Here is a 72,089-nt window from a genome sequence, read left to right as displayed (position 1 = left end):
AAAGTAATAACATTGTTTTGTAATGGTTTTCACAGTATAAGAGGGAAAAAAAAGATTACCAAGGGGAAATATAGTAAAATTTCCCTTTTGTTAATTTGTATGTATGCATTTTGAACAGTCTATAAGAATATGCAAGATGTTAACAGTAGTTATCACTGGGAAATGAAATGCTATATCTTTTTGAAAAATATTTTTCCATGCTGTCTGAATATTTCTCATTTGGGGGAGTCAAGCACTGAACTTTGACACCAGAACTTTGCAAGGTTCATGACAGGGCATCTCCTAAGCTCCAGAGGGCAGAATGTGGGGAGTGTTTTCCTGAACCAGCTTGCATGGAACATTCTGTGCTCTTGGCTCCCCCAAGAAGCTGAGATTCAGACCAATCATGGTGGTGAATTTCCTTTCATTGCCAGAGAGGATCCAAACATCCCAGAGGATATTCTGGGAATGGTGGTACTTGCCTTGCAGGTCACATGACACCCATGTGAGACCAAGGTCATGGGCCAGCCCAGAATGTTACCTAGAAAGCTGAGTTCCACTCAGGGCAAAAGAGGTCATAAAACCCACTGATGAACAAGTTGACCTGTTCCCTGTCCATTCTGGCCTCACTCATCAATGCTAATGCCACTTCCCAAATATGCTACCTCCCAAACCCTCCCCTTGGAGAAGGAAATGGCAACCCACTCCAGTGTTCTTGCCTGGAGAATCCCAGGGACGGGGGAGCCTGGTGGGCTGCCGTCTATGGGGTCGCACAGAGTTGGACACGACTGAAGTGAATTAGCAGCAGTAGCAGCAGCAAACCCTCCCCATCAGGGTGAGACAACACCAGGTTTGCTGGTGTAGATATTCTGTGCATGTTAGACAGGGCTTCCCAAACAAACTACAGCTTGATTTAAAATAATAAACCTTCCATCGATGTTGATAATGAAGGAGATATATTACTAGGTCTTGTCTAATTTTGAAATCTTAAAAGTAATTCTTAGCATATGGGACTAGTTATTTTATAATAAATAAATGATTCGAGCTATTGCTCCTTAGACTCCACAACAAGCTTTTTTTGGTTTGGGGTTTGTTTTAACAACAGCAGCATGACAAAATGCCCTCAGATTTCCCAGCCAGCAGGAAGGAGTCACTGACTAAATCTGAACACAGCCCAGTGAAAAAGCAAAAGTATTAGCTGCTCAGTGGTGTCTGACTCTTTGCGACACCATGGACTGTAGCCCACCAGGCTCCTCTGTCCATGGAATTTTCCAGGCAAGAATACTGTAGTGGATAGCCAGTCCCTTCTCCAACGGATCTTCCTGACCCAGGAATAGAACCCAGGTCTCCTGCACTGCAGGCAGATTCTTTACCATCTGAGCCATCAGGGAAGCCCTTGGACACAGCCCAGACTCAGCAACATCTTGCTGATTGGACCAACTCTGGATGCACCACTCCATCCCAGGGCTGTGGTTTCTACCTCTTTGCATATCATTGCCGATGTCTGCTCCTTCCAGATGAACAATTCTAAGGCCCTTTGTCTCCTATCACCTTAACAGAACAGAGAGAATAGCATTTCAAGGTTCTAGTTGCTGCCTAAAAGGCCGTTGTTGGAGGAGCTAACCTTCTGGGTCAGTTCTGGAGCAATTCTTACCTGATGGGTGAGGAAGTAGGAGGCCACTCAGTGATAAAATGAGTGGAACGGTAAGCCCCTGGCTTGACCTGGAACTAGAGATGTTGGTTACACTGGGGTAGGGCAAGGACAGGAGTAGGGAAAGAATTTGATTTCATGAGCATTTTATATGTACAAGATGCATCACTGGCGCCAATAACAGCGAAGTTCTGCTGAGCACTTACTATGTGCCCCAGTCTGTGTCTAGTGCCTTGCATACGCCGTCCACTGGGGCCAGCCTCAATCCTAGCCCATTAGGATGATTATGCTCCTTTACTTTTTCTTTTTAATTGAAATATAGCTTATTTACAATGTTGTGCCTATCTCTGCTGTACAGTAAAGTGACTCAGTTATACACATAAGACATTTTAAAAATATTCTTAGCCATTGTGGCTTATCCCAGGGTATTCAATATAGTTCGCTGTGCTATACAGTAGGACCTTGTTGCTTGTCCATCCTAAAGAAGATATGGTACGTGCAGACAATGGTTTACTACTCAGCCACAAAAGAGAACAAGATAATGCCATGCACAGCAACCTGGATGGATGTAGAATTTATCATACTAAGTGAAGAAAGTCAAAAAGAGAAAGATGATTATGCTACTTGAACAGGAGAGAAAACTGACACTCAGAGGTCACACAACTCTAAGTCATGGCATAGAACTGGCAGGCAAGTCTAACCCCAGAACCAGAGCCTTAGACCATCACCTAAACTGTAAGCGTCTCAGTCACTCTGCTGAGTAGGGACCCACATCTGAGAGGCATAACTCATCTGCCTGGAGAAACATGCAAAAAGCCATAGAGTGAGGGTCTGAAAGCAGGTCTGTCTGACGCCAGCACACGTGTTCTTCTCCAGATTCTGGCCGAGAAGGAAGACTCACCCACTTAGCAAGGCAGTTGATTTGTCTCCATTCAGAGTCTAGAAGGGCTTCCCTGGTGGCTCATTTGGTAAAGAATTTGCCTGCAATGCAGGAGACTGGGTTCAATCCCTGGGTCAGGAAGATCCCCTGGAGAAGGGAATGGCAGCCCACTCCAGTATTCTTGCCTGGGAAATGCCATGGACAGAGGAACCTTGTGGGCTACAGTCCATGGGGTCGCAAAGAGTCAGACATAACTGAGCGACCAACACTAGACAACTACTAGAGAGTCTAGAAACTGAGTCCAGCTTTTAACCCAAAATTTGGTTGAGAAAATGTTTTAGAAAGATGGATGGGTCTTTGTGGGGCTTCTCTAGCGGTTCAATTGGTAAAGAATCTGCCCATAATGCAGAAGACCTGGGTTCGATCCCTGGCTCGGGAAGATTCCCTGGAGGAGGGCATGGCAACCCACTCTAGTGTTCTTGTCTGGAAAATTCCATGGACAGAGGAGCCTGGCAGGCTATAGTCCATGGGGTCGAAAAAGAGTCAGACAGGACTGAGCAACCGAGCACAGCACACGGGTCTATGTGACCAATAAACCACACGGATAACTAAGACAGCTTTAAATGAAGTTTCAGAGATCTTGGGACACATGCTGTAACCACTGTGGTATTTCCTTTAGAATTTTGTCTTGCCTTTTTTATGCACCTTTGACTGGCTGACTTCGCCTTGCCAACAGGAGGGGAACTCATAGCTGGGCCAGGAGTCAACAAAGCTCTGGCCTGAACACAAACCACAAGCAAGGCTATTCTGTTAGCTTATCTGCTTTTGATTGAGAGACCTCTGCTTTTTCACTCCCTTTGTGTGTAAAGCAGCTCCCAGGTACCCTAATCAGCCTGCAAGTAACTGATACTATGTTACATCAACACCTCTAAGTACAACGACAACCTGGGTTCACATGTGTGTCAGTCTGTGTGTGTTTGTATTTGTGTGTGTGTGTGTGTGTGTTTGTAGGGTAGTGGTGTGTGTATCTTTGTGTGTGTGTGTTTGTGAGTGTGAGTTTGTGGTGGAGTTATGTGTGTATGTATGTGAGTTTGTGTGTGTCTCTGTGCGTGAGTGTGTATATGTTTGTGTGTGTTTGTGTGCATGAGTATGTGCGCTGTGAGTCTCTTCCCGGTCCCTGCACTTACTGTTGTTGACATTTATTCTTTCACCAGGTAGGTACAATACCAAGTGATTCAGAGTCTTTTTGTTAATCCTCCCAACCACCCTCTGAGGTCTGTATCACTAGTCCCATTCTGTGTGAAAAAAAGCTTAAGGTCATAACATGGCAGTAGCTTCTCATGGTCATGCCGAGCCTACAAGAGTAAAACAAGACATGGGGTTCTGGGCCCACTGCTTCTGTTTCCAGCATGGATAACTATTCTCACCACGCATCCTGGCCAGTGCGAGGGAGGGTCGTGGAAAAGCAGGTGATACTCTGAGAAGGGCCCAGAGCAGCATCAGAGCTGAACCTACGTAAGCCCAGGAAGTCTGGCTCCTTTCCTTGACCTTGACAACTTCTTGGGCAGCTGCCCAATGACTGCAAGGCACGTGCCTCTGTGTTTCTGCAGGTCCTTATCTTTTAAGCAGATTCTGTCTGGTGCACTTCCAAAGGGAATTCCTTACACTCCTCTCAAACCTGCAGGCTCTTGAGATAAGTGGACCAGGACATACCAGCCGCCAGCGCCAGGCTTCCCGGCTGAGAAATCTCAGTTACTCTAGGTCCTATCTTCATCACTTTCCCATGTCCAACTTATCCAGAAACACATTTAGGAAACTGAAACACAAAAATACCTTCTTGAGATAAAGCCTGTTTCAGAAGGAGTCTAAAAATAAAGTTCAGTCATGATCTATGTATGCCTACATGTCAAACTGACGATCTGCCTGAATTTCTTCTTCTGCAAAGCGTTGGCTATGTGATCTTAGGCAAGAAGTAACTTAATCTCTAAGTCTCTGTTTGTTCATCTATAACTTCACAGTCCAAAACAGTAGGTACTGGTTTCTTGAAACATGCTGTAGGTAAGTGTTAGTCACTAAGTCATGTCCAACTCTTCACGACCCCATGGACGGTAGCCCACCAGGCTCCTCTGTGCATGAGATTTTCCAGGCAAGAACACTGGAGTGGATAGCCATTCCTTTCTCCAGGGGATCTTCCTGACCCAGAGGTGGAATCCAAGTCCCCTGCATTTCAGGCAGATTTCTTACTGTCTGAACCACCAGAGAAGCCCATAAAATACACACTGGACTTTAAAGATAAATGGCACCCCACTCCAGTACTCTTGCCTGGAAAATCCCATGGATGGAGGGGAGTGGTAGTCTACAGTCCATGGGGTTGCAGAGTCAGACACGACTGAGCGACTTACTCTCACTTTCAAATGAAAATACCAGATGAGATGGTTAGATAGCATCACTGACTCAATGGGCATGAACTTGAGCAGTGGAGGACAAGGAAGCCTGGCGTGCTGCGGTCCATGAGGTTGCAAAGAGTCGGACACGACTGAATAACTGAACAACAATAACAAATGTAAATAGTATCTTGAATATATTATCAGGAGCAACATATCATTAATATATTCTTGATAATAATCATACTGATTATATGAAAACATAATATTTTGGATAAATTTGGGTTAAATATGATATATCATTAAAAATGTTTAAGAATGCAATCACTATTTGGATTTAGCCAGACTGCCCTCAGTTCGGTGTTTGATACAAAACCATACTGGCTTGGAAGGAGCCTCACTGGGACCCAGTGAGATGCAATCTTTCTGTCCAAATGATGGACAAGTGAATCCACAGGGGAGACCCTGGGACCGGCATGAAGGGATTCAGAGTCCAGTGGGCATAATTAATGTTCTGATTCCTTTCTGAATTCACCACTGAGTTCATTACATGTTTGTTACCCTCTAAGCAGAAGGAGTTGAAATTTGAAAAAAAAAAAAAATCTCCAGTAGAGAAATAGATCAAAGGCTGAGCTTGGTCAGTGGCATGCAGAATAAATATTATTTCACGGCTCAAACAAATTTTCTGGCTGCCCAGGCAAGGCGTGTTGATAAGAAACTATTATGTCTCTTCTCTCCAGTCCCTATTCCTCAACCCTGGTGACCTCTTTTTCTTAGTTCTCTGTGGGGCGCCTGATGATGTTTGAATAATCAGAAAGCAAAGGCCATCATCTGAATCACACAGGAAGCCTTCAGATTCCAGGCAGGACCCAGATGAGTCCTGCCTCTGCCATTGGCTGACCACTGGAAAGGTTGGACGTCTGGTTCTATTCTGTGTTTGCTTCTGTGTTACCACCAGCTGTATAATTTTCTGGTTCTATTGCCACCACAGAGATCATTTTTAATGCACTCTTGAAAGTGCCTTGTAAAAAACGGAATCTCAGGTGGGACCACTAGTAGCCTGGGAACAGCACATGCTGATAGGATCGTGGACTCTGAGTCCAGGGGCCCTGTAGCAGGAAGTTAGTGGGTTCTCCAACTTCTGACAATCAAACCAGGTTGCATTTATTAAACTGTTGTGTTGTGCCAGGCACACTTTCAAGTGCCCTGCAGACATTATCTTTTTTGATCTTCACAGCAACCCTACTGGGACCCTTTGCTCTTCCTTTTTTTTAACTGATGAAAATGTATATAAGTCACCTAAGGTCACACAGCTACCAAGTGACACAGTCAGAAATCAAATTCAAGTCTGTGGGACCCCCAAGTCCAGGCCCCGAACCCCTAAGCTACAATGATCACACAGCCAGGTTCTGTGTTAAACTTTTGCTTAAACTGTCAAACTCTAAGAATTTTTCTGACTTTCTTGATGAAGGAAGCTTTCTAACCAGGCCTTGCTACTTTTAGAATTTCCATTGTCATCACACATTCATTTGGAGGTTGTCGCCCAGACAACCCAGGGTGGTGCTATAGCTGTGGTCCACACAGTTCTACGCTGTCCACACACCCACTCTGACATTGTGCAGTGCACAGCCCACACAACTGTACTCAGGGCCTGTGGTCCCTAATTTACTGATCACCAAATTCCATCCTCCTATCCCATTCCTGATGAATACAGAGCAACATACTAAATATCAAAAGTGTCCCATAGCATTGATTTAAGTATCCTGGGCTTCTTCTCAACTTATTTAAGATTAATCTCCTTAACTTCCAAGTGACCTGCTCTGTGGCTTGCTTTCCTAATTCCTCTTTAAGTAAAGCAGTCAGAGCTAGAAACTCGTGACAAATGAAATCGCTTCTGGCACGACAATTGGAAGAGAGTCTACGAAGTTTATGAAGTTCATCTCCAAGGCCATGGGACTTGTATTTTTACACCAAAATTCCTAAGCCTACATATGCAATTAAGGTTGCCTCGGAAGGTATGTGTGGAAAATTACTTTTAGAAACTACCTTGCTTTTCATTAGCCTCAAGAATGAATCTTAAAACTTTTAAAAGAAAATTTGAAATTATACTTGATTTGGGAAAAAGGTAATCTATTTGCAAAGCAGATGTAGAGACACAAATGTAAAGAAGAAACGCATGGATACCAAGGAAAGAAAGGGAGAGAAGGATGAATTGGGAGATTGGGACTGACGTATACACGACTATGTATCAAACAGATAACTAATGAGAACCTGCTGTACAGCACATGGAACTCCGTGATTTGTGGTGACCTATATGGGAAGGAAATTCAAAAAAGAGAGGATACATGTATATATGTGGCTGATTCACTTTGCTGTACAGCAGAAACTAACTCAACATTGTAAAGCAACTATACTCCAATAATAAAATTTTTTAAGATAATGAAAAAAAATATGAAAGTTTCATCTATTTAAAAAAATGAGATAATAAAATAATGACCCTGTTTTTCTAGTGTAAGCTTGTAAACAGTCTTCTGAAAATTCCAAGAGGTGTTTTAAAATATATTCTGAGAGGTGGCAGCACCTTGAAACAAATAAGATTATTGTAAAGGAAAATAGTCATTGAGTCTATAAAAGGAAGATTAAAAGAAATATTTCATGTCCTTTCAGTCACATCTGTCACAAGAGAATAATGCCCAGTTCTCAGTGCTCTGTCCTGATAGCGTGCTCGAGTGTACAAGGTAAAAAGAAATTAAAATAGCTACCCCAAAATGCTAAATTGAACTCTGTGGCTTGGCATAGAATTGAGAGCTTATGTTTAAAAACTTATTTTTAAAAGAAAAGTAATTCAGAGGAGGGAGAAACCACTGAAACAGTAGTTCCTCTGCCAACTTTAGCTCCTGACCTTGGAGATGCCTGGCAATCAAATGTTCCATGAAGGACAAGCGCCAAGCAGCAGCCCCAGGCTGCCTCGGAGCTCAGGCGAACACACGCTCAGTGCATGCTGTACCGTGGGAAGAGGCCAGGTTGTTTGTGGATCAGCCAGAGAGAGACTTACGAAGCCCAGACTTAGAGGGGTCCACAGCCATGAGTGCTGGAAGGGGTAGGAGTGGAGCTATTAGAGAGGTGGGGTGGGTGTCTCTTGCTCCCAGCAGAGTGCTGGCTCCTCAACTCTCCAAACCCAGGCAGGGTTGAGCATGTCCAGTACCCTTCCCAACCAGAGAAGCCACCCCACCGTCCCAGGGGCTGGGTTAGTGAGGGAGGAAGGGAGAGCTGTCCCAGCCATGGGGTCTTCTCCATCGGGATGGACGGATGGAGACTCCCTGACTGTTAAACCACTGTGTGGGAGAAAAGTGAAGTTGCTCAGTTGTGTCCGACTCTTTGCGAACCCCATGGACTGTAACCTGCCAGGCTCCTCTGTCCATGGGATTTTCCAGGCAAGAATACTGGAGTGGGCTGCCATTGTGGGAAAAAGCGTAGTATTAATAATAGTGTTCAGTCACTCAGTCGTGTCTGATTCTTTGTGATCCCAAGGACTGCAGCCTTCCAAGCTCCTCTGTCCATGGGATTTCCCAGGCAAGAATACTGGTGTGAGTTGCCATTTCCTTCTCCACAGGATCTTCCTGACTCAAGGATGGAACCCATGTCTCCTGCATTGGCAGGCAGATTCGTTACTACTGCGCCACCCAGGAAGCCCCAGGAAAGAGCATACAGAGACTTGAATGTGGCTTTTCCCCACCTCACTAACTTTTCACACCAGCCCCTCACAACACAACTGTTGCAGGGTAGTTATCACTAAACGTTAGTTATCAAGGTATTATCTTGAGATCACTGTTGCTTTCTCTGCAAAACGAGCTCCTTGGACATGGTTTTCTCTGAGGTCCCTCTCAGTTATGCAATTTGAAAGCAACTTGCTGTTTGACTAACGTTGTTTATACAATAGTCTGGAGTTTGAGTAAATTAAACATTTCCCTCCTAAGCCAGTTGGCTTCTGTAAACAACCCAGTAACCCATCCCCCTTCCCTCAGTGACAGCAAAATGGTGCCCGGGACCCCAAGAAAGAGGTCAGTCTCTCCCTATGAGGTGCTTTGGGGCCATGAGACTGATGTGGGTGACATGCTTTGATATATTTAGAAATGGAAGTAATTGCTTAGAGAATGGGAAGGGGGGTGGGGCAGTGAATGCAAGAGGAAAGGGGAGAAAGGAGTGGAAGAATGCAGAACCCAAAAGCCAGCCATCAAGACAGTGCAGAAATGGCAATAACAATAATGATAATAAATAATAACAGGAAGATGAATCCACATGGTAAAGGCTTCCATTCACAAAGTGTAAGCAGTAATAAAAGGCACCAATCATATCGTTCAGGTTGGGCAATATAAAAACTTGACACTTTCTCGGCGCCCACTTACTGTCATTTTTTAAATTAAGATTTTTGAAAAAGAGATGTACTTGAGAACTATAGGCAAAAGAGCGTGAACTCACTGTATGGATTAAAAGCACAAATATGAACCATGGGGCACCTCACTAAAGATATTAATCTAGACTTTGAGTTTTCCAGCAGGTCGGGGGGATATTTGACAATGTCTAGAGACCTTTGGGGTCACAACTGGAGTGGGGTGCTATCGGCATCTGGTGGGTCACAAAGAGTTGGACAAGACCAAGCAAATAAGCTGAGCACAAGGGCTCATGGAGCTGATAGCTCCCTGGTGAATCCGTTTGAAGGTCTGATTTCCACACCCTGAGGGCTGGCCCTCTGTGGGTTGGTTACCCCCACCCCACCAGGTAAAAGCACCCCCGGGTTTACAAGCTGAAGCAGCTCAGTCTTGAAGATGTGGATGTGCTTAGTCACTCATTCGTGTCCAACTCTTTGCGACCCCATGAATTGTAGTCCACCAGGCTCTTCTGTCCACGGGGATTCTCCAGGCAAGAATACTGGAATGGGTTGCCATGACCTTCTTCAGGGGATCTGCCCAACCCAGGGATCGAACCCAGGTCTCCCACATTGCAGGCAGATTCTTTAACATCTGAGCCAGTTGGAAACCATTTCCTTATCAAAAGAAGCAGCTAAGAGATGGTGAAAATAAGGCAATGAGGAGTTGCCTTGCTGTTCTGGCCCAACCACATGAGCCTGTCCGCCGAGTACGTGAGTTCAGGCCGCTTCCCCTGCCCCTTCCCCTCCCTGGAAAGTTGGAAGAGGTACCACGTGCAGGCTATGTGGTCCCTCACACAAAGGGCAGACAGGACGGTGATCGAGGGAGGCAAGGTCTAGGTTGAAGAGATTAGTTAGCAGTGGCAGAATGAAAAGTTCTAGATCAACTAAACGTTTATTGAGATCTAACAATATTGCCCACAGGAGCTTGAGGCATGTAGACTCTGGAATAGCAGGAGTCCTTGTCCTCCGGTGAGATACCCACCACCACTCCAACCCCTTTCTCGGAACGTCACTGGGTGTCACTGTATTTCCTTTCATCTGAGTGCCTTCACCACCCCCTTCAGATGACAGGGACAGGTAGTGCCCCCCACCCATCGTAGGCAGAGACTCCCAGTCGTCCACCTGCTATGGACATAGGAGCCCAGTCTGGACTGAGTCCACCACCTCAGCCAAGACGCCTCGCTCAGGAGCGCCACCTACTGGACCAAGGGAGAAGGAACAAAAACCAGTCAGACGTCAACATAATTTCTGTTCAGAACTCCAGATTCTAGTCAGAGGCCTGTGCCGAGATGTTTTCCTTAGGCCCAGACTTAACATAGCTTGCTTTCATTTGATTTTTAAAATTATCCTAGAGGGCTTACCTGGTGGCTCAGTGATAAAGAATCTCCCTGCTAGTGCAAGGGACATGGGTTCAATCCCCGAACCATAAAGATCCCACATGCCATGGAGCAACTAAGTCCATGCACCACCACAATTGAGCCTGTGTTCTAGAGCCGTGGAAGTGCAACTGCTGAGCCCAAGTGTGGCAACCACTGAAGCCTGCATGCCCTAGAGCCTATGCTCTGCAACAAGAGAGAAGCCACTGCAATGGGAAGCCCACACACCACATCTAGAGAATAACCCTGCTCGCTGCAACTAGAGAAAAGCCCATGCAGCAACAAAAACCCAACACAGCCAAAAGTAAAATAAATAAATAAAATAAAATAAATATAAAAAATATCCTAGAGCAGCAGTAAAAAGAAAAAACAAACAAACAAAAAAACACCCTTGGTACACAACCTGACCAGAGACTTAGCCCAGAAATAAAAACTAGTGCTCATCTCTGGGCCCAGCTGGTAGACTGGCTGGGCTGCCTGGAGTCTAGAGGGACAGAGAGTTTAAGGATTTCCCAGTGTAATTAAAGACATAGGTGGCAGAAACGGCAGTAGGCCCAGATTGGGAAGGAATGTCCCATTAGAGTCCCAGGGCCATGCCTACCCAGGTAATAGGGAGACAACCAGGCTCTACCAGGCTCTACTATATTTCTGAAACACTGAATTTGTGAATGAAAGGTGATTTGAATTTATGTCAACAGGAATCAATTCGGGCTTTGGAAAATTAGGATTTTGGTCACCTTTATTAAGGTTATCCATTTCCAACCAGGACTCATTTAAAAGCCCTACATTTAGCTGATTTTTGGAACACAGCAGAGTTTGAAGACTAGTCCTTTATAGGCCTAGTTTACACCAAGTTAAAAAAAAATAAAGTCACTAAGTATGTATGTGGCATTGAAGCTGTAGTCATATTTTATCTGGAGTTGGGGGTTGAGAGTCCCTTGGACTGAAAGGAAATCCAACCAGTCCATCCTAAAGGAGATCAGTCCTGGGTGTTCATTGGAAGGACTGATGTTGAAGCTGAAACTCCAATACTTTGGCCACCTGATGTGGAGAGCTGACTCATTTGAAAAGACCCTGATGCTGGGAAAGATTGAGGGTCAGAGGAGAAGGGGACAACAGAGGATGAGATGGTTGGATGGCATCACGGACACAATGGACATGGGTTTGGGTGGACTCCGGGAATTGGTGATGGACAGGGAGGCCTGGCGTGCTGCGGTTCATGGGGTCATGAAGAGTGGGACGCGACTGAGCAACTGAACTGAACTGAACTGGGGGTGGGGGGGTGGGGGGAAGAATCAGACTTTCAGCTGCTTCTATTAAATTGGCCATCATCAGAGTCATTCCTTAGTGAGTTTCCTCCAAAAGTTCAAAGCACTCTTCTAGGCAAATTACCTTTCTGGTGTATGCCTAGTATAGCATCACTTTGTAGCCAAAACCCCAGGAAGCTCATAGAAACCGAGGGTCTTGCCCAAGGTAACACTCTTAAGAAGGCCACCAAGCCCCTTACACCCTCATTTTCTGGTCCTACTGTCTGTCAGATCAGATTCCAGGACTTGAAAGGGAGAAAGTAGAATTTCTCCAGGATCTGCCCACTACCCAACTAGATGGAGTCCTAATGGAGTTGTCAGGGGTGCTATCTGGAGCAAGACCAGGTGGGAATCTCCTCTCAGAATTTCCTGAGAGCAAGATTCCAGAAATTCTCCAGCACATAGATGGCGGGCCCCGGAGACCAGCCCTTTGGACGACAGGAAGCAGAGACGCAGGAGTCAGGGTTTCACGGACCCTGAGCCAGGGTGGGTTTCTCTTTTCCTCCATTTCATGAGAATATATGAGTGTTGTGATTCATATAATTGAACCCCCTCCTTAATAAATATTAAGATAATCAGTGTTCATTCACTAAATGTTAATAACTCTTCAGGTCTGTAAAGTTCAACTTCAGAACTCTAACAAATGAAACTAAGAGAATTAAGACAAATGGAGAGAACAGCAGATGGAGGAGAAATGCATTCTGAAACCTCATTTGAGTGAGGTTTTCTTTCCCCTAGAGAGCACCAGGCCAGAATGAACTTCAAACATGAAGAAATCCCACAAAGAATGCGTGTTCTGTTTTTCCCTCCCCGCCTTGTTGAAAACTCCATTCACCGTTCCTCCTTCAACAGTCAGGCCACTGTCCCCGCCACTTGGCAGGGCCTTGACTCGGCCAGCAGCAAAGGAAATGTTTTAACAGCCCTGTTAATGCTGCAACAGAGGTTTATTGTTAATACATAGACAATTTAGGGCAAAACGGCTGCCGCTTCCCTGGCCCACCTGGTCTGCTTGGAGGACCCGCTGGCCCAAAGGCCAAGTCCCAGCCAAGCAAGGATTAGCCCTGAGGCCAGAGACCGGGGACCACAGAGCACAGAGGTCTGGAGTTTAGAGTTTGGGTCTGAGTCAAGATTTTCTCACAGAACCTGTGACTTGTGGTAAATTGCTTAATATTTTTAAAGCCTCACGTGCTTAACGCTTTACCTGGCACATAGTAAGCACTCAATAAAGAGCAGTGCTTTTTTTCCTTTGTTTAAAAAACATTAGTATTTCTGTATATATACAAAATAAAGTGCATAAACATATGTATTGCATAAATCTTAAATGTAAGAATTTGATGAATCTCACCATATATGAACATCACCCAGATCAGCACATGAACATTTCTAGCACCCTAGAGGAGCCACTATGGCCCCTCCCCAATTACGCTGCCCTCTCCCACCTTTCCTGACATCTACCACCAAACATTTTGACTGTTCTTGAATCTTCTGGAAGTTTCTCTGCACAGGCTACACACTTTTCATGCCTGGTTTCTCTCACTCAGCGTTTTTTCTCTGTGTTGTTTTGTGTATCAATACTTGCTCTCTTGTGTTGAACACTATTCTGTTGTGTGAATACACCATAATTTTATTTATATTTTATTGGTTATGGATAATCTAGGTGTTTCCAGTTTGGGGCTATTATAAACAAATCTGCTATGGACCTTCTGGTACATATCTTACTATTTTTTCATAGGACAGCATATGAGGTCTGCTTCCCTCATTACTGGTAGATCAACTGTTCCAAAACCATTTTTCTCTTCTGCTTTTCTCATCTGTCTTTTCAGCAAATATATTCAAATCCTGACTGAAGCAATTTCTAATGTTTTCCATTTCTGTTTCTCTCTATACATTGTGTTGTTTAACTTCTGAAGACCAAAAAATGTCATAGGTGGCTGAAGAACCCCACAACAATATCTGCAGAGTTGTATTTTTTTTCAGTACTCTTATATGGATGTGAGAGTTGATCATGAAAAAGGCTGAGTGCTGAAGAATTGATGCTTTTGAGCTGTGGTGTTGGAGAAGACTCTTGGACTGCAAGGAGATCAAACCAGTCAATCCTAAAGGACACCAATCCTGAACATTCATTGGAAGAACTGATGCTGAAACTAAAGCTCCAATACTTTGACCACCTGATGTGAAGAGCCGACTCACTAGAAAAGACCCTGACGACAGAGGACAAGATGGTTGGATGGCAACAGTGACTCAATGGACATGAGTGTGAGCAATCTCCAGGAGATAGTGAAGGACAGGGAAGGCTGGCATGCTGCAGTCCATGGGGTTGCAAAGAGTCAGACATGACTGAGTGACCGAACAATCACAACAACATAAAATGGTTTGCCCTTAAAAACCCATGGCTATGGTCTGCTTTTTCTGTCAAAAAGCATTTCTCTGGACTAAGCTATAAGACAAGAACTGGGAAATGTGCTGCAGGGAAAAGCAAAGGTTAGCTTGATATGCCTCTTACTTTCAGAAGCTCATCATCTCGGAGAAGGGAGATGTCCACAGTCAGTTACAGCATCATGGGTGGTGTGTTCTCAGTGCAATAAAAGATCCAGGCAGAGTCCCACAGGATGCTCACAGGAAGAGATCTCAGGTCATTTTCCCCAAACAGATCATCTCACCAGGACACAATACCCTCTCAGAGAAACCCCATCCCTAGAACCTGTAATAATGTGGGATTTAAGTCTGAGTCTTATTGGGAGCCTTTGAAGACACAGTGGGAGACAGTGGGTCCCACATTTAAAGAAAACAAAGATGACACGTGTTCCCAAAACACAGGGTGTGTAGGATGGAGCATCTCCTCCAACAAATTTGCCCAGAAATAAGTATTCTCCATTTTATTTTGCCCTTTATGTCCAGGAAAAAGCCCATTTAACTAAAGCTGGGAGGCTGAAGACCAGGGACATTTCAGTTTCTCTGAGTCCCAGGGGAAAGAGATACGTGAAGAAATCGAGTGCATTTAATAAACAACATTTCAAATAAAGGATACACTGTTTTTTTTGTTTTTTGTTTTTTTTTTTTAAGAAGCAAATAAGGACACTGTACAGGAGGCTAAGAAAAGTTCCGCTGAAATGCTCTCCTCTTATCTCAGACATCATGGCTTCCGGGAAAGATGTCCACTGCATTCCAGCTCCCCATGGAGACCAGACCTGCAATGGGAAAAATGCAAGGAAGCAATGGTGAAAACCTGGCCATCAGTGACGGATCTCTTCCTCAGATGTGTATTTTCTATATTTATGTGCACATGTAAGTCTCAGAGGGGCTTCCCGGGTGGCACTAGTGGTAAAGTGGTAAAGAATCTGCCTGTCAACGCAGGAGATCTAAGAGATGCGGGTTCAATCCCTGGATCAAGAAGATCCCCTGGAGGAGGGCATGGAAACCCACTCCAGTATTTCTGTCTGGAGAATCTCATGGACAGAGGACCCTGACGGGCTACAGTCCATAGGGTTGTACAGAGTCAAACACAACTGAAGCAACTGAGCACACACACATGTAAGTCTCAGAGACATTCAACTCAAAACACAGGTGACTCTCCGGTACAGGGCAGAGTGCCACCTTCTCCTCCTTCTTCACACTCTTCACAAATCAGCCTGCAGACCCCCATGGAGGTTCGGGCAGGGGTTCTCTGCTAGCACTTGCTGGCCCTTCCAGAGGCCTAGAAATTGTGACAAATGTCTTTGAGATATAAATATTTATGTTTCAAGTTTTTGTATCTTTAAACAAATTTACTGTTCATTTGAAAATTGAGTAAGAAAGCTCTAGCCACTCTCACTAAACTGAAGGGCAGGATTCCGAGGTCTCAGACAATAACATCTCTCTCTGGGAGCAAAGCTCTTGGCCCCACCCAGCTGTTTGGGGACTCCGGCCCAGTGTGGGTATGCTGGACGCCCGCCCTCCCTCTGCCCACAAGATTTCCATTGACGTAGGTGGGAACCCTGGATTCCAAATGCACAACCCCAAATAGGTCAACAGAGGAAGCCTGTCACAAAAGGGAACCTGTCTCTGAAACGCCAGTGTGGGACACCTTCCATAAGAGACAGTCTCAGGAACATGAATATTCAATCCCCTGCTCTAATTCATTAGATTATTATTTTCTAATTCTGATTATTTTCTAATTCATTAGAAAGGTCACTTCTTGGTGGCTTCTGTGAGGGTCTGTCTGTAGCTATTGTGAGGTTTCATCAGTAAAAATCCCTTCAGTCTTGGACTTTAAAAGATAAAGAGATGAACCCAGCATGGACATCAGCAAGGATCCAAAAAGGCAAGAAAAAAATGCAAAGTGCCTTCAGGGTCAGCCCAGCTTGTGTCCAGGACCCCCCTCCCCAACCTCACTGTGTGTGCAGCATCCAGTTAGCACATCCCAGCTCATGCTGGGTGCCCTGCCGCAAGCTACGTGCCAGATCCTCCTGCCCCCACTCCCATGTGTCCTACAGGTTTGAAAAAATCACCTCATTTGGGGGCTTAATTTGTGATCCCAATAAAATCAAAGTGCCCCCAGGAAAAGGAAAAATGAAGCCCAGAGACCTATTTCAGATGGGGAGTTGGTTAAAAGCAGGTTTCAATAGGAGGGTGGAAAGAAGGGAAGGCAGATGCTGGAGAGGGACACACAGTCAGATGGACGCCCAGGTTTGATTGGGAGAGGGTGCTGTCAGGGGAGCGAGTGGGGAACATGTCCCCTCCTTACTCCTCCCTGCTGAGGAGCCCTTCAAGTGGCTTTCAGAAAGATGTCTGAGGCTGAGACTTGTCTGTGTGTCTGTAAACAACGAGTGTCAGGATCTTGCTTGATTCATGCAGCCATCCTAGAAGTCAGGTATTAATATTAATGGCTTGTTGTGTGGATTAGGGATTCCAGCCTCACCTGCCCAGGGTGGACAGGCCGTGAGGGAGACCTCACATCCTCACTCACTCCCTAGCACAACCAAGCTGGAAGCTCTGAGTCCAGGGCGCTGTCATCATCTGCCATCAGCTTCAGTCTCCCGGAGAGGAGGTGACGAGGGGGCTTGGTGATCACTCCTATTCTTGAGATTTTCTGGTCCAGGCTGAAATGAAGAGAGCCAGTTGCAAGCATCAGATGGCCTGAAATCAACAGTAAAATGAAAGAGCACTGCTGTCCTGCTGCCAGCCAGAGGCAACCAAGCTTTCTCCCCAGCCCTTTCTTCCGCCCCAGTTACGCCACTGAATGGATCCCAGGAATGAACTCCAGGTCACCACACCCCTAGGAAAGGTCCAAACCTGCCTCTGGGGGCAGGAACCTGCACCAAGTTCCAATTAGAAAACCATCTGGGAGGAGCTGGGATGAGGATTAGCAAGTAGAGCTGTGTTAGGGGAAGTTCAGCCACATCTTGGCAGTCTGAGCCAGCATCTGATTGATTTATCTTCTACTTTAATCAGTGAAAAACTGACATTTGTGTAGTACTTTAGGGTTGACAAGGGATTTTTATGCATTACTTCACTAGTCCTCAAAGCAATGATGAAAGTTAATCCCTGATTTTACAGCTAAGGAAGCCAAGAGGTCCAGTGACTGGCTCGGTGATTCAGCCGATAAATGTCAACATCAAAATGGAAATCCAAGCATTTGGTTTTCTTTTTTTTAATGATTGAAATTTTCAAACATAAGAAGAGCAGAGAGAATGGATCATCCCTGGGTCCATCACCTAGCTTTAGTCATTGTCTGTATTTTTCTGGTTTGCTTTGTCTATTTTTGTTTTACTGAAGAAATTTCACAGACATCCCATCATTTTATCCCAAAGTGTTTGGTGTGCATCTCAAAAAAAAAAAAATAAGACCACCTGTATCTTGGAAGGAAAGTTATGACCAACCTAGATAGCATATTCAAAAGCAGAGACATTACTTTGCCAACAAAGGTCCGTCTAGTCAAGGCTATGGTTTTTCCAGTAGTCATGTATGGATGTGAGAGTTGGACTGTGAAGAAAGCTGAGCGCCGAAGAATTGATGCTTTTGAACTGTGGTGTTGGAGAAGACTCTTGAGAGTCCCATGGACTGCAAGGAGATCCAACCAGTCCATTCTAAAGGAGATCAGCCCTGGGTGTTCTTTGGAAGGAATGATGCTAAAGCTGAAACTCCAGTACTTTGGTCACCTCATGCGAAGAGTTGACTCATTGGAAAAGGCTCTGATGCTGGGAGGGATTGGGGGCAGGAGGAGAGGGGGACAACAGAGGATGAGATGGCTGCATGGCATCACCGACTCGATGGACATGAGTCTGAGTGAACTCCGGGAGTTGGTAATGGACAGGGAGGCCTGGTGTGCTGCGATTCACGGGGTTGAAAAGAGTCGGAAAAGACTGAGCGACTGAACTGAACTGATCTTGGAACCCAAGCCCAGTGCTCTGCCCACTACATCCTGACACCCAACAGAACTTACCTGTACATGCTGAGCATGCGCTGGACTAAGTGACCTCTCTATGCTGAAATTTTGTTTTTGGCAACCAAAGCAGCATTCACCATGATGGCTTTTGCGCACTGCTCTCTCCTTACCTTTCAAAAGTGTTTCTGTCCTGTTGCTGACTCTAAGAATTAATAGCTCTTTGACAAGTGAGCTGAGAGAACCAAGTTGTGGTGACTGAAAATTAGAGCTGGATTTCCCAGTGGAAATGAACCAAGAGCATCTTTTGGGGGTCAACACAGTGGGGCGACTCGAAGAGCTTCCAGAAGAATGATGTAACAAGTTATTGACACAAACCTAGTATCAAAGTTTTCATCTTGAGAAAATAAGAGCTTGATGGGTCTTGCTGCTGCTGCTTCTAAGTCACTTCAGTCATGTCCGACTCTGTGCGACCCCATAGACGGCAGCCCACCAGGCTCCGCCATCCCTGGGATTCTCTAGGCAAGATCACTGGAGTGGCTTACCATTTCCTTCCCCAATGCATGAAACTGAAAAGTGAAAGTGAAGTCGCTCAGTCGTGTCCGACCCTCAGCGACCCCATGGACTGCAGCCCACCAGGCTCCTCCATCCGTGGGGTTTTCCAGGCAAGAGTACTGGAGTAGGGTGCCATCGCCTTCATGGTCCAGTCATGTTTATAGGTTGGATTTTCAGCGAACGCAATAACTCTTGCAGGATTTGCTGCTGCTAAAGACAGTCCTGGCTGTCACCATTATTAGAGAATTAAGAACTAATTAAGGTGCTGATTAAACAAAATGGAATTCCAGCAGGGTGCTCAGATCTAGTGAAGGAGCTTGGGTGTTTAGAAATTGGGAGAAGTGTATTCTAAGACAAGTGAACGGGGTGAGGTTCCCCTCCATGCATGTTGGCTGAGCACAGAACCTTCAAGTGGCTCTTCCTGAAAGGCTTGTGAGGCTGAGGTTTTCCTGTTGGCTGTGACATCTTCCACATCCCTAAATGAAGGCTTGTGTAGCACCTGATTCATGCACCCATCCTACGAGGCAGGTATCGGTCACCTCATTTTGTGGATTACAACATCCTGCCTGAAGTGTTTCGGGGAATGGCCTCCCCAGATAGCCTGTGTATTTCTCAGGATTGGGGCAACGGTTAAGTAGGAAAAGTGCTGTCACCATGTGGAAGAAGGTGGCTGAGCCTGACTCCACCCTCACCCATCCCAAAGGGAGCCCCCTTCCCGGAAGGCCACCTGGGGATGATGAGCATCCCCACTGTGCTTGGTGGCAGCATCTGAACTGCCTCTTGTTTTGCATGTGAACCCTCTGGGGCAGTAGCAAGTTGGAAGCCTGGTCCAGCACCTCGGTCAGCTGGCCTGGAAAGCCTGCTGTAAGTCTGGACCTGTTTCAGCCAACATACTTTCTACCAGGCAAAGAATCTATACCAGACACTGTCTTGGAAAACCCAGTCTTGAGAAGTAGTTTATTGATCTGGCAGATGATTAAAAGACAACAGAGATGAGCTCAAGTGATGCTTGGGTTTTTCCATCCTGAAAGGGAATCTGAAATTTCCTTGGGGGGTTGTCAGCCCGTCCTGCTGTTGCAGGAGGCAGATGGCTCCTCCATTCAGTCAAAGATCATGCGAATGTCCCCGTCTCGGGCTTTCTTCTGTTCTCGGCAAGATTCCCTGGACAGTGACAGGGTCCACCCTGGATGCAGGCAGTCAGAATCTTGTTCCCGATTGTGCCTGTGCCCAAAAGGAGCTGGCGCATGGTCCATCACCCAGGCTCTTGCCCTGGCCCCTCTGCTTATGGGATGGGGGTGGGGTACAGTTACTGGAATGGTAAAACTGCAAAGTTTTAGGGCTGCTCCAGGAGGAAAGGAGGGAAAAACTGACGTGCTCACATTGCAAAGAGCTGACCCAGATCCAGGAGTCCAGAGAAGGCATGGAATTTGGGCTGGTGTGTATGAAGTCACCTGGAGTTGTCATCTGAAACAGACATTGCTGAGGCCAAACCTTGGGTGACCTCACGTCCTGTGCTGCTAAGCAGAGAGGCCGTGGCTCGGGGAGATTTTACAGGAGCGTCAATGCTCAGCCAGAAGATTATTTACAGCCTGTTCCTAATGCGAGGGCTTTTACAGCAGTGGTTTTGTGGACAAAAGTACATATTAAAAGGCTAATGTGATCGCTCATGTTGGCAGTGACATATAACCAGGTTGGGTTTCACAGAACACCTAGAGCAGTGAAGCGTGCTTCAATCTGATGACACAGAAAGCAGTTCTGTGCTGGAACAAATTGCACCCTGCCCAGGCCAGCAACAGGAGAGCCTGACAACGAATTTCTTCAAAGCAAACTTTTCTCTCCTTCTCTTACACACTTTCCAACACTGTTGTTCGAATTGTACGTGTACGCTTTTATACACCAGCTCCTGAACAACCAAAGAAAACTGATTCTGCTTTGGAAAACATGGACAATAAAAAGACCTAAATTCTCTCCTTCCTGCCACAAACTTCTCTGCAAAACTTGCCTATGGTTAAAAAAAAAAAAAAAAAAGCATTGTCCCAGAAAAGCATGCATACAGATAGTTAGAAAGGAACTTCTTTCAACATTTTATGGAGAGATATTTTTAGAGATAACATGAGCCCCCTTTGCCCTCTCCTCCCACAACCTCCCAACTTTCGCAGCCCACTGTTTTTTGTCAAGGATCGTGGTAGTTACAGCTCATGAATCATCCGTCACTTAGACGGACTCTGCCAAGAATGCTGATAGCATCACAGCCCCAGGGAGCAGCCTACAGCGGCAGGAGCACACGGATGCTGGGGCAATGCCTTCTCCAGCCCAAGAGTCTGCATTTCTCATCTCTTTCACATAGACTGAAAACTCACGCTCTAACTCAGGCTCAGATCAGCTGGGCAAGCTCTCAGACACAGGACTTTACTACCCAAATAGGAATAGGTACTCCCAGGCCATCTAAAATGCTGGCATAGTTGGAAACACTCAGAAACAGTCAGCATCTTTTGTTAATGACGGTCACTATGTTGTCTGATGCTCTGGATAAGCAGATGAATTCTGTTCTATCATTGTGTCCACAGTGCAATTGCGTTTCTGGATATTGGTCAGAACCGTTTGTGATCTAAACAGTGTACACAACACACACACACACACGCACACACAACGGGGAAGACATGCAGTGTTTACACACTGGCCATAATTTCTGAACCCAACATTAGGACATCTGGTGTGGTAGGCAAGAGTAATATTGTTTTATCTGAGGAAGTATATATAGCAAAGAAAAACATCACTGGGCAATAAATAAATTGAAATCTGAACTTCTCCAAATCAGGCATTTCAGCAAGTATTTGCTTCTCTCTTAAAGAGACAGACTAATCGCAGCCCAGCTTTAAAGAGGCAGATCTTAACTTTTCACAAGTATCTTTAAGCAGTCCAGAGAGACAAAAGTGACTGCATTTTCGAGGTGAGAATTTGGAGTCATGAAGAGGAGATGCCCACCCCTGTCATTCTGGGAAACCTCGTTCCAAGACACCTCATTTAATGCACATTCCATTAGCGACCCTGTCAAAGACCCTCACTTCCTTCCTCAGACACTGGCAGTAATGGCTTAAGAGTCGGGTTCTGGCCATTATCACAGACCTTGCTTCCTTACCGGTTCTCGCTTCCAGGGAGATGGGGGCAATCAGAGCAGGAGAACTCAGACAGTGTGGGTGGGGTGGGATGCAGAGCCGTGTTTAGTGTGCTAGATTCCCTGCTGGGAGGGTCAGAGCTTGCTCCTTGAAGTCCAGACTAGACGAGATTTTGTGGATATGCTGAATCAAACTAGGAGTTGGGTGAGTCTTTAAATTTTCAATTAAAGGAAAGATTTCAGGGGACGTCCCTGGTGGTCCAGTGGTTAAAACTTTGCCTTCTGGGCTTCCCTGGTGGTCCAGTGGTTAAGAATTCACCTTGCAATGCAAGGAACATCTGTTCGATCCCTGGTCCAGGAAGATCCCACGTGCTGCGGGGCAGCTGAGCTCGTGCACGCTAGAGCCTGTGCTCTGTAGCAAGAGAGGTCATCACCATGAGAAACCCACACAGCACAGCTAGAGAGTAGCCTCCTCTCGCCAAAACCATAGAAAGTCCAAGCAGCAACGAAGACCCACCGCAGTCAGTAAGTAAATACTAAACAACGACAACAGAAATTTGCCTTCCGATGCAGGGGGCTGTGGATTCGATCCCTGGTTGGGGAGCTAAGGTCTCACCTGCCTCCTGGCCGAAAAACCAAAACAGAAAACAGAAGCAATATTGTAACAAATTGAATAAAGACTTTAAAAATTGGTCCACATTAAAAAAAAAATCATAAAAGAAAGAAAGAAAAGATATCAGGGATACTTGTAGCTCAAGCCCTTTTTGTTGTTGTTGTTGCCAGACTTTCCACATCAGTCGCTGGGAGGTATGCATGCAGATAGCCTAAGACCACCTCCCTTACCTGCCCCTCCCTCACCCACGGCTAGGCTCCAGAGGGGGTCAGTTGGAATGAAGACAGTCGGCCCTTCTTATCCACAGCTCAGCATCTGTGCTCAACCAAAATAATTCAGAAAGTTCCAAAAAGCAAAACTTGAACTTGCCTCTTGCTGACAACTATTTCGTAGTATTGGCATTATGTTTGTCACTATTTACAAAGCATTTGCATTGTATTAGGTATTATAAGTCATCAAAAGATGATTAAATATATAAGAGAAGGAGTTTGGGGTTTTTGAGTGCGAGCCACACTTTTTCTTTCCTAGGCCCTGCAATAAACCTTTCTCTGCTCCAAAGACTATAAAGTAAATAAGTTTATATGCAATACATAATACAGCATTTGATACAAGGGACTAGAGCATCCATGGATTTTGGTATCTGCAGGGGTTCTAGAACCAACTCTGCATGGATACTGGGGATGACTGTGTAAGTTAGTTTTCAGATGAAGAGGCAGAAGGAAGCCTCAAGTTACTGAGCAGAGGTTTTTTTTTTTTTTTGGTGAGAGTTTCAAATAAGTACCTTTCATTAATGTTGATGTGAACTGTACTGCCTTACACCAACTCGTTAGCAAGTTGAGTAAATACTCTTATGGGTCTGAAACAGTCCTCTCTCTTTATATTTATAAAAGAAAGAGAAAGAAAGAAAGGAGAATTCAACGGCAGGATCCAGACTCGCCACACGATCTTCTCCATAAATAACACGTTTTGCTTAAGAGATAAGGTGGACTCTGGGCATCTGTTAATAGTCTTTCTCCGGAAGATAAATGCTGCAACATTTGTAGAAAATGAAACTCGCAGAGAAGCCAAGACTTTTCTTGTCAAAACAAGGGGATTATTTTCTAGCAACCAAGGTCAGTCTTTTTGACCTTGCCTGCCATTCGGGTGAATGAGATAATAAAAGAGGGAGCTGGAGCTGGAGCTGGGCTGAGATAGCTCATGTGTGAAGGGCCTGGGAAAGAGACTCAGAGATTTGTGGAGAACTCCACTTTATCCAATGGCTTTTCCTAAAAAGATGCCTCCTCCACCTCTGTCAACCGTGTGGCAATGACAGGGCAAGGAGGGGTGGAATCGTGTGGAGATGGTGACCGTTACATCACACACGGCTCCTGAGTCTGCCAGCCATGGACTCCGGTTCAAGGACTGCAGACGCGGCTGTGCCTGATGGAAGGGGGCAGCCCTGGGACAGCCGCAGACCTTTCTCAGATGTGCCGGCAGCGCGGGGCCCCAGCTCGCCTTGTAAAAGTAGCTCCAGAGCAAATCATTAGCACATCTAACCTCAATATTTTGAAATCCAAAAACAACATTGAGTCATGCCGGTCGTACTGTAAAGTTTTACTGCATTAAAAAAAAAAAAAAAAACAGTCAAAAACAAGCAGGGATCATGTGAATTATCTCTTTACATGTGTCAAGCCCAGGAATTTGACACATGGCTCACGATGGTGGAATGAGCTGGGCAGTCACCAGGAATATGTCGTTAAGAGGAAACTTGTCCCACCTGGGGCTGTGTGGCATCTCCTCGGGCAGCTTCTCTATGGTCTGAACCACATACCTGGCATGGGGTGTCTGATCATTGAAAAAACAGGGCTATAAATACCCTTCATCCTGTACTAAAAATAGATTCAGTTAAAGCAAAAAATCCACTGAGGGGAGTACTGACCACTGCAGACATCAGTTTATGTCTCCTAGCAACTGTGTTGTCCTGGTCATGCTCTCTGTGAGCCTGTGGAGTCAGGTATCTTACAATTTTTAGGAGAAAAATGAATGAATGAATGAATGAATCCTCTTCTGGGGAAAGCTCAGTATGTGTTGAGGGAAACTACCCATCCACGCTTCCTAGAGGCTTTCATGAATCTCCAGGTCAATCTTCCCTGGAAACAGTCCACCGATTCCACCTCAAGGGTCAACTTTGTAAAAATACTCAATTGGAGGAGCATCCCAGAACAGTTCCTTAGCCTACAGCATCCAAGGCCCTGGGAGCAGACCACTCTCCAAGGTTCCCAGGCGACTCAGGGGGAACTTAACTAAGCTGACCATAATTCAAACTTGAGAAACACTAAACAGATGAGAAAATCCAATAAAGAATTTCAGAAGACAAATGAGCAGACTTACAGTGCCAGGCAATGTAATAGATTATAGAGCTACGGTAATTAAACATATGTGCACTAGCACCAGGGTGGACAAAGAAATCAGCAGACTGAGAATAGGATGTCTAGAAACAGATGCCAAAGTTTAATAGTATATGATGAAGGCAGTGTGTCCATTTTATAAGGGACACATGATTATCACTAGGTTGTACAAGGATAATTGTACATGTTAAGAGATTTACCTCCTGGCCTATTCCAAATGGATTAAAAAGAGAAGTATTGAACACAAAATTATAAAACAAGACAATGTTACTGACATTTATGCAGTTGTCTTTTGAGAAGGGAAGGACTTCCTAAGCATGATACAAGTAGAAACTCAGAAAGCCTATGAACAACAAATGCTGGAGAAAGTGTGGAGAAAAGGGAACCCCCCTACACTGTTGATGAGAATGTAAGTTCATGCAGCCGCTATGGAAAACAGTATGGTGGGCAGTTCCTCAGAAAACTAAAAATAGAATTGCCATATGATCCTGCAATCCCATTTCTGGGCATATATCCAGACAAAACTATAATTCAAAAAGATCTATGAATCCTGATGTTCACAGCAGCACTACTCACAGTAGCCAAGACATGGAAACAACCCAAATATCCGCCAACAGACGAATGGATAAAGAAGACGTGGGGTCCATATACAATGGAATACTACTCAGTTATCAAATAGAACCAAATAACACCATCTGCAGCAACATGGATGCAACTAGAGAATATTATCCCAAGTGAAGTAAGTCAGAAAGAGAAAGACAAATACTTTATGGTATCACTTATACATGGAGTCTAAGATGTGATGCAAATGAACCTATCTACAAAGCAGAAACAAACTCATAGACATAGAGAACAGACCAGTGATTGCCAAGGGGGAGAAGGGTTTAGGGGAGGGATGGAGTGGGAGGTTGGGGTTAGCAGATGTAAACTTCTACGTGTAAGATGGATGAACGTCAAGACCCTACTACATAGGACAGTGAGCTATATTCAAAATCCTGTGATAAACCATAATGGACAAGAATGTAAAAAAGAAGTTGTGTGTGTATATATATATATTTATCTATACATACATATATTAATATATATATGAATAACTGAGTCACTTTGCTCTATAGCAGAAATTAACACATTGTAAATCAACTATACTTCAATTTAAAAAAAAAAAAAGTAGAAGTTGTAAGGGGAGAAGACCAACCGATGTAAAACAAAACTTCTCTACATCACAGAGAAAGAGAGAGAGGATAAAGGGTGAAGGAGATGAGTAAGAAATCCATAAATGAAGACATACACAGTCAGGGTGTGTGTACAGTGGATGCTATGGGCTGACTGCCCCACTCTCCTTTGTGAATTTCTTCTCCTTTATTCATTTTAACCCTAAAAATAGAAAAAGCTCAATACTCACTTTTATCACCTATGGATACGGGTGTCCGTGCGATGTGAATCTGTACAAAGAGCTATAAGAAGAGGTTTCATCAGCCTTTGCCAGGTAATGCATAGATTTCCACTATAGGTTTTCTTTGTTTCAAGTGTGCCTGATGTGTGAGTTCAGAGATTTGTGGCTTAACACAGTTTCTGCAGTTAACAATACTGTGTTGTGTGCTTCATAAAACAAAAAAAATTAAGTGAGCAGACCACATATTAAGTGTTCTTACCACAAAACCAAACCAAAGTGACCCAAGGAAACTCTGGGAAGTGCTGGAGTTGTCTATCACCTTGATTATGGTGATGGTATCATGGGCATTTCCATATGTCCAAACCCATCAAAGTGTACACATTGAATATATGCCATTCTTTGTCTATCCATGGTACATCAATAAAGCTGTTAAAAAATAAAATTTGTGCATAGGATGCTAAGAAAAAAAAGAAGAGATTGCCAACTTCTTTGCTTCTTCCCTCTGGAGTGAAGACAGATGCCTGCAGCTAGGGCAGCCATTCTGTGACTATGAGAGAAGTCAAGAGGATTAACAGAGACTTTAGCCTAGACACAGAGCCCTCAGCAGCCACAGTCTTCTGTTTGTATAAGAAAAACTAAACCTCATCTGTCTAAGGTAACATAAACCTGCTTCTCTTTTACTTGATAGAAAACACATTCCTAGCTGATTGAGAGGATGACAACTGTTAGAAAGCATGACACAAACATGTAATATATGTCCAGTCCCTCAATACATAAGGAAAAGGAAAAGAAAGAGTAGGTGTTCAGAAGATGTGTGGCAGAGTAACATTTTTATTTTATTTTTCAATAAGTGTGCTATTTGGAATATGATGTTAAATTCTAGAAATATCACTAATTCATAAACTGTCATGTCTGAATTGTTTGGATAAATAATCTTTTATTAAACATCCACAAAAGCCCTTAGAATCACCAATTCTGGTTAATAACTTTGTATGGTACATAAGCTATAAAAATATGTCTTCTGTTTTATGCTATGGTTTATACCTGAAGCTAATATAATGTTGTAAGTCAAGTATACTTCAATTAAAAAAGAATGACGAATTCTGGTATCAAACCAACAACATAAAAAGTATAGATATAAAATGTACATTCAAGAATGTTTAACATTATATTGTCAAATAAAAAGGGAAGAGTAAAAAAACCCTAGCAGTCTAACTACAAGTTCGGTTAATGAATAATTATAAGCCCATTAAGTAAAATGATAAGGGTGCTGTTTTCAAACAGATTATAGAAGAATATTCATTGAGATAAGATGCTATATAATAGGTCTAAAAAGCACTACAACACAGAATATACAGTAAATGATCGCTTTCTGTCCCTGAAGGCTGAGACCACAGGGGTGTTTATTATTTCATCCCCAGGTCCTACTACAGAGCCTGCCACATATTCAGTTCAGTTCAGTTCAGTTGCTCAGTCGTGTCTGACTCTTTGTGACCCCATGAATTGCAGCACGCCAGGCCTCCCTGTCCATCACCAACTCCCGGAGTTTATTCAAACTCATGTCCATTGAGTCGGTGATGGCATCCAGCCATCTCATCCTCTGTCATCCCCTTCTCCTCCTGCCCCCAATCCCTCCCAGCATCAGGGTCTTTTTCAATGAGTCACCTCTTCGAGTGAGGTGGCCAAAGTACTGGAGTTTCAGCTTTAGCATCAGTCCTTCCAGTGAACACCCAGGGCTGATCTCCTTTAGGATGCCACATATTAGTGTTTTGCTAAAAACTTTTAAAATGTGTTAAATGAATTAATGTGTGAAAGAAATGTACTAGTGGTTTTTTTTTTCTTTTTGCTTTGAACACATACATATCCCTTTTCTTTTTACTTCTATTTTTTCATTCATTTTCCATTCAATTGTTTTGTTGTTTAGTTGCTAAGTCATGTCCGACTCTTTGCGACCCCACAGACTATAAACTGCCAGGCTCCTCCGTCCATGGGATTTCCCAGGCAAGAATACTGAAGTGGGTTGCCATTTCCTTCTCCAGGGGATCTACCCAATCCAAGCATCAAACCCATGTCTCCTGCATTGCAGGCGGATTCTTTACTGCTGAGCCACCAGGGAAGCCCATTGCATTAAACATGTGACTTATAATTAGGAAAAAGATAAAAGGCAGCTAATGAAATAACCCCTCTGTTCTCCAGGTGGGCACTCCACTTTGTCTGACAATGAGCGTGTACACCTTCCTTCCTGTGGACCACACTCGTGTGTGGTCTTCAAGGGTGTGGAACTGAGCTGCACTTGGCTTGTGCCATCCCCTCCAGGCCACACCATAGGGGCCAAGTTCATGACTTTCTTTGCCCATTTAGCCTTTGCCCTCCCTAGGGTCCACCTGCTGCTCCCACTGCTGCTGGCTCCCCATCCAAGCCCAGGAATCCCACCCTTCCTTTTCTCCATCCTTCTCTCTCTGCCCTCCACTCTGCAAGAACCCCAGCGGATTTGCCCTGCACCCATCATCTATGCTCCCTTGATGTGCTTGACAAAGTGATAATGAGCTATGGTGAACAGGTAGGTGTTCTTATCTTCCTTCCCAAGGGAATATTTTCAGCAGGAGACAGACAGGTGCATCCCAGATTGAGAAAACATGGCAGAAATCTGAGAGCAAAGCTTTCCTGTGCCACCTCTAGTCAGGTTTCATGTTCTAAGACACGGGGATTGGTCTCAAGGATGATGGGGGCCAGGACAGTTCCCAAAGGTCAAAGGCAAACTTTACAGAAGGTGTCATGACAAACATGACCCTTTCCTTATTTGCATCATCACACCTCCCAAGGAGGCTCTTTGGGATGTGGAGAGCAGTCTCACTCCCCTCCTGGAGGAGCCCTGAGACCCACAGGACGGCTGCTCTAGAAACCAAGTCCAGATGGTACCCATCTGTGTTGACCTGCTGTCTGGGGAAAGGGGAGCCCCTCCAAGAAGTAGGTCCTGAGTGGTCATCCTGTGAACATCCACTGTTCAGGGACATAATGTCACACACAAAGATGGTTAAGGCATGACCCTGGCCCCCAGGAAACTGGAGGGCTGGAGAGTGCCTGGTCACCTTGTCACACTCCCCAGTGACAGTGGGCCCTGCTTACGGAGGAGGATGCCACAACACAGAGCCATACACAGATGCTCCTTCACAGTTCGCTCCCTCCCTGTGTCAACTCATCATTACTCATATCAATGGAAGACATGAGAAGGATCACCAAGAAGTGCTGCTGCTGCTGCTAAGTCACGTCAGTCATGTCCGACTCTGAGACCCCATAGATGGCAGCCCAGCAGGCTCCGCTGTCTCTGGGATTCTCCAGGCAAGAATACTGGAGTGGGTTGCCATTTCCTTCTCCAGTGCATGAAAGTGAAAAGTGAAAGTGAAGTCGCTCAGTCGTGTCCGACTCTTCGCAACCCCATGGACTATAGCCTACCAGGCTCCTCCGTCCATGGGATTTCCCAGGCAAGAGTACTGGAGTGGGTTGCCATTGCCTTCTCCACACAGTGAAGCTGGTTGCTTTAAAGAGAGCGGGACAAGTCACTAGTCTCATCCTTGCTGCTTTGGATACCCTTTAAACATGCTTTTCCAATAAAACTTCGCCATGCAACTTGCTGGGTCAGCAGCAGAGCAGAAAGAAACATTTCACGCAGCAAAGCAAACAGCCAAGACTCCAGATTGCCTTGGAGGCAAAGCGAGGTGAGGGCTTCGCTCCAATTAGACTGTTTGCACTCCCTACACACTTCACTTGTTTTTCTTAATTTGCTGAAATTTGCACCTTCGTCCCCCTGTGTTTCTCAGTGTTCTCCCAGCACGACTGAAATGTGTTTCCAATGAGTATAAATCACTTGTTTTCAGGTGTGAAGATGAGGAGAGGAAGATAACCATTCCTGCCTGGGTTGGAAAATTTTCAGGTGCTTTTCACAAACCGGGTACAAAAAAAAAAAAAAGGCCCTTAGGGACTTCCCTGTAGTCCAGTGGCTTAGATGGGAGCTTAGATGGGAGCAGCATCTTTGGTTCCTACTCACCAGTTTTCAAAGCAGCATAAACGATTGCATTTGGGCTGGGTGTCACTCAGTCGTGTCCGACTCTTTGCGACCCCATGGACTGTAACCCACCAGGCTCCTCTTCCCAACCAGGGCACTGAACTCTGGTCTCCTGCATTGCAGGCAGATTCTTTACCATCTAAGCCACGAGGGAAGCCCTATCTTTTAGAAAGTTCTAGAAAATTCTTAGGGTTCTGTTACGACTCAAGAGGCTTTGTATAGAATTTAAAAAAAAGTCAGTAAAGAGACCCTTAAGCCCTGTTTCTCCTTATTCTTTCAGTGGAATCTAAGACTTCTATTTCACTTTGTGAAAAAACACAAAACTTTATTTTTTGGGAACCTGCTAATAACATCATTGTATCTGACAGGAGTGGAAAGCCACTTCGGTGGGAAATCTGTGAGTTTCTTGTTTTCTCAGTGTTTCTGAGGAAGGACTTTGTAGTGTTCCCAGGCAGAAAGTCACGATTTGCATTGTGGAAATAGAAACAAAACAAGGACGGGAATGGAGCTGGGTCCCAGGATGAGGGAACGAAACAAGACACACACACACTCGTTGCAATCGTGTTTCACACACTCTGCTCACTTTTCAGCTAAAAAGAATATTTTGGCTGCTTTCCAGTTATGATGAAGAAAACTTTGGTCAGCAAGGCGGGTCTCTAAGAAATGTCACAGCAGCCTACTGAGTTGACTTCCTTCTGTATGCAGTGATGTGGGTTCTTCTGTATTCAAAGCCTCGTCCATGCTGCTTCTGCTGGGGGCCTGTGGTTCTCAGTACTGGCCTTCCTTCAAGGCTTAGCCACAGAAGCCTCATTTTAAAATGCAGTTATTTTCTTTAGAAGGAAAACAAAACCAGTGAACTAGGATTATTTAGGAGGAAAATAAGAGCAGTGAACTGGATCGATCCCTGATCCAGTAAGATCCCACAGGCCTGGGGCAACTAAGCCCATGTGCCACAGCTACTGAGCCCACACACTCTAGAGCCTGTACTCTGTGTCACAAAGCAGACTTAGCAACTCAACAACATCGCCAGTCTTGGAGACATCTGACTCAACAGGTAAGTAGGATCTTGCCACTTTTCTACCAGCATTTATCACCAATATGCTTGTGTGCTAAGTCACTTCAGTCATGTCTGACTCTTTGCAACCCTATGGACTGTAGCACCCCCAGGCTCCTCTGTCCATGGGGTTCTCAAGGCAAGAATACTGGAGTAAGTTACCATGCCCTCCTCCAGAGGATCTTCCCCACCCAGAGATCGAACCCATATCTCTTATGTCTCCTGCGTTGGCAGGTAGGTTCTTTACTCCTAGTGCCACCTGGGAAGCCCCTATCACAAATATGGTGGTCAGTTTTCTGAGTCTCCTCCCTAGATAGCATGAAAAGTTGACGGAAATGAAATTGAGGGTGTACCATCCATCAGCTCCTGTATTTCAAATAATGAGTTCTCCCAGAAATGTGTATTATGATAAAGCATCTAGAGGGAAAAATCTGAAATAAAATGACTTTATGCTTCTATGGAAAACAATATTCCTGGAAATAGGTCATTTCTCTGTGCTCCTGATTCTCTGGATGGTGACAAGGTGATTGACAGGAGCCCAAGACTTCAGTAAAATGGTGAGGACTATTTGGTGAAAGTCGCTCAGTCATGTTCAACTCTTTGTGACCCCATGGACTGTCACAGTCCATGGAATTCTCCTGGCCAGAATACTGGAGTGGGTAGCCATTCCCTTCTCCAGAGGATCTTCTCAACCCAGGGATTGAGCCCAGGTCTCCCGTGTTACATGTGGATTCTTTACCAGCTGAGCCACAAGGGGGAAAATGCGAAGGGCAGAGAGAAGAGGGGAGAAGGGGTGAGCGGGAGGGGGAGGAGGGGAGGATGAGGGGAGGAATAGAGAAGGGAGGGGGAGGGGCCGGAAGAGGCAGACCTTGCCCTGCAGAGACCAGCCAATCAGAGGCCGTCCAGAGGAGACAAGAATGACTCATCCAGTGTCAGCTTCCCAGGCTCCAGGTCCTCCAGGCCGGGTCCAGGGTGCTCCACAGCCATCCACTCGGCAGCAGCAAAGATGAAAGTCAGACAAAATCATCCAAAAGTGCTGAACTCAGCCAGCTAAGTCCTCAGGGCTTTATTAGACTTGACTTGCCTCAGACGCTGAGGAAAGTCTTCAGCTGAAGTCCATTAGGCAAATTAAAAAGCAGGAGAAAAATAAACAGAGATGGATGGAGATAGCAGTTTTATGAGGCAAAGGAAGCAGTGAGCTCTGACAAAGCTCCCGGCCCTTACTTAAGACTCTTGGAACCTCAGCCCTTAAAAACTCTTAAGATCGCCTTCTCTCCAAGAAACCCTGCCGGTGCTCATAAAAGAAAGCTATTCCATAACAGAATTTTTTTTCCCTGCAAAGACAAGGGCTGCTATAAACTAAAGTAAAAAAAATATCCACATTGTTTCTCAGTAGAGTTCCTGACACCAAGCCATTTGTCTCCAAGCAGGGGATTAAGTAATACATTCAATACTGCCAGATATATTATATATTATATGCATTTTATATTTATACATATATATCATGCAGCTAGGACCTCGAATGAGACTAAGCCACTGTAATATTGATATACTTCTCCCCCAAATAGAAATTTGAATGCCAGACAATCACTTCAAACTCATATCTTTTTGTGATTATTAGTAGCATCTGAGAAACAAGACATTTTACAATGTTTCATATCTTTAATAATACAAGGCAAAAACCAGATGTAGTGCACACCCACAGGGTACAAAAGTCCATGCTTGGGCCTGTGCTACATGCAAAGATGAACAAAAGATCCATTTTCACATCATCTTCCTTACAAATGATTTTATGAACTCATTTTAGACAAATAAAGTCACCCCCCAAGGAGAGGACTATTCCCTCAAGCAGTGATGCCGTGCACCCTGCATTTTTTCCCCCGGGGGCAGGGGTGATTAGGTTTTCCATTTCACGGTCTGGGGCCTGATTCAGAGGCCATGCTTCCTCACCTTGCCCTGAGGTTATGGAAACTGAGCCTGGTGCCAGCCCAGCTCTCTGGCGGATATGCACGTGCTCCGCTGCAGAAGTGGAGGAGAGATGTCTAAGTACAAATTTAGTCCTTGGATTTTCCAAGCCAAGTAGACTCTGCATTTCCAAACATTCTTACATTTTAAAAGGCGCAGGCTTTCCAAATACTGCAAAATCCTTGACGTCCAACTATCTCCAGCCTCTGCTTTATACTGAACATGGATATGCATAATCACAGAAATTGTACATTTCCAAACAATTCTTTAGGGGGGAAACTAACCTACATCATCAAAACCCATCAAAAGAGAAAAGTATTGTTTTGCAAAATGGTTACAGTATTTTTTAAAAAGGGAAAAAATTTAAGTTCTAATAATTTTTAATAGATAAAAACACATGCTCATCTTTTGTGTGTAATTAGTTACAAAGAAGAGTGTCTTTAACATATAAAGGACCAGATTCTCCCATGGCCCAAATAATGTTCAATTTAATCTCCCCAAAGAATCTTTAATCATCCCAAAGCCATTTATTTCTCTCTCAACTCCAAAACCCAAATTAAACACAATTATTCTTTCTAGCAGGACACAGGAAAGGCATAACTAGTTTAAGTCCACAGAAACCCCAGCTCTAATTTTGCCAATCATTTTAGCATCTTCTTCTTTGAAATCTTTTACAAGAGCTTCCTTCAAAACAAAATGAACCTGTGCCTACATTTTCCTGCTAGCTAGTGGAGATGTTAATAACCAGGAAAATGCGTGGATTTGTGTGTGCAGAAACCAGAGAGAGGAGGTTCAAATACTCCACAAACTGGGTTACCAGTCAAAGGAAAACTATAAAGGATCAAGAGTTCCCCAAAATCCCCAAATGTAATTAGAAATAATAACCCCCTGGAAGTGCCATGATTTTTTAACATCCGTGGAATGCTTGCTTGAGCTCATATCAAATATTATTACCACATCTGGGTCAGCAAGTGGAATTTCCATGCAAACTTGGATCCTTGACTTTTCTTACGCAACCTCATTCATGTTGGAAACTCTGCCATGAAAATCCATCCAGATTTGCAAGCAGTGTTATCTTTTCATCAAAAAAACATTAAGATCACCAGTCCAAGTTTGATGCATGAAACAGGGCACTCAAAGCCAGTGCACTGAGACAACCCAGAGGGATGAGATGGGGAGGGAGGTAGGAGGGGGGTTCGGGATGGGGGACACTTGTACACCTGTGGCTAATTCATGTCAATGTATGGCAAAACCCACCACAATATTGTAAAGTAATTAGCCTCCAATTAAAATTAATTAATTAATTAAAAAAGCATTAAGATGGGGAAGGCAAAGTGTAAAATTCTGAGCCATGGATATATTGGAGTAGCTATAGTAACAAGCTGGCCAGGTGGCAGTACCTTATTGAATTAGGGGATGAACCACCGTTTACTGAATGGAGGCGAGGAGAGATGGAGACAGCCTTCTGAGCACTCAGGCCTTGGCAGGAAGGGGCGGGCAGAGGATTCTAGGAGATGGTGAAAGAAATGATCATTTCTAAAGGGTTCAGAGTGCCCTTAATCAAGGTCAGTCACTGGGAACAGAGGTATACTCCCCAGTTAACTATATGAAGGCTTTGGGGCAACATCAATGTTGCCCAATAAATAATTCTTGCTTAGAATTCTGCTAGATGATTGCAATGTTCAAAAAGCAGACTGATGACTCCAATTGTCATTGGTGAAATCAGCTGGTTCGTGGAAGTTTATATCTCTGGATTAGATGGTTGTTTATTATGATTGGTTTTTACATTGAGTTGCCATGTGTGCATGTGTGCTAAGTCACTTCAGTCATGTCCGACTCTTTGTGACTCTATGAACCATAGCCCTCCAGGCTCCTCTGTCCATGGGCATCTCCAAGCAAGAACACTGGAGTGGGTTGCCATGCCCTCCTCCAGCGGATCTTCCGACCCAGGGATTGAACCTGTGTCTCCTGCATTGGCAGGAGAGTTCTTTACCACCACCGCCACCTGGGAAGCCCTCAAATTGCCATAGACATATTTTATTTATTAAACTCTGACTAGTTGCCAGGCACCAGGAGACTTTTTCTTATGGCAATTCACTAAGCACAAAGATTCATTCAGCAAGCACTTACTGAATGCTTACCTGGAGCAAAACTTTGTGCTACAGATTAAAATGTAGCAAGATTATGCTTCAAACCTCATCTTTCTAATTGGTCAAAGACAATACTAGACTGTGGCATTTCTAAAGTTTCTTTGGTTGAAAAAAATCTCATTTTGATTGGTTTTATTATTTGTCTATAAATAGTTTGCCTTTCATTTGTAAGCTTGAAGAATCCAGCATGTTACTGGGGTTTTTCCCAAATCTAAATTATACATTGGAAAGGTCACCAGACAATTTAGCACTCACCATCAGAGACTGCCAGCACCAAGAACAGAGATAAACGTTAGCTGGAATTTTAAACACATGCTTACAAATTACTGCAAGCTTCAGATACAATAAATAAATGACAGCAAGGGAATCCGTATTATTCCCATAAAACTTCTTCCCACTTAAAAGCGGCAACATAATCGAGATTCCAGCAGTCAGGGCCTGCCTTTGGGGGACACACACACTCAAGACTAGTGTGTTTGGGACCTCATGCCACAGCCGTCTGGCTCACAGAAACGACTATTTTTTACCATTGACAGGAGCCAGCAGTTGTCAGCCTGTGAGGGATCTGATTTTTCATATTCTGAGAGTGCACAGTTGGATTAAATGATGGAAAAAGTCATGCCACACAGACATTTTCCTACAAAGTGAAGGAGAGTTCAGCCACAGTGCACGTACTCTCTACATTTATCTTGGACTTCAAAAAAATTATAAATGGTGATAACATGACATGCTGACATCTGAGGGTGAAAATGGGGATGATTTGGAAAGATGATGGCAAAGAAAAAGATCTACCAATAGGCGGACATTTGTACGGGGGGAAGGCAGCAGGAATTTGACGGGAAGAACTAGACATTCACACACACACATACACACACAGATGCTCCCAGAGCATCTAACTGCCACAAAATGTTAGTGTGTGTTTCATGGAGTAATAAATGTTATCCTACCATCCTGAACCATGCCTGAAGGATTTGGGAGTGTTTAGGGCACTGGTTTTTCTAGTAGTCATGTATGGATGTGACAGCTGAGCACCAAAGAATTGATGCATTTGGAGACAAAGAAGTATGCCTGCATATGCTCACTTTGAAATCAATTGCAAAAGATTTTCAGATCTCCCAGTGCCTTGAACGGAGAATTCTTATCTCTGGACCTTTCTGATGAATGAATCTTTGCTTAGAGAGGTCTCCTGTTTCTTCATCAAAATAGCTACCAAACCTGCCTGCTGCTGTTGCCTAAGACTCGATTTTCTTCACCATGGTAATAAAAAGAATCATAGTGGTCACCTCTCTGAATGATGATAGTAACCAGGATATGCTGAGCTCTTTATGTATCAGGAGCTATTTCAACAGCTTCCAGGTATCACCCCATTTGGTCTACCAAGTAGCTGCCCTGTTGAAGAAAATGCTGTGATGATCCATCCTACACGTGACACCACTGAGGCACAAAGGTAAAGTAACCACAATAGCTGGCAACGGCAAACATTCAGATACTGGCAGTCTGATTCCAGACTCTTAACTTTTCAGGTTCTTCTACTCATAAAAATGACAGGTGAAACTGTAAAAACAGGCTCACATGGTAAAAAATATATATACATATATGAACCAAGGCATTTTTTTTTATTGTTTTATCCTTTTTCCTAATTATTTCAAAGAAGGGTAGCCTAGAATCTTGATCAAAGTCCATCCTTTATAAAGATGGGCTCCTCTCCAATTCCAGGGGCCAGTTGCCACCCATCACACAAGCTACATTATTCTTGAGTCCTTTATCCTATTTATATGCCCCAGATAACTGGATTGAGAAGAATATATCCATTCACTTGGGTTTCCCTTGTGGCTCAGCTGGTAAAGAATCTACCTGCAATGCAGGAGACCTGGGTTTGATCCCTGGGTTGGGAAGATCCCCTGGAGAAGAGAATGGCTACCCACTTCAGTATTCTGGCCTGGAGAATTCCATGGACTGTGTAGGGGTCCATGGGGTCGCAAAGAGTCAGACACAACTGAGTGGCTTTCATTTTCAGTTTCACTTTCATCTACCCACTTGTAATATATGATGAGTTAGATGGCCCAGATTATCACCAATGTGGCCCCATTTTATAAATAATTAAGTAATATCAGGATATATTAGGTTAACTACCTTACTAATTACTATGATTAATTTCATAAATATGAAGCCTTTAAATAATAGAATATTCATAATAATTTGTAATGAGGAGAGTCATCTCAAAAATCTTTTGTGCCATGTTTTCTGATTTTGTCATGAGCAAAGCAGTTAAAAGTGTTGTCAGATTTAGAGATTAAGCCTCTTTATTTTGGACCTTCCTGGCGGCTTAGTGGTAAAGAACCTGCTTACCAATGCAGGAGACACAGGTTTGATCCCTGGGTCAGGAAGAACCCCTGGAGGAGGAAATGGCAACTGATTCCAGTAGTCTTGATTGGGAAATCCCCTAGACAGAGGAGCCTGGTGGGCTACAGTCCATAGGGTCACAAAAGAGTTGGACATGACTTAACAACTAAACAACAACACCTTTATTGTACCGTAAAGAAGTCCATTGAGCGTGTATGTTTTCCCAACAGCACCAAGCGGTTTGTCAGTTCTCAGTGGACACTGGGTGAACATCCTGTATTGTAAGTCAATCTTCACACTGTCTCCATGGAGACAGCAGCATCAGATCCCACAGGTAAGGGCTTGGTCCCACAAGACAGTCAATCACAAGTTCAGGCTGTTGCTTTACTTCCTACCAACAGGATACAAATTGGAGGCTCCTACAATCCCCTCCTGTGGTCTGATTATTTGCTCATAGTGGCTTACAGAAATCAAGAAAACAGTTTACTTTCTAGATATTCGTTTATTGCAAAGGGTATTACAGAGCACAAATGAACAGTCAGATGAAGAGATCCACAGGGCCAGGTCTGGAAGGGTCCTGAACACCAGAGCTTCTGGCTGAATGTTGAGTTCAGGAGGTACCAGCCCCCCAGCATGTGAATATGTTCTGATTCACCAACGTGGAATCTCTCTAAGCCCCTCCTTTTGGGTCCTTTTGGAGGTTTCATAACTGAGGCATAGTTGATTAACTAATTGGCCAGTGAGGACTAGACTCAGCCGCTCTCCCCCACTGGAAGCCGTAGGTAAGGTGGGCTAGCGGGCTAGGACTGAAAGTTCCAACCCTGTAATCACATGGTTGGTTTCCCTAGACACCAGCCCCATCCTTAGATTCTTTGAGAAGTCATATCATTAACATAAACTCAGGTGTGGTTGAAAGGAATTTGTTGTGACTATCAGACAACTTTCTCACTTTTGTTATTTAGGACATCCCAAGAAACAAGGATGAAGACCAAATATATATTCTTATTATAAAGCACAGTATCACACAAGTACTTCAGATTTGCTCAACTTTTCTGGTATAAGTGGCTATCAGAGGTATGCAGACTAGCAGATTTTTTTAATCTTTTAGTTTTATTTATTTAGAACAATTTTAGACTAAATTTGTATTTATCTCCATATTCCCTTTACCCAGGTCCTTACCACTAACGTGTGACATATCCATAGCACATTCATCAAAATTGAGAAATCAATGCATTAACTACAGGCACTACTCAGATTTCATGGGTTTTATGAATATTATCCTTTTCTATTCCAGAAGCCAATCCAGGACACTACATTAAATTGAGTTATTGTATCTTTCTTTCTATCATAGTTTCTTGTCTATTTCTCATGACGTTGATACATTCAAAGAATTCGTGTCAGGTATTTTGTAGCATGTCTTTCACCAGGGTTTGGCTACATTCTCACAATTAGACTGGGGTTGTGGATGCTGGGAGAAAACCAGAGAGGTAGGTGCTCTTCTCATCACATCACGTCAAGGGCTACAGAACACGACTAAGCACCGATGAGGTCAATTTTCATCACTGGCTAAGGTGGGGTCCACCAGATTTCTCTGCTGTAAAGTCTTCTTTTCCCCCTTCCATACTCTCTCTGTTGGAAGCATGTCACTAGAACCAGCCACTACTCAGAATTAAGCTCCGTTTCCTAGAGGGGAGACTATCTAAAAAGATTATTTAGAATTCTTCTGTAAGATTTGCTTCTTTTCTCTGTATATTTATTTATTCAATCATTTATTTATACCAATATGCACTATAGATATTTATTTTATTCTCTGAGCTATAATCTAATCCTATAGTTATTTATTTGGTCGCTCAAGTTACTCCAGCATTGGCCATTGGGAGTTCTTTCAATTTGGCTCCTCTCTCTGTTTGATATATTAATCCCTCCCTGTTCCTGTCTCTCTTTGCTTTTAAGTATTTCCTTAACTTTTAGCACTAACAAGACGCTCTAGGCTCATCTTGCACTTTTCCTGCTCCAGTTCTGAAATGAATTTGAAAAAGATATCTGAAGAACAAACCTGTAATATTTTTCACATTAGAGACAGTTCGTCACAGAAAAAGATCCACAGATGAATCCTAAACATGTGAAAGGAAACATAGCCATAAATTGAAGCCATGTTAAGAAGCCATTTCCTACCTCTCAGATTGGCAAAGACTATGAAGTTCAATAACTGCTGCTGCCAGGTAGAAGGGAAGGAATCCCACCTCCTGATATAGGACCATGTGGAAGGCAATTTGGCAATATCTAGCAAAACTATGAAACAATCCAAGACTCAGCAGTTCCACTTCCAGGAATTTATCCTACACATATTTTTGCAAATATGCAAATTATATATATATATATATATATATATATATATATATATATATATATGATTATTTGGGCTTTCCTGGTGGCTCAGACTGTAAAGAAGCTGCCTGCAATGCTGGAGACTCAGGTTTGATTCCTGGGTCAGAAAGATTCCCTGGAGGAGGGAATGGCTACCCACTCCAGTATTCTTGCCTGGAGAATTCCATGGACAGAGATTATTTAGTGTAACATGCTTATAAGACAAGAATGAAACAGCTTAAATGTGCATCAATACCCAGTTGGCCAAATATGTTATACTATGTCACGCAATGCAGTGCAGCACAGCCATAAAAAGAGATTCTTAAAATATACTGCTGCTGCTGCTGCTAAGTCGCTTCAGTCGTGTCTGACTCTGTGTGACCCCAGAGACGGCAGTCCACCAGGCTCCCCCGTCCCTGGGACTCTCCAGGCAGGAACACTGGAGTGGGTTACCATTTCCTTCTCCAATGCATGAAAGTGAAAAGTGAAAGTGAAATCGCTCAGTCGTGTCCAACTCTTAGTGACCCCATGGACTGCAGCCTACCAGGCTCCTCCGTCCATAGGATTCTCCAGGCAAGAGTACTGGAGTGGGGTGCCATTGCCCTCTCCGTAAAATATACTATCAGGCTTTAAAAATAAGGTACAAGTATAGTTTAAGAAGGATATAAAAGACTCTATTTATATATGTGTGTCTATGTATCATATCTCTGGAAGATACAGCTGTATCAGCTGTTGCCAGTGGGAGAGAAAACTAGTGTTTCCGAAGATGGGAAAGAGAATTTTTCACTATCCTAATTACACTTTTGGAATTTTGAGATTTGATATTAAAAATTGTATTATATCTGCACACTTCTAAAATCTTATTATTTCCCAGCATTTTTCAAAAATGTCCAAAAAAAAAAAAAAAAATCCAGTAGGCTTCAGAGCCCTTTATTAAAACTAGAAAACTCTATTCTAATTAAATTTTCATTTTTAATTAAGTTGCAAAAGCAAAGATTCATAACTGGAAAAGTAAACATTTATTAGGTAAATTTCAACAAAAACCTTTGATAAATTGGCATGTAGAATTTAAGAAAAGAATGTAATGATAATTGTGTGCAACCAACAAGAACTTGTTTTCCTTAGATCTGAATATCATAATGAGAATTAATTTCAAATATCCTTTAAATCTGAGAATGGAAATAAGTGGATCTTAAAACTAGCCCTTTAATTATTGATCCACAGAGCACTAAACCAAAGTTTTCAAAGGTAATTAATCTCATTCAATCATTCTGATCTTACTAAAAATATTTTATTAATAATAGTAATTCAATTAGAGAAAAGACACTTTGTACTGTTAATACAACTTTTGAATGTTAATTTCATGTCTGTCACATCCTTTTTAAAATTCTAGTTTGGTAGTGCTTATAATTTATACAACATATTAGTACAGAAGGACTTGAGTATGGTTTATAATTCAATGTATACCTACAGGGGAAACACAATTAATTTTCTTTACTGATGGGATTTATGATAAAGTTTGGAGGCTGTTATTTTAGAAACAAGCTCTCATTCAGGTGGGAGGCCTCAGTGGAGTTGAGAAGTGAGGAAGAAGAAGAAGAAAAAGAAGTTGCCTGTCCCTAAATGTAGTTATCATATAAGTCCCAAGAAATAGAATTCTAGAATCTCTTGACAGTTGGAAACAAAAGAGCTAAGAATTCTTCTTTCTCTAAAGCTCTACAGAAAGGTCCTTCGTTTGGCCAAGATCACTTGTGCCTGGTCAGGATCAGAATGGCTTCGTGGGATGCGGGAAGCTTGTGTGAGCTCCTAATCACTGATTAGGTAAGTAGAATGGTGTTTCTCCTCCAGAATCACCTGAGGCATGTCTCTGGGGCAGGTACCCTTTTAATAAGACCTAAGAAGCACAAGCTGGAATCAAGATTGCCGGGAGAAATATCAATAACCTCATATATGCAGATGACACCACCCTTATGGCAGAAAGTGAAGAGGAACTAAAAAGCCCCTTGATGAAAGTGAAAGAGGAGAGTGAAAAAGTTGGCTTAAAGCTCAACATTCAGAAAACTAAGATCATGGCATCTGGTCCCATCACTTCATGGGAAATAGATGGGGAAACAGTGGAAACAGTGGCTGACTTTATTTTTCTGTGCTCTAAAATCACTGCAGATGGTGATTGCAGCCATGAAATTAAAAGACACTTACTCCTTGGAAGGAAAGTTATGACCAACCTAGATAGCATATTGAAAAGCAGAGACATTACTTTGCCAACAAAGGTCCATCTAGTCAAGGCTATGGTTTTCCCAGTAGTCATGTATGGATTTGACAGTTGGACTGTGAAGAAAGCTGAGTGCCGAAGAATCGAAGCTTTTGAACTGTGGTGTTGGAGAAGCCTCTTGAGAGTCCCTTGGACTGCAAGGAGATCCAACCAGTCCATTCTAAAGGAGATCAGTCTTGGGTGTTCTTTGGAAGGAGTGATGCTAAAGCTGAAACTCCAGTACTTTGGGCACCTCATGCAAAGAGTTGACTCATTGGAAAAGGCTCTGATGCTGGGAGGGATTGGAGGCAGGAGGAGAAGGGGATGACAGAGGATGAGATGGCTGGATGGCATCACCAACTCGATGGACATGAATTTGAGTGAACTCCGGGAGTTGGTGATGGAAAGGGAGGCCTGGTGTGCTGCGATTCATGGGGTCGCAAAGAGTCAGACACGACTCAGCGATTGACCTGAACTGAACTGAAATCACTCTAGACTGGTTCCAGATAGGAAAAGGAATACGTCAAGGCTGTATATTGTCACCCTGCTTGTTTAACTTATATGCAGAGTACATCATGAGAAATTCCGGGCTGGATGAAGCACAAGCTGGAATCAAGATTGCCGGGAGAAATATCAATAACCTCAGATATGCAGATGACACCACCCTTATGGCAGAAAGTGAAGAAGAACTAAAGAGCCTCTTGATGAAAGTAAAAGAGGAGAGTGAAAAAGTTGGCTTACAGCACAACATTCAGAAAACAAAGATCAAGGCATCTGGTCCTATCACTTCATAGCAAATAGATGGGGAAACAATGGAAACAGTGGCTGACTTTATTTTTCTGGGCTCCAAAATCACTGCAGATGGTGATTGCAGCCATAAAATTAAAAGACACTTACTCCTTGGAAGGAAAGTTATGACCAACCTAGACAGCATATTAAAAAGCAGAGACATTTCTTTGCCAACAAAGGTCCGACTAGTCAAGACTATGGTTTTTCCAGTGGTCATGTATGGATGTGAGAGTTGGACTGTAAATAAAGCTAAGTGCCAAAGAATTGATGTTTTTGAACTGTGGTGTTGCAGAAGACTCTTGAGAGTCCCTTGGACTGCAAGGAGATCCAACCAGTCCATCCTAAAGGAAATCCGTCCTGGATGTTCATTGGAAGGACTGATGTTGAAGCTGAAACTCCAAAATTTTGGCCACCTGATGCGAAGAGCTGACTCATCTGAAAAGACCCTGATGTTGGGAAAGATTGAAGGCAGGAGGAGAAGGGGATGACAGAGGATGAGATGGTTGAATGGCATCACCGACTTGATGGACATGAGTTTGGGTAGACTCTGGGAGTTGGTGATGGCCAGGGAGGCCTGGCCTGCTGTGGTTCATGGGGTCACAAAGAGTTGGACACGACTGAGCTACTGAACTGGCTGACTGACTAAAATCACTCTGTTGAAGCCATCTGTCCCAAAGAATCAACAATGGAAACCCCCAGCTTGAAGGATGTAGAATGTCGTACTTGGGGCCACCACTGCTGTGGGCTTTTGTTTTATTTTGATTTGCTTGAGACCAGTGAGAGTCTAAAGATAAGGGATAGAAACCAACTGGATTTGTAAACTCTGTGTCATATACCTCGTTGGTCTCCCTCTCGGTGCCTGGCGCAGTGCTAGGGTATAATTCCCTGCTATACATCAGGGGGCTTTGCTATAAAGGTCCAGATACTGAATATTTTAGACTTTATGGTCTATACAATTTCCAACACAATACTCAACTGTAAAAAGCAGCCGTATACAATATATTACTAGATGGGTATGGTTGTATCCTAATAAAACTTTACTTACAAAAAGCAGACCTATTTTACTGACCCTTGCTACTCACCAGTATGTATCTAGACACCCCATCTGGCATGTAGTCACCCTATTGGTCAGTTATCTTAAAGCCCCCATAATGATTCCTCTCTGGCCTTGCTGAATATTCAGCCTTGTTCTTAGCCTCTCCTCTCAACTGGGAAACTTAGCTCCATGAGGAGAAATGAACAACTCTAGAAATGTCTAGAAAATGATACTGGATGGAAGTATGTATGAATGTAAGGTTCAGAATCAGGAGCAGTTACCAGAGATGTCACTCCACCCTCATCTCAGCAAGGTTGACCTATTTGGGGAAGACAAATTTCTCTGGAAGAAGAATCACTTCTGGAAAACCAGTAGCCAGCAAGGCATGGACTTTTTGATCCTACTTACTTTTCAAATGATTAGGTGGGAGTCCCTTTATGTCCTCCCACCACCAGCACTTTCTCCTCTTTTGACTCATCGTCATTTGTCCCCTTCTTGCTTGCCATTGACACCAAGCTTTTTGGGGGACCCATGAAACAGTGATGGAAGAACCCAGAAAAATACTATATTGCATTTGCAATATAACACTGATATTTTTGAAGTAACATTCCCATGTTTGGAAAAGTATCAAGAGAAAAAGGAGATAATGAGTTATGGGAAAAAAAAAAGAGGAAAGATAAGGTGCTAAATATTCTACCTTCAGAATGGATACATGTATATGTATTGCTGAGTCCCTTTGCTGTCCGCCTGAAACTATCACAATATTGTTAATCAGCTATGTGCTGCCCTGTGCTTAGTCGCTCAGTCATGTCTGACTCTTTGTGACCCCATGGACTGTAGCCCGCCAGGCTCCTCTGTCCATGAAATTCCCCAGGAAAGAATACTGGAGTGGGTTGCCATGCCGTCCTCCAGGGGATCTTCCCAACCCAGAGATAAAACCCAGGTCTCCCACATTGCAGGTGGATTCTTTGTCTGAGCCACCAGGGAAGCCCGGTAGTCAGCTATACTCCAATGTAAAATTAAAAGGTTTTTTAAAAATAAAGATAAAAAATAAAACATTTCCTGTCTTCTAAAAAACTCTTCTCCCTTCAATAAACTCCCAACAATAAATCTTAAGGTTGTCTATGAAGACCCATGTATATCCATCTCTGGTTGAAACCGAGATGTCTGATTCCACGTGTACAGGTGATGCTTACCTCATTGTATTCTGGTTATTTCTAGTCATAGAGTTAATGGGGAATCCGAGAAATTTGTCACCTTCTGTGGATTCTTTCTGGACATCAGTAAAGGAAGGTTGATTCCCTTCCTTGCCAGGTCCCGGGAGCTTAGCATTTACTAGAAAGTAGCACGTAGAATGTGAGAGTTGGACTGCGAAGAAGGCTGAGCGCCGAAGAATTGATGCTTTTGAACTGTGGTGTTGGAGAAGACTCTTGAGAGTCCCATGGACTGCAAGGAGATCCAACCAGTCCATTCTGAAGGAGATCAGCCCTGGGATTTCTTTGGAGGGAATGATGCTAAAGCTGAAACTCCAGTACTTTGGGCACCTCATGCAAAGAGTTGACTCATTGGAAAAGGCTCTGATGCTGGGAGGGATTGGGGGCAGGAGGAGAAGGGGACGACAGAGGATGAGATGGCTGGATGGCATCACTGACTCGATGGACATGAGTTTGAGTGAACTCCCGGAGTTGGTGTTGGACAGGGAGGCCTGGTGTGCTGAGATTCATGGGGTCGCAAAGAGTCAGACACGACTGAGCGACTGAACTGAACTGAGCATGTAGAATGGCTTCCTAGGTGTCACTAGTGGTAAAGAATCTGCCTGCCAATGCAGGAAACTTAGAGACTCGGGTTTGATCCCTGGGTTGGTAAGATCCCCTGGAAGAGGGCATGGCAACCCACTTCGGTATTCTTGACTGGAGAATCCCTTGGACAGAGGAGCCTGGTGGGCCACCGTCCATGGGGTCACAGAGTTGGACGTGACTGAAGTAACTGAACACACACGCACAATCATGTAGAAAGTTTTAGAGAGCCTGCAATCATTCCTTCCCTGTACTATGTACTGTTGGCACTTGGGTTTTCCCTGATGCTGGTTCTCAGTGTTTACAAGTGACAGGACACATTCAGGCTGGCAGATTTGGAAGTTCTTGTTGGCGAGAAACTTTCTTGGGAATCAAGCAGGGTTGTCTGATGTGGTCTCTTATTTTTGACAGGTTCTGCCTTCAACAGGCCTGAGGATGAAGGCTGCTGGTATTTTGGCCCTGATGGGCTGCCTGGTCACAGTCGTTGAGCCCAAAGTCTACACTCGATGTAAACTGGCAAAAATATTTTCGAGGGCCAGCCTGGACAATTACCGAGGCTTTAGCCTTGGAAACTGTGAGATTTCTCCCTTCCTGTTCTCTTCCTGCCCTTTAACTCTTCCTTGAGATGTCAAAGGCCCCTCCCATATCCACTTCTTTTGGCTTCCAGCCTGTCCTTGCTCTGCCCCACCAGCGACGGCTGCTGGCTATTCACATGTCCTCCCCAACTGCTCTCCAGAGCTTCCCTCCCCCTCCCTGCCCCTCCTGTCCTCACTCCCAGAGTCCTGTGTGATTGACATCAGCAAGGGAAGGAGAAAACAGCCCCTCTTGCTGGCATTGCAAGGGGCAGACCTGATACTTAGTCTGGTCCAGGGTCAGCTGCTGACTAGGTGTGCCACCCTGCCCAGCCTGTGCCTCTCAGGTGTGCTACCTGCCCTGACACTCCCCAGGGTGTGTCGGGAGCAAAGCATCGGTGTAATACCTGTAAGGGAACTCTCCCCTAAGAGCAGGTAGGAGGAAACGATGAATTTCTTTTATTGACACTCCTGGCTTTTTTTCCCCTCTAGGGATCTGCATGGCCTACTATGAGAGCCACTACAACACCACGGCTCAGACCCAGCTGGAGGACGGAAGCACCGACTATGGCATCTTTCAGATAAACAGCGACACGTGGTGCAGAAGTACAAAGCTACAAGAGAAAAACCGCTGTCACGTGGCCTGCTCAGGTAGGCTTTTGATTCCGCAAATATCATCCTTAGGAACAGACAGGAAAGCTAACCATGGAGTATCTACCCATCTTCTGCTTTAACCAAAATTTGGAAGTTCAGATGTGCAAGTGGGTCTGTAAATAAATTATTATAAATTATTCAAGAGTTTCCCAAAGTGGCACTCACAACCTTGTGGTCAACTTGTCCAAAGATGGTTTATTCCATCCAGGGTTTATTCCATCCAGCACAAAAACAGGGGCCTGGACAAACGACCTGACTACACTTCCATGCATAGAGAGGTTAAATATGTTCGTTAAGAAGGAGAAAGATGTTTGCTAGCTGCTTTCCATAAGCAATCCACTCAAAAGATGCAGTTGAAGCTTCTTTATACAGAATGAGACAAATTCACTTCACACAGCACTTCTTCAACAGTAGAAATGATGCTAGAATTTATTTCTAAGTCTTTCTCTTTAATCACTCAGGAAATATATGTGGGCATAGAATTGAGCATAGCAGGACTCTTCAGACATGAATTCTGGTGTTAAGAATGCTTATACAAAGTTATATAAATGACTGTAAACAGGTGTGAGCTGCAGAGGAAAGAGATGTTATTAATAAAGTCATGGGAAGCTTTATAGACATCATGATATTTTATTTAATATTTGGAAGATAGATAAGATTTGGAAATTCAAGGATAGAGAAGTGTTATTTCAGTTAAGGAGAACAAAAAAGCAAAAACGTGCATAAAATATAACAGGACATGTGGTTGGAAAGTTTGATGACTACCTGACCATGAAGGGCCTTGGACCCAAGCTGAGGAGAGTGCACTGATTTCTGCCCACACTAGGAAATCAGAATGGGTCAGTGGCATTGCTTCAGAAAAATGAATATGCAAGCTGGATATGAGAGATTAAAGAAGAGACAATTTAATTGCCCCTCCAATTGTTGAGGTGAGAAATAAACAGACCAGAATGATGGTCATGGCTGGCAGTATAGAGAAGAACATGCAAGAGACAGCAGTAGAAGGATGAAGCAAAGTAAATGACGGTCTTGTTTGCTCACCTGTAGAATGCAAACCCCATGAGGGCAGGAGTTCTAGTTCAATCACTGATGCATTCTCAATGCCTAGAATGCTCCCTGGCCATTGGAGCTCAAGAAATATTCATTGACTAAATCAATGGAGGGAAGGTCAAAAGACTGAAGACAAGGAGCCATAAAATATTCTCCAGCAAATTCCTTAAGAGCAGGAAATAAATTTTTAATTTCTCGTAGACATGCACAAGATAATCAGTAACCAAGTGTGAATGTATGAATGACCGCACACTGTGTTAATTTACCTAATAAATTAGTAGTCCCTGCCCCTACTTTACTGTGGAATGCTCACTACCTCCTGAGGCCAACCACTCAGTTTTTGGTCAGCCTTTATTTTAGAACATTCTTTTGTTGAGCCAAAATCCATCTCTTCATAGTGTTCTCCCATTAATGCTGGTTTCTCCTTCTGGATTTATTAAAAACCAATTTTCTCTGTTTTATACATTGTTGTTGTTCAGTTGCTTAGTTTTGTCCGACTCTTTGTGACCCCATGGACTGTAGCATGCCAGTTTCCTCTGTCCTCCACTATCTCCTGCAGTTTGCTCAAATTCATGCCCATCGAGTCGGTGATGCTATCTAACCATCTTATCTTCTGCTGCCCCCTTCTCCTTTTGCCTTCAACTTATCAAATGTTTGAAAATGATGATTAGGAGGTACTTCTCATCTCCAAATCTTATCTCCCAGACTAAAACATTTAATACCTTCACTTTTCTACAGATAGGACTTTTAAAAACCCTCCCCTTCCTGGTTAATCTCATTAGCATACCCTATGAGCTTGCCACTAGAGTCTTCCAGTTAAATATGGTGGTCGGATGTGTAAGTATTGTTCCAAGCTGAAAGTGAGAGGACTAATGGTGACTAATTTAGCAATTAGAGAAATCTGAATCCTAAGCTGACCGTGGGAAAGCCAAAAAGCAACCACAGGATCCCAAAAGAGCTCAGAAATCAGCAACATCAGCTACTTCCAGAAACTGGGCTGAAGGCAGGCTAAAAACGGTATGATTAATTGGAAAGTCAGTTAAACAGCAGCTGACTCATCTCCTGATTCCATTCATCTATTGACTGTGCCTCCCAACCCTGGCAAGTTACTGGAGCTCTCTTGGACAGAATAGGTAGAAATTCTCTCATTGAGGAACCTCACCAACCTTTGAGTGTGAGAGCTCCATCCTAAGAGGGAGTCAAGTTCCTGTAGTTCCAGTTACCTCCCTCCACTCTGATCCCTGAATGATGGCAGCCAGCCTAGTCTTTCCAGAAGAGAAGACCCTAGTCTAGGGAATCCAGACAGAGGAAAAGGAAAACTAGATTCTGAGTGGGGGCTTCCCAGTGAACAAACTAGCTAGATCTCCCTCAGTGAGATGCACAGTTGAAAATCCCCACCTCTCTACTGGATTCCTAATCAGCTATTTTTTTTTTTTTTTTTTTTAGCATCCTTCTCTTAAATAAGTGCAGCTAACTAGAAATCTGCCAATGACTAGACTTCATAGGCTGTCACTGGCATGAGAAAATGAGACCATCACCAACAACAAAAACCAGATAAAAGTAATTTGTTGAAAGCAGAGATTATACAGCAAAATGAAAACAACTATTATTAATATCTTTGGTATATTTAATTTAGAATGAATTTCTTATAGACAGCATATAATTGAATGCTGCTTTTAGAGCTTGTCCAACAATCTCTGCTTTTTCACAGGAATGTTTAGATCAGGGATCTTTTTATGAAAGGAATAGATAATAAATAATTTATGTTTTGTGAGCCATATAGTCTCTTTCGTAATTATTCAACTTGTCATACAGCACAAAAGCAGCCACAGACAGTATAGAAATGAATAGGCATCATTGTGTTCTAATAAAACTTTATGTACAAAAATGGAGGGTGGGTCTGTGGGCCATAGTTTGTGCTGAACTTTGATTTAGATTATTTATATTTAATGTAATTGCTGATATGATTACTTTAAAATCCACCATGTTGTTATTTGTTTCCTATTTGTTCCATCTATCCATCTACTCTTGGTTTATTTTTCCTGACTTTTGGATTAAGTGAATATTTTCCAGTATTTGATTTTATTTCTATCACTGGCTTTTTAAGTATATGTGTGCATGCTTAATTAGTCTCTCAGTTGTGTCTGACTCTTTGCGACCCCATGGACTGTAGCCCTCCAGGCCCCTCTGTCCATGAAATTTCCCAGGCAAGAATTCTGGTGTGGGTAGCCATTCCCTTCTCCAGGGGATCTTCCAAATCCAGGGATCAAACTCGGGTCTCCTGCATTGCAGACTAATTCTCTACCATCTGAGCCACCAGGAAAGCCCTTATTAACTTTATTTCTGTTTTATTTTTAGCATATCTTCTAGGGTTTACAATATGCATCACTTTCTACCTCCAAATAACATTATGCCACTTCACATATAATAAAGTTGACACTTGAACAAGGTATTACTAAAGCCTACCATTGACTAGAACCCTTACCAACAGCATAAACAGATGATTAACACATATTTTGTATATGTATTATATACTGTATTCTTACAATAGAGTAAGTTAGAGAAAAAAACATTATTAAGAAAATGATGCCTTTCGGCGCTGCCTAGAGAAGGGTCCATACGGCGTTGTCCTGAATTCCCGTCGTAACTTAAAGGGAAGCTTTCACAATGTCCGGAGCCCTTGATGTCCTGCAAATGAAGGAGGAGGATGTCCTCAAATTCCTTGCAGCAGGAACCCACTTAGGTGGCACCAAATTAAAAAAAAAAAAAAAAAGAAAATGATAAGGAAGAGAAAATACATTTACTCTATCATATGTATTGATTCTGTAAGCTTATATCACCTGTTTGTAAGATGAATTATCTGTCAGTACCCACATCAATTTTGTTTTAGATATTTTAGATGATACAAAACACTGTAGATGTTATATATATTACTAACACTGGACTATCTATTACTATCTTTTCATTACTAAAATGAAAAGATAATGTGAAAAAGGAATTCATATTTATAGGTATAATGATTCATGCATTAATAACCAAGAAGCAACAATATGATCACTTTATGATTGCCTAGTGCCATCAATACAATTGCCTCACAATAGCCCAGCCTATACTCTAATGAATGGTTAGAAAATTTTTATGGCATGCAGTATTGCAGTCATATTCATAATAAAGTATTGGAAGCATTGTTGCATTTTTAAATGAGAGAAAGAGACATACTGTACGGTGATTTAATTCTCTGAAGGCAAAGTTATAAAACAGGAAGGGAGCTAAAGTGAAAGTTGCTCAGTTGTGTCTGACTCTTTGTGACCCCAGGGACTGTAGCTCTCCAGACTTCTCTGTCCATGGGACTCTCCAGACGAGGATACTGGAGTGGGTAGCTGTTCCCTTCCCCAGGGGATCTTCCCAACCCAGGGACTGAACCCAGGTCTCTAGCACTGCAGGCAGATTCTTTATCGTCTGAGCCACTAGGGAAGCCCAGGGAAGCTTACACATTGTTAGTTTTATATTAAATAATCACTCACCTTGTGCCTATTAAGGATAGACTAGTGCCTACACAAGAGAAGGGAACAACAGAGGATGAGATGTTTGGATGGCATCACCAACTCAATGCACATGAGTCTGAGTGAGCTCTGGAAGTTGGTGATGGACAGGGAAGCCTAGGCGTGCTGCAGTCCATGGGGTCACAAAGAGTTGGACACAACTAAGCGACTGAACTAAACTGAGTGCCTACATATATTTTATGCATTTATGACATATCTAACTATTAATTTTTGATATTTCTAGGCTATGTGGTTTACAAGTGTTTTCAAACTGTCACAAATCTCAAAAAAAATGTTTCCAATATATTCACTGAAAAAAAAATCCAAACCAATGTTTTTCAAGGATCTGCTGCATAAGAATTTTATACTATTGTGGTTCAATTTTACCCATCATGTCTTCTGTGCTAAGTTGTCATCCTTTTTACTTCCACATGTTATACACTTCACAATGCTTTTAAAAAATAATTTTATTTATTTATTTTTGGCTGTGCTGGGTCTTTGTTGCTGTGTGGTCTTTTTCTCTAGTGGCAGCAAACAGAGGTTACTCTAGTTATGCTCAGGCTTCTCATTGTGGTGGCTTCTCTTGTTTCGGAGCGTGGGCTCTAGGGCGCATGGGCTTCAGTAGTTGTAGTCATGGGCTCAGAAGTTGTGGTCCCCGGGCTCTGGAGCACAGGTTCAGTAGCTGTGGCACATGCGCTTGGTTACTCCAAAGTATGTAGGGTATTCCCAGACCGGCGATTAAACCCGTGTCTCTTGCATTGGCAGGCGGATTCTTTACCATTGAGCCACCAGGGAAGCGTGATGTATGCATTTCTACATACATTACATGCATGCTCTACACCTCACAACATGTATAGACACAGTAAATTTTTTATTATTTTTGCTTTTAATGACTAACTTTTAAGTAAAATGTTCAGACGAGAAGGATCTCTTTATATTTACCATAATATTTATCATTTGGGGCTTTCCGGGTGGTTCAGTCGGAGAAGGCAATGGCACCCCACTCCAGTACTCTTGCCTGGAAAATCCCATGGACAGAGGAGCCCAGTAGGCTCCAGTCCATGGGGTCGTGAAGAGTCAGACACGACTGAGCGACTTCACTTTCACTTTTCACTTTCATGCATTGGAGAAGGAAGGGGCAACCCACTCCAGTGTTCTTGCCTGGAGAATCCCAGGGACGGGGGAGGCTGGTGGGTTGCCGTCTATGGGGTCGCACAGAGTCGGACACTGTGCGGACTGAAGAGACTTAGCAGCAGCAGCAGGTGGTTCAGTGGTAAAGAATCCACCTGCCAATGCAAGAGGCTCAGATTCTATCCCTGGGTTGGGAAGATGCCCTGGAGAAGGAAATGGTAACCCACTCCAGCATTCTTGCCTGGAAAATTCCATGAACAGAGGATCCTGGCATGCCGCAGTCCATGGGGTCACAAGAGTCAGATACGACTGAGCACACACACATTTACCAATTACAACATTCTCTATACCTTTGGTGCCTTCGTTTGGACACACAGTTAAGGACTATTTCCTTTCAGCCTAAAGAACATCCTTGAACAATTTCCTGGAGTAGAATTCTTCTAGGAAGCATCTTCCTGCTTTTTTGTGTCTGAAAATGTCTATATTGCATTTTCTTCTATAAGAGATATTTTCTACATATATAAAACTCTAAGCTGACAGATGGAGAAGGAAATGACACCCCATTCCAGTATTATTGCCTGGAAAATCCCATAGACGGAGGAGCCTGGTAGGCTTCAGTCCATGGACACAACTGAGCGACTTCACTTTCACTTTCAAGCTGACATATTTTTCTCCCAGTTTACTAAATATGTCCATTATCTTCTGCTTGACTTGTTTATTATGAGAAATCAGTGATTTTCTCACTTGAGTTCCCTATGTGTATCATGTCCTTTTTCTCCATCCCCTTTTACAATTTCTTCATCAACAATATCTAGCAATTTGATCACAAATGCCTATTTTCTCATGTTTATTTTGCTTGATATTCACTAAAATTTTGGATCCCTGAGTGAATAATGTTTAAACGTTCTCCTTCTAAGAGTCTAATAACACATATCCTAGATCATTTTTGTATTTGCATTGGTCACCGAGACTCTTCTTTTTTTTCAGACCTTTTCCCTTTCTGTGTTTTATTTTCAATCATTTTATGTTCAAGATCTCTGATCATTTTTGTGCAGTGCCTGATCTATTAAATTCAGCAACTGAATGTTTCATTTCAGATATTGTATTTTTTCAATGCCAGGTAATTATATTATTTCTTTCATTTGATTGATGTTTTCCTATAAGTCCTTTTTATCAATAAACATATTTATAAGCACTGTTTTAAATTTCTTATCTAATTCAATCATCTCTGTCATTTCTAGGTCTTTCTTCTGGCTGTGAATTATGTTTTTATACCTTTTTGTACATTTGATCAATTTTTTACTGGATACTAGACTGCGTGTATATTACATTGTTGAGTGTCTGGATTATGCTGTGTTCCTTTAAGGATTATTGAAGTTCATCTTGGCAAGTAGTTAATTCTGGTCCGGTACATTCTAGAGCAGTCTTTATGGGAGGGCTCGTGCAGCCTTACTATCAAGGTATTTATCTATAGCATCTCTTGAATAAACAAGGGCTCAGCAAAATCTCTCTCCTCTGGCCAGTAACAGATCACGATTCCCCACGTGAGCCCTGCAATTGCTGAGGTTCCTGGTAGCAGTTTTCTGCTTACTCTCATGGAGTTTTTCAGTCAAAGACTCAGAGGTCTCTCTCTGCAGAGTTCTGGCACAGTCCTGGGTGGCTCCTTCCTCACAGGGTCCCCTCTCCACAAATTCCAACTGTCTTGGCCTCTGATCTCTACTTACATTGCCATAGCCTGCCTGGATTCTACCTTTGTGGTCTGGAAAGTGCCTCTGGGCAGAAAGTCACAGCAATCCCAAGGCTCACCTCATCTGGTTTCTATCCCTCAAAGATTCTGCATTCATTCCCTATTGTCTAGCTGTCTAGCTGTTACAGTAGGAGAGAAAATCTCTAGTGCATCATGGCCAAGCTTGACTTTATGTGCAGTTTACTAACTGAATATTGTCCAATGAACAATATTGAAATGTGGGCTAAATTTATATTTATTTGCAAGACAACAGTGGATTCTCAGAAATTAAAATGTTAGATGGCTTATAGTTAGAGGTGAAGGATCAGTCATATCTGTTTTCTCATAAAAAGAGCTTGGGATTTTTAGGGAAAGCTTTAAAATAGAAAACAGGATGTTGGTTTTATATCCTAATCACCCTCCATGACTGTCTTCCCCCAGCCTCAGGCCAGAGAGGCTATAATTAGGGACAATGTCATTCTGTCCCATGGATTACAGAAGTAGGGCTATTCGTCATGGAAACCTGGAAACAAGCTAGCATTGGGGTGTGTGTGCAACGTAGGTGGCATCTCATGTGTGTACAAAATACACGCACTTCATGCCCATCTACTGAAGCTAGTCCTCCTCTCAATCCCAGACCAGACCATGTGCCTCAAATTACTGTCAACCTTCCCCAAATTATTTGGACATAGTATTTTTTATATAGAGATATAAATATATCTATGTATACACACACACATGCATATAATAATATAATAGCCATTTTTGTTTCCCTCCAATAACTTAGTCCTTATTAAAATAGACTTTAAGGAAGCAGTCATTGCCTTCTATACCTAGTATAGCCCACCTATATTAATCTCTGTTTCTCCTACCAGCCTGGTATCTGAGTTGGCTGTTGCTACTTCAGAAAGGACAAGGAGATGTAAATTTTGGGGTTTTGCAGAACTCCACCAAATAGAATTGGTTCTTTTTCATGTAGATTGTTGCTGTTTTCTGTTGTTGGATGGGGGAGAATAAAAGATTCTCTTGAATGATGTTTGATATTCAACAGAACCCTCTCCTTATCCATGTGTGACTAAACAGAATTGTCTATTTGAACACTGAGCAGAAGCCACTGTTGGCTCAGGTCCTTGTACATACGTGCTCCCTGGGCTCATTTCTGCCCCTTTGCTGCCCCACTGTGGTGATTTCACTGTGTTTCCACATTTTAGCCCAGAGCCAGGTTCTTTATTCCCCCGCCCCCTACCCCTTTAATATATTTTCCTAAAGAAATTCACGCTTCCATGCAACTTGTTGTTGTTTGTTTTTTGGTATTTGCAAAACATCTCACTTGGACAACAAAATGGTAGAACACAGTGGGACGTTGACAGACACTCTCCATGAATTGCACAGCCTGGGCCTGCAGCACCCACCCTTCCCACCGACCTGTGCACGGCGTCTCCAGACTAGCAACCCGCTTCACCCCCAGTGGGAGCCTTGCTCTCTGTGTGCAGGTCTAGCAGAACATCCTCTGCAGATCGCAGCTACAGTCTCCCCTGCCCACTGCTGCTTCCACCCATTCTTCTACAGGTGTGGATCCCTAACAAAAACACCTTGCACCCCAAACTCACCTCCACATATACTTCTGGAGAACGCAACCTGAAACAGAAATGACGTTGGGCTTTTTTGTTTATTTGCCTTTTCCTGTCATATTCGTGTTGAGAAGGATTTTGAGGTCACTTCTGGTGAAGTGATATGAATTAATACAGTTTCAGTTGAAAGATTTGTTATGTCTGAAAGCCATAGAAAAAGTAATAAAGGCAAAGGTTTCACATAAAGCTTAAAGTTTTCTTCATGTGAAAAATACTTTGGGTATAAAAAAAAGTTTAATGCACAAAACAGAAAGCTACAATAAATGGAAGTTTAATCATTACCTATAAGGAGATCTTACATGCCAAATTAACATGAGTAAAGAAAACACTACTGTCCTGTCCAGCTTTTATGTTTCTTTAGGACAGAAACATTTTCCTATTGTGTTTTACCTAAACACATTTCCAAAAAAAAATTTTTTTTTCCTATTGTGTTTTCCCTAAACACACTTCCAAAAGCCTTTCAGGGCTGGTCTATTCCTCTGTCAAAGAGTCCTAAACTTCAAGATGTGGATAGCCTAGAAACAAAAACAATCTTTTCTTTGTGAAGAAGTGGAACAACAACAAAAAAAAGGAGACAGCTCATAGTTCTTCCAACCCTCTTGCTCCAAAATGCAGTGAGAAAAGTGAAGAAAATCTGATTTGGGCTTCCCCTCCTCCAACAGCAAATTCTCAGCTAACCCTCTACTGCTCTCTCTTACAGCCTTGATGACTGATGACCTCACGGATGCAATTATCTGTGCCAAGAAAATTGTTAAAGAAACGGATGGCATGAACTACTGGTAAGAGTCTTTCCTTGGGAGACAAGCTGACATGGGTGAAACCCTTTGTGTGTGTGTTCATCAAAGCTGCAGGAGATGGGAACAAGTTCCCCTCTGCAGAGTGGTCCAGCAATTTCCACTTGACTTCATCTATGTCATCCTCCATTGCTGTGTGGGTATGCAGTGAACATGGGATTAGTATGGGGAGTAGAGGGTTAGGGAGTCAGAATTATTTGCAATTGCTTTTCATATCAAGATGTTCCAAACAATGAAGAGAGGGCTGTTTTCTCATGTGAACTGGAGAGCATCAGTGAAGACAATACACCAGAAGAAAAAGCTCGAGCTTGCTCTAAATTTGGATAAGATTCGGGAAGTCAGTGGCAGTGAGAGGAAAATAACCATGTCGGTTACATGAGAAATTGACAGGAAACTTCCCCAGGTTGTGTGTGAGCTATGGCTTAGCCAGTGCCCACTGGCTCTCTGCGGCTGTGTTTTCTTGTGAACGTTGCTGATTGGGTCACTCACTTGCAGAACCCAAATTTTAAGAGATGTGGATGTTTAACTAAATGCCCCATCCTTATAAAAGTTGTTCGCTTGTTGCTGAGGCTCATATAGACTAGGAGAAAACCAGGGAGAGGGAAGTCTTAAGGCAAAAAAGATGGAGTCTTTAGATCAGGACTTGGATCAGGACCAGAAACAAATGACACTAAACGCTGGGCACTGCTGGTTAAGTGGGTTACTTGTCTATGGTTTTTGAGCCTCAGAGCATTTGGGGTGTCACACTTTGCTCTGTTGTTCCTTCTTCCCTCTCCTCCCCAGGCAAGGCTGGAAGAAGAACTGTGAGGGCAGAGACCTGTCTGAGTGGAAAAAGGGATGTGAGGTTTCATGAACTGGACAGTACCAAGGATGCTTCATGACAGGCCCTAGTGAGAGTGGTCATGTCATCTTCTCCTCCATCCTCCTGATGGTCCTTCTCAAAGTTGGAGAGCGAAAGTTAAGCTATATTTTTAAGGAAATAAATATTTCCATTTAAATGTCTTGACTTCACCCTGACTCAGTTTCAATGATGTCATAATAGCACAAGGTTAAGACTTGAAAAGTAACCTATAAAATGTTCTAGTCCTAGGAGAAAAAAACTTCTCTTCTTTATGGCTGCATATTTTAAAAATACAATTCCCGGGTCCAGGGGAACACTAGAGGAATGACAATAGTTTGCTGACCTCTGTCCTGGAGCATTGAGTCCTTCTCCTCGTCATTGGATGTATAGCCCTTTCTCAGCTCAACTGTCCTGGAGAGAATGTTCCCACTTCCTCCAGGCAGTTGTGAGAGACATTCTAATGGGACCAAATACTGAAGTTGCAGCTCTTAGCTCCAGTGTTCCCCATGTATTCCAACATCCATTTAAGTTTAATCTATCAAAAACCCTGGTGACTCAAACAGTAAAGAATCCACCTGCAATGCAGGAGACCTGGGTTCGATCCCTGGGTTGAGAAGAACCCCTGGAGGAGGGCATGGCAACCCACTCCAGTATTCTTGCCTGGAGAATCCGCATGGGCAGAGTCCATGGGACTGTAAAGAGTCGAACACGACTTAGCAACCTTCACTATCACTATCAAAAGCACTTACATCCTCAGAACAAGATTGTTTCTAGACTTAGACCTACAGATTTTATTAGTTTGGTCTGGAAACTGACCTGACTATCTAAAAGATACTTCATTACCTGGAATTGTGGGCTGAGGAGCCCAGATCCCAAAGATATTCCCAGGATGCTTTCTGCTCCATGCAGAGACGGTTTCTCTTTTGGGCAGCTCTGCTATGCTGAGTTTTGTCTTGTCCATTCTCTGTCCTGGCTAGAGTTAAAAGTGGTTGGGCTGTCTTGTTAGAACTTTAGGGTCAAGTTGAATGCAATCTGACCTTGAGAATGCACTAACTTGAGGTTTGTTGGAAAAATGGTTATGCTTGGAAATATGTTGCCCGGTTGGAAGGAAGTCCTCACTAGTCAGGTCGATGGGTTTTATGATAGTACCAAAGTAACCCATAAACACTCTCTCATTGCCAACTGCCTGGGTTTTACTATTGGCTCATTTCACATCCACAGGCTTTTCTCACAGGAATAGGCTTTAAAAAATCTGAATGCTACTTGCCAAACAAATAAACTTTTATATATGTCTAAACAAACATAATCCTGTGACAATTTAATAGGTATTACAAGGCATAGGGGAAAAAAAGCTTTTGAAACTTCTGATGTAAGAATCAAAAAAACAATTCTTTAACAGGGCTGAAGACAATCTACAAAATTGAGAGTCCATTAAGCTCTACTAAATTAATAATCAGTCCCTGTAAAAGTCCATAAATATGTATTTTCCATTACTATTGTCATTCATCCACCTCACAGTACCCATTCTGGGCCAAATCTCCTGCATTGTTAAAACCAGTGGTACCATGTTAACGACTTAGGTGGGCACGGAACCAGGTGCCGGTCATTCAAAGACTAGAGGAAATTTTTTTTAACAACAACAAAAAAAATGTTTTGAAATCCAAAATGAAGGGAAACTGGCTGGCCCTACAATTTGACTGACCTCTGTGCAAAAGTCATAAGTGTTCTAAGCATGCAAACCTACTATTTCTCTCCAGCGTTTCATTTAGCGTTTCCATAAATAATAATTTAGGATAAAAAATGCATGGTCTTGGATAATTTTCCACAATCAATGCCCTCTGAAATTCAAGAGGAAAATATTACTCCCGTTCCCTAATTATCTTTGTTTAATAAAATTATATTAAAATAAAGAACTAAGATCTATATTCCCTTTTATAGTTTCTAAAAGTGAAATTCAATCGGTTGTGTCTGACTCTTTGCAACTCCATGGATTGTAGCCCGCCATGCTCCTCTGTCCATGGAATTCTCCAGGCAAGAATACTGGAGTGGGTTGCCATGCCCTTCTCCAGGGACTCTTCCTGATCCAGGGATTGAACCCAAGTTCTCCCACATTGCAGGCGGATTCTTTACCATCTGAGCCACCAAGGAAGCCGTCACTCCTATTCCCTAATTATCTTTATTTAACAAAATTATATTAACATAAACAACTAAGATCTATATTACCTTCTACATTTTCTAAGGCACTTGGAAATAGATTTTCAGTTTCTCCTAACAACGACATCAAAAAAAAAAATCTAAAACATGAAAATCATTTCTTTCAGTTGAAGAGTAGACATGGCCTGAGAAAGCATGACAGACTTCACCGTCATCCGGGGCAGCCGCTCCATGGAGGGTCAGGTTGCTAGGAGTTCCTGATGGGCTATGATGTCCTGGATGGAAATTCACACAACCAGCTTCCAAAAGAGCCAGAGCCTGGGAGTGCAGGGGAATGCATGGTCACCCCAACTGTAGCAGAGTTTCTGGACTGCAATGAGCTTCCTCTAGGGACCTCAAGGCAGCTACACAGCACGGTGGCTTGGCTAGGTGACCATATCTTTGCCTTGTTTTCTTTCTGCCTCATATCCAGTTATTTCTACAGTTCAGGAGATTGGGGAAAAGAGGCACATGCAAACCATCTGAATCACAGAGACACAACACATCCGTGTCAGTTGATCCTTCTGTAACAGCAGAAAGGTCAGAAGGCCAGGTGGTAATGAACAGTCTCACTGGAGAAGGGAAGGGGCAGAAAGACAAAGAATATATTTCCTTACACGAGGCTGCAACTTGAACAATTTTGACCATGAGACTTCCTTGTTGATGGATTGTGCTTCCTTGACAACCCAAATGAAACCATGAACGTTGAACCGTGGTATTTGCCTTCCCTGGCTTATGGTCCCTTTATCGGGTGATCTCTGGTTTTCACAAGTATACATACTCATTATTCAACATATAGAAACTATTCTTCAAAACCTTAAAAATATTCTCCTCAATGATAACTACTTAATGATAACTACCATTAATGCTTCTGGCTTTCTTTCCATTTTTTTTTTCTATTTTTTATAAAGTTGGAATTATGGAGCTTTATTTTTGTAGGCCACGCTTTTCACTTACTATGCTCCAAGGTTTCCCCCAATTAATATTTTCTAAAATCTCTGTGATCCATGAGAACAGCACCATAGTGACTGCGCTGTCCCATAATTCATTTCCTCTTTCCCTTATTACTGCAGGTTTGGGTTAACCAGGAGCATTTTCAGGTCTGGATTCTAGGCCAATTTTTGCAAAGGGCTCTTTCTTTCCCCACTGCTTATTCTCCTCCAAACTTCACCAAAAGCTCTCAGTCCATAATTTTATGAGGTCTATGTTTCCACAGACTCCTTGACCACTTTTGGGGTGACTTCAATAGAAAAATATGATATCGGGTCACATTTTCCAAACAATTATATATGTTAGGCCATTTGGTCTGACATTGAGAGAAAAGATTTAAAGTGGGTGCTGTTCTGAAAAACCTGACCATGCTGTTACCATGCTGTTTCACCTCCTGTGAAGTGGGAATAATATCTGACATACACAGCTGTGGTGGGGATTAGCCACAATGTTAGAAGCACATAGGGGTTCCCTGGTGGTTCAGATAGTAGAGAATCTGCCTGCAATGCGGGAGACCTGGGTTCGATCCCTGGGTTGGGAAGGTCTCCTGGAGAAGGAAATGGCAACCCACTCCAGTATTCTTGCCTGAAGAAACCCACGGACAGAGGAGCCTGCCGGGCTACAGTCCATGGGGTTGCAAAGAGTTGGACACAACTGAGCAACTTATATTTTCACACTTAGAAGCACAGGGCACAAACCACCCTTTTAATAAAAATCAGTTTATTGTTGTTTAGTCCCTAAGTCAGATCTGACTCTTTCGTGACCCCGGGACTGTAGTCCGCCAGGCTTTTCTGTCCATGGGATTCCCCAGGCAAGAATACTGGAGTGGGTTGCCATTTCCTTCTCCAGGAGATCTTCCCAACCCAGGGATCAAACCTGTACCTCCTGCATTGGCAGGCAGATTATTTATCGCTGAGCGACCAGGGCTTCCCTAAAGGGCTTCCTTTATTCTTATTCTATTTCTATTGATACACTGTTCTTTCTTCAGTATGTTGAACAGGTGATTTCTAACAGGGACTGCGGATAATTCAGTAGGTGGAATTACATTTTGGGTGAAACAATGGCATTTCCTGGAGGGAGAGGGGGAGACCTTCTCTGACGGAACCCGCCAGCAACACAGAGGCCGAGTTTGTTTCACCAGGTCTGCGCCACGCTGCTGGATTTCCAGCCCACAGGGTGAAAAGTTAAAGGCATCTCTAGGCTGCCCCACCCACCCACTACCACGCCCCAACTGGCAGCATAATTCTTGGCAGGAAAGAAAAAATAAATCTATAGTTGGCCTTGAAAAGCATTCATGCAAAATAAAGCCAGGATTCATAAGTAATCGGACTTCTGCATCAGTTTTCAAAACAGTATCCTGTTACCAGCTAAAGCAAACAGAGCGGTTTCAGCCCCGGGAACTGACAGGCAGTGCAGAGGGCAGATTAGAAAAGATTAAATATTTGTGCAAAACCCACGCCCCCTCCCTTCACAAAGGGCCGCCTGCATTAGGAAGAAAGGGAAATGGGAATCAAGGGAAGGGGATGCAAAAATTGAGAAGAGAGCCTTGTCTTTGCAGAGGAAGGGCTGGTTTTGGAGGAGGAAGTGGAGAAGGGGAAAGCGGGAGAGCGAGGTGATGCGGGCACAGCCTCTGGGCACTGCGGCTCCTGTCTTGGGCACTGAGGCCACACTTTTGACCCGGGCAGTGGAGTCAGGCCAAAGGGCTGAGCCAGGGAGTGGACAGAACCAGGACAGTGAGAGTTTTTAAATTGCCAGGCTGTGATGGTAGAGAGGGACACAGTGTCAGGTGCTGCATTAACTTCTAGGGGCTGGAGGAGGGGTGGGGTGGGTGGCACGCAGGCCCATGAAGTGCACTGTGCGTATCCAGCAGGCTGTCCAAAGAAAGGCAAAGATGGTAAAGAATTTGCAGTGCAGGAGTCCCAGGTTCAATTCCTGGGTCAGGAAGATTCCCCCAGAGAAGGAAATGGCAACCCACTCCAGTATTCTTGATGGACAATCCCACAGAGAGAGGAGCCTGGTGGGCTACAGTCCAATTCAGTTCAGTCGCTCAGTCATGTCTGACTCTTTGCAACCCCATGAATCACAGCAAGCCAGGCCTCCCTGTCCATCACCAACTCCCGGAGTTCACCGACTCATGTGCATCGAGTCGGTGATGCCATCCAGCCATCTCATCCTCTGTCGTCCCCTTCTCCTCCTGCCCCCAATCCCTCCCAGCATCAGAGCCTTTTCCAATGAGTCAACTCTTCCCATGAGGTGGCCAAAGTATTCGAGTTTCAGCCTCAGCATCAATCCTTCTAATGAACACCCAGGACTGGTCTCCTTTAGGATGGACTGGTTAGATCTCCTTGCAGTCCAAGGGACTCTCAAGAGTCTTCTCCAACACCAGAGTTCAAAAGCATTGATTCTTCAGCGCTCAGCTTTCTTCACAGTCCAACTCTAACATCCATACATGACCACTGGAAAAACCATAGTCTTGACTAGACGGGCCTTTGTTGGCAAAGTAATGTCTCTGCTTTTGAATATGCTATCTAGGTTGGTCATACCTTTCCTTCCAAGGAGTAAGCATCTTTTAATTTCATGGTTGCAATCACCATCTGCAGTGATTTTGGAGCTCAAAAAAATAAAGTCTGACACTGTTTCCACTGTTTCCCCATCTATTTCCCATGAAGTGATGGGACCAGATACCATGATCTTTGTTTTTTGAATGTTGAGCTTTAAGCCAACTTTTTCACTCTCTTCTTTCACTTTCATTGAGAGGCTTTTTAGTTCCTCTTCACTTTCTGCCATAAGGGTGATGTCATCTGCATATCTGAGGTTATTGATATTTCTCCCAGCAATCTTGATTCCAGCTTGTGCTTCTTCCAGCCCAGCGTTTCTCATGATGTACTCTGCATAGAAGTTAAATAGGCAGGGTGACGATATACATACAATATACATTGACATACTCCTTTTCCTATTTGGAACCAGTCTGTTGTTCCATGTCCAGTTCTAACTGTTGCCTCCTGACCTGCATATAGGTTTCTCAAGAGGCAGGTCAGGTGGTCTGGTATTCCCATCTCTTTCAGAATTTTCCACAGTTTATTGTGATCCACACAGTCAAGGGCTTTGGCATAGTCAATAAAGCAGAAATAGATGTTTTTCTAGAACTCTCTTGCTTTTTCAATGATCCAGTGGATGTTCGCAATTTGATCTCTGGTTCCTCTGCCTTTTCTAAAGCCAGCTTGAACATCTAGAAGTTCATGGTTCACATATTGCTGAAGCCTGGCTTGGAGAATTTTGAGCATTACTTTACTAGCATGTGAGATGAGTGCAATTGTGCGGTAGTTTGAGCATTCTTTGGCATTGCCTTTCTTTGGGATTGGAATGAAAACTGACCTTTTCCAGTCCTGTGACCACTGCTGAGTTTTCCAAATTTGCTGGCATATTGAGTGCAGCACTTTCACAGCATCATCTTTCAGGATTTGAAATAGCTCAACTGGAATTCCATCACCTCCACTAGCTTTGTTCGTAGTGATGCTTTCTAAGGCCCACTTGACTTCACATTCCAGGATGTCTGGCTCTAGGTGAGTGATCACACCATCATGATTATCTGGGTCGTGAAGCTCTTTTTTGTACAGTTTTTCTGTGTATTCTTGCCATCTCTTCTTAATATCTTCTGCTTCTGTTAGGTCCATACCATTTCTGTCCTTTATTGAGCCCATCTTTGCATGTAATGTTCCCTTGGTATCTGTAATTTTCTTGAAGAGATCTGGGCTACAGTCCATGGGGTTGCAAAAAGTCAGACACAACTGAGCAACTAACACTCATATCCAAAGCAAAAGACAGACCAGAAAAGTGAGGGTTTTGAAAATTGTTAAAAGTTGCAATTTTCAACTCCACTGACAGTCTATCAAAGTCAGCTTCTGCCTTTGAGAACTTTTAGTGGCTGCCAGGAACTTGGAATTAAAAAAAGAAGAAACAAAGAAAAACCTCCCAGAGTAATGTTCTGTGCAGGCAGCAGGGAGCTGACAGATATGAGGAGAATCTTTCAGGAGCTGGGATTTTTCTGTGGACTTGGAACTTCTCGTGGCCCTACCAGGAGGACTAACACAGGATGCTTTGCCGAAAAAGCAGTCCTGAGGAGCCCTTTGAACCCAGCTCCAATGACCCACAGGAGGGGGAGGAGGAGGAGGAGCCCCCAGGGGAAGGACAGCCTGGGGTCCTATGGGCGGGCTTAGAGTCTGTGCCAGAGCAGTGGTCCTCAACCCTCACGGAACAGGAGCATCCCTGGGAGGTTTTTTTTAATACTGATGCCCAAGCTTGGCTCGTTTGTGTTAATCAGGCTCCCTGAAGGTTTCTTTTTTTAACTCCTCATTAATTCTAATGTGAGGTCAAGGCCTTAAATTTCCAGAGAGAGAGTCAAAGGGACCCTGCCAGGGACAGGCCTTCCTCTGCCTCTTGGGTCCTAGTCTCCTCATTGGGAGAAGAACATCAAGTACCCCCATCTACCTGGCCTCATCCTGGGTCCTCAAGAAGCCATTTCCCTCAGAAGGCTTAGCACCAATCCCTGGACCTGAGGAGCTGAACCCAGTCATCCAAGCAGACAGGGGAGATGGAAACTAAACTTTTGGTGTTGAGCATGCCATAGTGTATACAGTAGAAATATAATGCTATACCCATGAAAGTTATATAATGTTACAAACCAAGGTTACTGCTTTTGAAAAATAGTTTAAAAATAGTTAAATAAAAAAAAAAGTTAAAAAAAAACAGTGAGAAAAGGGGTAGAAATCATACAATCACAATTTATGATTACCAAAGGGGAAAGAGAGCGAGGGACAAATTAGGAGCTTGGGACTAAGAGATACACACAATTATTAATATATATGAAATAGATAAACAATAACAATATGCTACATAGCACAGGGAACTATACTCAATATCTTATAATAATCTATAGTGAAAGAGAATCTGAAAAAGAATATATATATATACATATACATATGTATGTATAACTGAATCCGTTTGTTATACACCTGAAATTAACATCAACTATGTATATGCTCAGTCGTGTCAGACTCTTTGTGACTCTATAGACTGTAGCTCTTTCATACTGTTCATGGGGTTCTCAAGGCAGCAATACTGAAGTGGTTTGCCATTCCTTTCTCCAGTGGACCATGTTTTGTCAGAACTCTCCACTATGACGCAGCCGTCTTGGGTGGCCCTACATGGCATGGCTCATAGTTTCAATGAGTTAGACAAGGCTGTGGCCCATGTGATCAGTTTGATTAGTTTGATTAGGCAGGAGGAGAAGGGGATGACAGAGGATGAGATGGTTGGATGGCATCACCAACTTGATGAACATGAGCTTGAGCAAGCTCCAGGAGTTGGTGATGGACAGTGAAGCCTGGTGTGCTGCAGTCCATGGAGTCGCAAAGAGTCGGACATGACTGAGGGGATCTTCCTGACCCAGGAATCAAACCCGAGTCTCCTGTATCTCCTGCATTAGCAGATGGAATTTTTGCACCTGCTAAATTTTGGTACTTTACAAATGAAAAGAAAATTGAGACTCAGGAGATGCAGGTTCAATCCCTGGGTCGGGAAGTTCCCCTGGAGGAGGAAATAACAACCCCATCCAGTATTCTTGCCTAGAAAATCCCATGGATGGAGGAGCCTGGCAGACTATAGTCCATGGGATCACAATAAGTCAGGCATAACTGAGCAACTGAGCTGATTAGCATCCAAAACAGATAGATTCCCAGTGCGTGGCCCTGTGCTAAGTGTTACATAAAACAATTGATGTGGACCCATCTCTCCCTCTGCAATGCTGACTGAGACACATACAGGACTGAGATGATGTGCCATTTCCACAGCCACCTTCAGGACTTACACCTTGACGCCTCAGTCCATGGTTCCCAACCCTAACTGCCATGGGGCTCACCTGGAGCTTTCAGAAAACATTCGTGTCTGCCCCCACCCTACCTCAGACTCTTATTTACCTCATCTGCAGAGGGCATCAGTGTTCACCTGTAAACCTGTACCTCTGATGGGCACCCAGGTTGAGATGCTGCAGGAGGAGACGGAGCTGGAGAGAGCAAAGCTGAGCCCTCTGTACTCTGTGTGCCGACTGGAGGGCACATACTAAGCTAATCACTCCCAGCTGCAGGGTGAGCAAAACGGAGTGGGTTTATAAGCTGCTTAAAGTTTAATAATCCAAAATATAGAGTGCCTTTAGCACCATGTAACAGGAAGAGAACCGGCTGGGGAAGGAGGGATCCAGGTTTTGATCCTGGTTGTGTCAACTCTCCCACTCCCCAGAGGTTGTTTCCTGCTTGGAGGTGGTGGGCAGACCTCAGCTCCAGCCCCACCTCTGCAGCCTAGTGAGTGACTTGGACCCTCCTAGCCTATCTGTCTCATCTTCAAATCTGATAATAGTGTTATCCACGGACTGTGATGGGCACTCAAGTGCCTCACAAGAACTCTAGCTCACAGCAAGGGCTCAATACTTTTTAATTATTATTTTTATTATGGGTTAGCCCAGGAGACCTCCCAGAGCAGAAAGGCCTGCGTACTTTTCATCTTCAGTGAACTGCAATGTATCACCAGGGAGTATTACCATCACTGACCTCCTGGCTTTAATTAGGCTGAAGCCAGGACACAAATTGGGCCAATTCCAAAGTTTCTGGGAGCTGAGCACAAGGGTTTCTTACTCACACTCCTCAATACTTCCAGGAGGGCTTTTGACTCTAAAATTTAGTGGGTTCTGAACAGCCCCATCCTAATCAACTGGGGAACCACAGTCAGGTTGACCAAACAGTTTTGTAATGGCTTATAGTTACTTTCTCATGTGAAGCTGAGTGAAAACAAGCTCTTGGGGCCTGGAAGAAGCCTGCAGACAAAGCAACCACAAGGATTGGACCAAGTTGGCCAAATTCAGGGGAAAAAAAAAATCAGGTGAGCACTACTGAATTCTGGACATTTTAAGTTTTTTTTACTGAAGCATAGTTGATTTACAATGGATATTGTAAATGCTACAATCTGCTACAGCAGATCCTAGCAAAGTTTAGGCATCTGAAATGCTTATGCAGCATAGCTCAGAAACTGCAGAAATTTTCTGAACTTTCTCTTTTGTGTTTTTACTATGATTGCTGCCAAACGTAACCACCACCCACCCCCCCCCCCAAAGCTATAAGTTTCCTGACTTTCTGGACTTGGGTAAACAGAATAATCGAGAGCATGTAGCACCAGGATGGGCTTCGCAGGTGGCTCAGTGGGTAAAGAATCCGCCTGCAATGCAGGAGACTTGGGTTCGATCCCTAGGTTGAGAAGATGCCCTGGTGGAGGGCATGGCAACCCACTCTAGTATTCTTGCCTGGAGAATCCCTTGGACAGAGGAGCCTGGCAGGCTACAGTCCATAGGGTAGCAAAGAATTGGACACAACTTAAGCGACTGAGCATGCATGCAGCACCAGAATTATTTATTAAGGCATCTGTCCATTTGATCCGACATTCCTCTTATCTGCTTAGAGAACTTGTGCTGTGTCTAATGGCACAGCACGTGGTTTGCGCCCACCAACTTGGGTAACTGCTACCTGCTAGAACAAAAAAAGGGAAGGAGGAGGGAAGAAAACCATCAACTAAATTCTCAAAATATCCTGCCACACTGCATATAAAATGTTTGGCATGTGGGGTCATGATTTGCTAGCTGATCCATCAGTGTTCCATACGTGATAGATTAATGGGGTATTGCAGAGAATAGTAATAATAATGTTACCAAGTCTAAGCTTATACTGCTCACCACTCCACAGGCCAATAAATCAAGAAACAAGTTGTTGGGGCAAGGATTAGCAACTTTCTTTGGAAAGCCAGCAGACTGAGAAGATGGTGGACTAGTGTCCCAAAGAACCATTTTTACCCAAGTTAGAATTCAGTCTTCTTTTATACTAAAAGGGGAGTAGGTATGGCTGATTGTTGCAAACTTCTTGGTGCTTGAATCCTTTTTTCTTGCAGCTGTCCATATAGGTCAGGCCATACTGTTCCTATAAATCTCCAACAAGACAAATATTATTCTCTGTTCTTCAACTTTCTGTACCTATATGAATGGAAAACATTATACTTTTAAGTTCAGAGCCTTAAGAATGGGCTTTCCAGTATATTTCTGGCTACAGGCAACATTCTTTTTTTTTTTTTTAAGTCTCTCAGTCATGTCCGACTCTTTGCAACCCCATGGACTATACAGTCCATGGAATTCTCCAGGTCAGAATACTGGAGAAGGTAGCCGTTCTCTTCTTCAGGGGATCTTCCCAACCCAGAGATCAAACCCAGGTCTCCAGCATTTGGGGCAGATTCTTTACCAGCTGAGCCACAGGGGAAGCCCAAGAATACTGGAGTAGGTAGCCTACTTCTTCTCCAGTGGATCTTCCTGACCCAGGAATCAAACCGGGGTCTCCTGCATTGCAGGTGGATTCTTTATCAACTGAGCTACCAGGGAAGCCATTCTTAACTTGTAGTAAAAGCAATATAATACCAAGGTTAAAGTAAAAGAAAGAGATTCAATACAGAGTCAGACTTGTTCTTCTCTATTACAATAATAAAAATAATAATCATAATAATAATATTCAATAGACATTCCTATATGTTGGAAAAAGAGCTAAGGATTTTCATAACTAAATTCCCTTAATAATCCTATGAAATTAATATTACTCCCTTTTTACAAATGAGAAAGGTAAAACAGTCTGCTGCTGCTAAGTCACTTCAGTCGTGTCCGACTCTGTGTGACCCCATAGACGGCAGCCCACCAGGCTCCCCGTCCCTGGGATTCTCCAGGCAAGAACGCTGGAGTGGGTTGCCATTTCCTTCTCCAATGCATGAAAGTGAAAAGTGAAAGTGAAGTCGCTCAGTCATGTGCGACCCTCAGCGACCCCATGGACTTCAGCCTTCCAGGCTCCTCCGTCCATCGGATTCTCCAGGCAAGAGCACTGTCTAGTCATACTTAGAGTAATTAATAATTATAATCAAAGTAATTCAAGTCTAGATTTTTTCTGGACTACTCTTAACCATTACACTGTACTACCTGAATACACACCCCCAAACACATTTTATTCAGAGTTTCAGTCTCCTATACACAAGAAATGTTAACAGATTCCAAAATGGAAAGAATATAGAGTCATATTTTTATCTCTCCTTCTCTCTGGGACCCTTCCCTTCTTTGTATCAGGGAGTAAGTAACAAAGATAATCAAAGGCCAGGCAACCGAAAGACGGGACCAAGGAAAAAACTAAATTGATCAAGAGATCATTGGACTAACATCTTAATGAAATTTACAGATTTTTCAGAATGTTTAGAAACTTAAAAATCTTTGATTAGTTACTAAACAATAAATATGTGAGCATATTTTCTCATTGAATGGAGGACCTACATTTCTCAACTATATTCCTGGCTCCCCCACCAGTGACTTGACTTGGTAACTTCAAGACCCAGTAAAGTCATGGTGAAGTAGAGCAGGGTCCCCCCCAACTGTGTCTTCAGACTGCCCTTTCATATAGAAAAATTTTAGCTTAAGAATAAGTTTAATCAGAGAAGGGAGAAAATGCAGAAACAAAGGCAAGCAGTCCAACAAGACTAAATAATAGTTTATTCTTTATAATCAAGGATCTTAAGTTCCTACTCAAGGGCTATAGATAATATTCTAAGCCCTGTCATGTGAACTGTCTTACAGACACTGAAGCTCCCACCAGGTGGAAGAAGTTAGCTACGTAAGGACAAGACTGGAGCCATGACATGTGCTTAGTTGCTCAGGCATGTCTGACTCTTTGTGATCTCATGGACCACCAGGCTCCTCTGTCCATGGAATTTTCCAGGCAAGAATACTGCAGTGGATTGCCATTTCCTACTCCAGGAGATCTTCCTGTTCCAAGGATTGAACCTGTCTCTTGGATCTCCTGCATTGGCAGGCAGATTCTTTATCACTGTGCCAACTGGGAAGCCCCCATACTACATCTGATCTTAGCCAAAAGGCCAAGAAGCAGTGACATAAGCTGCCATAATTCTGAGAACTTGCCTCAAAGAAATAAGAATAAAATGACCCTGAAACTAAAGACTAACTGTACTTAAAACAATCAAGATAAGGCTGGTCAGACCACCAATGCCCAATTTCAAAATGACTGTCAGAGCTGACTGTGCTGTTTCTGCACGTAGCCCCTCCCCGCACCTATTAAAGCTCTTGCCCACTGATTGTCAGTGGCGGGGAAGGGAGTCAGCGTTTGGACAGGAGTCTGCCCTCCAGCCTGCCGTTGCCAGACTCTGAAATAAAGCAAACTTTCCTTTCCACCATCCTTGCCTCTTTATAGGCTGTTGAGTGGTGAGCAGCCAGATTCCACCTTTGATAACAATGAGACATATACCTCATGTCTCAGGAAACTTCTTACTAATTTCTGTCTTACTGATCATCCATGTAATATTTTAAACTACTAGAAAAGCCTGAAACTGGGCAAAAGAGAACAGGAGGTTAAAAAAAAAAGATGGTGGTTCCAACTCATTCATTGCCAAGACCACTGAAATGAGGGCCACGTGCAAGGCTGGTTAAAGTGGGAACAAAGCATCTAAAAAGTTCCATCAAGGAACAATCAACAGCATTAATGTGCTTTGCAGAAAAAGCTCGAAGTTTCTAATTCCGCTCACCAAGGGCAGAGATATTCCCTACCTTGGACTCTTCCCCCAGCCCCCAGTGCCAAGAGCCAATCATA

At 43.4% G+C, this 72,089-nt stretch overlaps 1 protein-coding gene across 1 annotated transcript; it reads left to right on the top strand.

Annotated features, from left to right (window-relative positions):
• The first annotated feature begins 42,073 nt into the window (after positions 1–42,073).
• Positions 42,074–58,355, top strand: LOC133259140 (lysozyme-like protein 1). Its single transcript, XM_061436249.1, has 5 exons — positions 42,074–42,193; positions 46,656–46,818; positions 47,309–47,467; positions 57,251–57,329; positions 58,128–58,355. The coding sequence occupies exons 2-5, from the start codon at positions 46,680–46,682 to the stop codon at positions 58,195–58,197; spliced, it is 447 nt and encodes a 148-aa protein (XP_061292233.1). The 5' UTR covers positions 42,074–42,193; positions 46,656–46,679; the 3' UTR covers positions 58,198–58,355.
• Positions 58,356–72,089: the final 13,734 nt, after the last annotated feature.

The sequence above is a fragment of the Bos javanicus genome, chromosome 13 (genome assembly GCF_032452875.1).
Source record: "Bos javanicus breed banteng chromosome 13, ARS-OSU_banteng_1.0, whole genome shotgun sequence".
NCBI lineage: Eukaryota > Metazoa > Chordata > Mammalia > Artiodactyla > Bovidae > Bos > Bos javanicus.
The sequence above is the reverse complement of the archived record's forward strand: the minus strand, read 5'-3'. Positions and strand labels throughout refer to the sequence as shown.

Bases quoted from the DNA above. Each gene is read 5' to 3' on its own strand.
- LOC133259140 (XM_061436249.1), top strand. From the start codon at position 46,680: ATGAAGGCTGCTGGTATTTTGGCCCTGATGGGCTGCCTGGTCACAGTC. The intron at 46,819-47,308 runs GTGAGATTTCTC...TTTCCCCTCTAG, and splicing joins AGGCTTTAGCCTTGGAAACT to GGATCTGCATGGCCTACTAT. The intron at 47,468-57,250 runs GTAGGCTTTTGA...TCTCTCTTACAG, and splicing joins CTGTCACGTGGCCTGCTCAG to CCTTGATGACTGATGACCTC.